This window comes from Tachysurus vachellii, chromosome 14 (genome assembly GCF_030014155.1).
Source record: "Tachysurus vachellii isolate PV-2020 chromosome 14, HZAU_Pvac_v1, whole genome shotgun sequence".
NCBI lineage: Eukaryota > Metazoa > Chordata > Actinopteri > Siluriformes > Bagridae > Tachysurus > Tachysurus vachellii.
In genome coordinates, this window is record NC_083473.1 from 40,767 (window position 1) to 112,855 (window position 72,089).

The 72,089-nt window shown below is 43.4% G+C and overlaps 1 protein-coding gene across 9 annotated transcripts; it reads right to left on the reverse strand.

The window, feature by feature from the left end:
* Nucleotides 1–1,349: 1,349 nt before the first annotated feature.
* Nucleotides 1,350–48,626, reverse strand: LOC132856661 (NACHT, LRR and PYD domains-containing protein 4-like). 9 transcript variants are annotated; one of them, XM_060886297.1, is made up of 24 exons: nt 48,510–48,626; nt 48,236–48,357; nt 47,683–47,796; nt 47,410–47,526; nt 47,163–47,288; nt 46,604–46,717; nt 46,331–46,447; nt 46,084–46,209; nt 45,525–45,638; nt 45,252–45,368; nt 45,005–45,130; nt 39,268–39,381; nt 38,993–39,109; nt 35,371–35,484; nt 35,109–35,219; nt 34,847–34,957; nt 32,643–32,691; nt 32,234–32,438; nt 29,468–31,244; nt 3,876–4,049; nt 3,057–3,230; nt 2,106–2,279; nt 1,685–1,861; nt 1,350–1,528 (listed from the first exon to the last, which is right to left on the reverse strand). In XM_060886297.1, exons 2-24 carry the CDS (start codon nt 48,286–48,288, stop codon nt 1,498–1,500), a joined length of 4,452 nt encoding a protein of 1,483 aa, XP_060742280.1. In that variant the 5' UTR covers nt 48,289–48,357; nt 48,510–48,626; the 3' UTR covers nt 1,350–1,497. The 9 variants fall into 9 exon arrangements, with proteins under 9 accessions (XP_060742280.1, XP_060742283.1, XP_060742282.1 ...); XM_060886300.1 differs by lacking the exon at nt 47,163–47,288; XM_060886299.1 differs by lacking the exon at nt 46,331–46,447.
* Between the last annotated feature and the right edge of the window lie 23,463 nt (nt 48,627–72,089).

The window sequence follows — 72,089 nt, forward strand, 5'->3', positions numbered from 1 at the left end:
TTAATAGTTTAGCTCCCATGTATCTAACTAGTCTTCTAACATGTTACAATCCATCTCAGATCACAAAACTCAGGGCTTCTGGTAGTTCCCAGAATATCAAAGTCTACATCCCATAATATCGTGCACTATTACATTAGACTTGCACATTTTTTATGAACAGCAGATATGTTAATCCCTCTACACTGCTTCTCTCTTTCTACCCATCCCGAGGCATCCAGACATTGTACCAGCTCCGATCGACTTCCCTACGATGAAGATTTTGGACCTCCACTGAGATGAGGCCGACTCTGTGAGAATCCTGAGACATCTACAGATCTACCAGCTCCAGTTGGACTCTGTGATACTAAAGAGGAGATCTGAACTCCATGTGATCCTTACACCAATACAACATTTGTCTGACTGTATATTTATAATCCCACCTTCCAGTGTCACCCATATGAAGATGTGTTCCCCTTTGAGTCTGGTTCCTCTCAAGGTTTCTTCCTTTACCAAATCAAGGTTTTTCCTTGCCACTGCTGCCTGAGCCACCTCAGACTTGCTCATTGGGGATAAATACATACACATTGTGACCTATATATATCGAATAATAATCTTGAATTTTTTTATTAGACCAATTCTTTATATTATTCCTTATGTTTACCTTCTGTTCTATGTTTATGTTCTGTAAAGCTGCTTTGAGACAATGTCTATTGTAAAAAGCGCTATACAAATAAACTTGAATTGAATTGAATTAAATATTGTAGAATGGTAGATAGAAAGAAAGAAAGAAAAAAGAAAGAAAGAAAGAAAAGAGAAAAAACAAGTAAAAGTACATTTTAAAAAATTAGAGAATGAATTTTCCAAAGAGAACACAAATATAAAAAAGGGAGGAGAAAGAACTCGAGGGGGCAAAATGAAGAAATAAAGCAAAATATATGGTGGAAAAAAGAAGTTCAATTATATAAAAACAAGAAACAACCAAGATAAAAAAATGTCATGAGGAAATTAAGAAAGAAGAAATTGAAATATAGAAAAATAGATCAACTACACAAAAAAGAAGATTCCTTTAATGTTTAAGGGAATTTTAGTAAAGATTTTAAGTGTTTGGTGAAAAGGGTTTGAAAAGAAGACACTTTTAAAGGAAAATAAATAAATCAAGATCACAACTGAGTCAATCATCTGGAGAAACAAATTGGAGATACAATTAAAGAGGTAAAAATAATCTCTAAACATCTGTAACACATGGATGTGTATTTGTGTAATCAGTGTGATGATGTGATGATATCTCTGTGTTGTGTAGATGCTGAAGGATTTGACTTTGGATTGTAAAATATGTGAAGTGTGAAGTTGTAGCTGAGAGGATAAAAGGATGTGATCAGTCACAGTTATTGTTATGGATCTTCTACATCTGAATATGAATGATTCAGCTCCCAAACTGCTGGAAATGTGGGACGTGTTCTAACGCTTCACCACCATAACTGCTTTATCCTGGAAAAAAGGTCTGAGGAGAGACTCCTGTCATACACCAGACCTGGTGAGATTATTAATGCTGAAAAACACAACAGGACAGAATTACAGACACATTTAAACACATTGCTTATGAACAACAGAAGCATAAATACACACATTAGATGTGACATTTTACAGCACACAGTGAATATTACACAATATCATACAGTAAAGAGACAGTAAGTCAGTAACTCACTGTAGTGTCTCCAGTTTACAGTGTGGATCCTTCAGTAGATAATAAAGCAAATTCACTCCTGAGTCTCCTGGATTATTACCCAACAGATTCAGTTCTCTCAGGTGTGATGAGGAGTTTGACCTCAGAGCTGAAGCCAGAGCAGCACAACCTTCATCTGTAATACTGCAGTCCTGCATCCTGCAAGAAAGAAAACCTTCTCACACTTAACACACTCAGTTTTAGTAATGAAAACATGAACTACACAAAATCTTTATTTACAGTATATTTACTCTCCATCTCACACACACAACAATGACTATATATCAGATCACTACAAGTACAGTTACCACAGAGGAGAACTGAATGTTGTAGTGTTTATATGTTTATTAAAACTGTGTGTGTGTGTGTGTGTGTGTGTGTGTGTGTGTGTGTGTGTGTGTACCTCAATATCTCCAGTGTACAGTGTGGATTCTTCAGTGCATCAGAGAGCAGCTTCACTCCTGAATACTGCAGTTTATTGCCGCTCAGGTTCAGTTCTCTCAGACTGGAGGAGTTTGAGCGGAGAACTGAGGACAGAACTCTACAGCTTTCCTCTGTCAGATTACACCAACACAGACTGGAAGAGAAATGATGAAGTGTTCGATTTATAGTGAAATGAGGTCTTTCCATCAGTGAGAAATAAAGTGTCTACCTGAACACAATAAGCTCAGGTACAGGTTAGAAATCTGGGTGTAATAATCGACTCTGACCTCAGCTTTGTTCCTCACATCAATAATATCTCTAAAGTCACATTTTATCATTTGAGGAGCGCTGAAAGAATTTGTCCATTTTAATGTAAAGAAGATACAGAAAAACTTTTTCTACATTCAATCATTCCAAGTAGATTAGATTAATGTAACGCTCTTTTATGTATTTCTCAAAAAAACCCTTTATACATTACAGTTAGTAACCAAATCACTCCTATTGTACAGGAACTGTATTGGTTACCTGTGACATCCACAATCATTTTAATATCATCTCAAATATTTATTTATCATCAACAAATGCTGACTTCCTTAAGGTGAATTTTAATAAAAAGAAGCTTCAGTCAAACTGCTTTTAGTGTCGCTGCTCCCAGGATGTGGATCTCACTCTCAGTGTTTATCCATCAGTCACCTTCACGAAATACATTTACAAAGCAGCTTAAACACAGTGTGTGTGTGTGTGTGAGAGAGAGAGAGTGTGTGTGTATGTGTGTGTGTGTGTGTGTGTGTGTATTTGTGTGTGAGTGTGTGGGGTGTGTCTGTGTGTGTGTCTGTGTGTGTGTGTGTGTGTGTGTGTATTTGTGTGTGGTGTGGTGTGTGTGTGAGTGTGTGGGGTGTGTCTGTGTGTGTGTGTGTGTGTGTGTGTGTACCTCAGTATCTCCAGTGTACAGTGTGGATTCTTCAGTACATCAGAGAGCAGCTTCACTCCTGAATCCTGCAGTTTATTGTAACTCAGGTCCAGTTCTCTCAGACTGGAGGAGTTTGAGCTGAGAACTGAGGACAGAACTCTACAGCTTTCCTCTGTCAGATTACACCGACACAGACTGGAAGAGAAATGATGAAGTGTTTGATTTATAGTGAAATGAGGTGTTTCCATCAGTGAGAAATAAAGTGTCTACCTGAACACAATGAGCTCAGATACAGGTTAGAAATCTGGGTGTAATAATCGACTCTGACCTCAGCTTTGTTCCTCACAATAATATCTCTAAAGTCACATTTGATCATTTGAGGAACACTGAAAGAATTTGTCCATTTTAATGTAAAGAAGATACAGAAAAACTTTTTCTACATACAATCATTCCAAGTAGATTAGATTAATGTAACGCTCACTTTTATGTATTTCACAAAAAAACCCTTTATACATTACAGTTAGTAACCAAATCACTCCTATTGTACAGGAACTGTACTGGTTACCTGTGACATCCACAATCATTTTAATATCATCTCAAATATTTATTTATCATCAACAAATGCTGACTTCCTTAAGGTGAATTTTAATAAGAAGAAGCTTCAGTCAAACTGCTTTTAGTGTCGCTGCTCCCAGGATGTGGATCTCACTCTGTGTTTATCCATCAGTCACCTTCACTAAATACATTTACAAAGCGGCTTAAACACAGTGTGTGTGGTGTTTGTGTCGGTGTGTGTGTGTTTCGGTGTGTGTATGTGTGTGTGTGTGTGTGTGTGTGTACCTCAGTATCTCCAGTGTACAGTGTGGATTCTTCAGTACATCAGAGAGCAGCTTCACTCCTGAATCCTGCAGTTTATTGACACTCAGGTTCAGTTCTCTCAGACTGGAGGAGTTTGAGCTGAGAACTGAGGACAGAACTCTACAGCTTTCCTCTGTCAGATTACACCGACGCAGACTGGAAGAGAAATGATGAAATATCAGAACACTGATCTCAAACACACAAACACAGCCATAATCCAGCTAAAGTTGAAGATGTAACAGAAATGTCAGTGTGTTTGTGTCACACACACAAATCAGAGGACAGGACACCACATCAGCACATTTACAGGAGCAGGGACGTCTTTCTGCACTCCACAATCTCTCAGCTACAATTTATTATAAGACCATTAGGTCAGGTACATAACACACATGTGAGAGCGAGCAGCCTACAAACACTACACTCTGATCTGTGTTCAAGTTTCTACAACCAACACTGCAGATACAGTGCATTTTATTACAGAAAATAAAGAATTATACAGCTGTACACTACCAGTTAATAACATGACAATACTAGTCGTACTTTACACTCAGTTATATGTTGGATTTCACAGAGACACTAAAACAGTTGGTGTGTATTGTTCTCTGTGCTCGTACAGGTACAAATCTGTTACCTCCAGACCTCTGATTTTACACACACACTGGTTCAGGTGTTTGGTGTGGACCTGAGTACAGGGGGAGTGTTCACATACGTCCAAACACATCCAAACTACAGAGAAAGATTTAATTTTTTAACCTTATAAACGATTCTTGATCATGATTTATATTTTTTATAAAATATAGATGTGTAAAAATCTATCATCTATCATAAACAATGTAAATAAAGGATATTAGCAAGAACATTGTACTGTTTACTACAGATGTCACTGTTACTAGTTCAACACAACTTAGTGAACCCTCCTTTCTCCACAGAGTAAATGGGATCATGTCTTTCATGCCTCCACAACTGAGAAGTGAACGTGGGGTTTTCTTCTCAAATCTGAGCTCCTTTCCTGTTTACAGAGTGACGTCACATCAGCACGACTGCACACCCCATCAGAAATAAACAAAGTCAAACTTCTTACCTTTAAATGAGTGACACTGTATATACACAAGTATTAGCTTTAGAATCAGAATCAGAATCAGAAAGGTCTTTATTGCCAAGTATGTTTCCACATACAAGGAATTTTTTCTAGTACAGGAGCTCCACAGTGTAAACATATAGCAATGGTAAGACCTGGACACACAAATAATAGACAGTTGTATGTGCAAATTGTAATATAAGTGTGCAAATTAAAGTAAAGATGTGCAAATTCAAATGTAGATGTGCAAAAAATAAAAATATAAATGCGTACTTGTAGACAATGTAAGAATAGGTTTTGTTCTGTGTATGTTAGGTGTTCATCAGATGTATGTTAAGTGTTCATCAGATGGATTGCCTGGGGGAAGAAACTGTTCCTATATCTGGTCGTTTTGGTTCTCAGGGCTCTGTAGCGTCGGCCAGATGGCAACAGTTCAAATAGTAAGTGTGCTGGATGTGAGGGGTCCAGAGTGATTTTCTTTGCCCTTTTGCTCACTCTGGAGAAGTACAGGTCTTGGAGTGTGGGGAGAGTTGTGCCAATGATTCGCTCAGCAGTCCGGACTACCCTCTGTAGTATCCTGAGGTCGGATTGGGTGGCTGAGCTAAACCAAACAGTCACTGAAGTGCAGAGGATGGATTCGATGATTGCAGTGTAGAACTGTTTCAGCAGATCCTGTGGCAGGTTGAACCTCTTCAGCTGGTGAAGGAAGTACAACCTCTGCTGAGCCTTTTTCACAATGGAGTCAATGTGAATGTCCCACTTCAGGTCCTGGGAGATAGTGGTTCCCTGGAATCTGAATGACTCCACTGCTGTCACAATGCTGTCCATGATAGTGAGTGGGGGGAGAGCAGGGGGGTTTCTCCTGAAGTCCACGATCATCTCCACTGTCTTGAGCGTATTCAGCTCCAGGTTGTTAAGGCTGCACCAGACAGCCAGCCGTTCAACCTCCAGTCTGTAAGCAGACTCGTCACCGTCCTGGATGAGGCCGATCAGTGTGGTGTCGTCTGCGAACTTCAGGAGCTTGACAGAGGGGTCATGAGAGGTGCAGTCATTCGTGTACAGAGAGAAGAGCAGTGGGGAGAGAACACAGCCCTGGGGGGCGCCAGTGCTGATGGTGCGGGTGCTGGATTTGAGTTTCCCCAGTCGCACTAGCTGCTGCCTGTCTGTGAGAAAGCTGGTGATCCACTGACAGACAGAGGAGGGCACGGATAGCTGGGATAACTTGGGCTGAAAGAGTGATGGGATGATGGTGTTGAAAGCAGAGCTGAAGTCCACAAACAGGATCCTCACATAAGTCCCTGGTCTGTCCAGATGCTGCAGAACATAATGCAGTCCCATATTGACTGCATCATTCACAGACCTGTTTGCCCTGTAGGCAAACTGCAGAGAGTCCAGTAAGGGTCCAGTAATGTCCTTCAGATAAGCCAGAACCAGTCTTTCAAATGATTTCATGACCACAGATGTTAGGGCCACAGGTCTGTAGTCATTTAGTCCGGTAATTTTGGGTTTCTTTGGGACGGGGATGATGGTGGAGCTTTTGAAGCATGAGGGTACTTCACACAGCTCCAGTGACGTGTTGAATATCCGAGTAAAGATGGGGGCCAGTTGATCAGCACAGGTTTTCAGACAGGCTGGTGAGACACTGTCTGGGCCTGGTGCCTTTCTCCTTTTGTTCTTCTTAAAGACCTGACACACCTCATTTTCGCTGACCTGAATTTTAGGTGTGTTGGAGTCAGGGGTTACAGGAGGTGAAAATTGGGCTTTTTCAAACCTACAGTATAACTCGTTCAGGTTGTCTGCCAGTTGTTGATTCACCACAGTGCTGGGGGATGGTGTCGTGTAGTTGGTGATGGCTTTCAGACCTTTCCACACTGAAGCTGAGTCGTTAGAGGCAAATTGAGCCTGTAGCTTTTCAGAATAGTTTCTCTTTGCTACTCTGATCTCCCTTTCCAGTGTGTACTTGGCCTGTTTGTACAAGACCCTATCCCCATTCTTGTGAGCATCCACTTTGGCCTGACGGAGCTGACTGTTTTTCAGTGAACCATGGTTTATCGTTGTTGTAGGTTAAGTGAGTCCTGGTAGGAATACACAAATCCTCACAGAAACTAATATATGATGTTACAGTCTCTGTGAGCTCGTCCAGGTCGGTGGCAGCATCTTCAAAAACAGTCCAATCAGTGAGCGAAAAACAAGCTTGTAGATCCTGCTCTGCTTCCTTAGTCCATCTTTTTACAGTCCTTAATACAGGTTTAGCTGCTTTCAGTTTCTGCCTGTAGGTCGGTATGAGATGAACTAAGCAGTGATCAGAAAGTCCCAGAGCTGCCCGTGGGACAGAGTGATATGCATCCTTTATTGTTGTGTAGCAGTGATCCAGTGTGTTATTGTCTCTGGTGGGACATGTAACATGCTGTCTGTATTTAGGCAATTCACGTGAGAGAATCACTTTATTAAAGTCCCCAAGAATTATTACTACAGAGTCCGGGTGTTGTTCACTCTCTGTGATCAGATCAGCGAGTGTCTGTAGTGCCGAGCTCACGTGCGCTTGCGGTGGAATGTAAACACTCACCAGAATGAACGAGCAAAACTCCCGCGGCGAATAGAACAGTTTGCAGTTAATGAAGAATGTTTCCAGATCTGGACAGCACATCTTCTTTAACACAGTTACATCAGAACACCACCTTTCATTGATGTAAAAACACGTCCCGCCGCCGCGCGATTTCCCCGTTGATTCTGCGTCGCGGTCCGCTCTAAAGAGCTGAAAGCCCGGCAGACTTAACGCGCTGTCCGGAATGGTGTCGTTCAGCCAGGTTTCCGTGAAACAGAGAACAGCAGAGTTCGAAAAGTCCTTATTTTTCCCGGTGAGCAGAAGGAGTTCGTCCGTTTTGTTGGGTAGAGAGCGGAGATTCGCCAGGTGGATGCTTGGCAGCGGTGTTCTTAAACCGCGCTGTCTAAGTTTCACTAACGCGCCTGCGCGTTTTCCCCGTCTGCGCTTCTTGAAGCGCTTAAACAGCGCAGCCGCTCCGCCAACTACTATATGCAGCAAAACGTCAGAATACTCAAAAACCGGTAAAAGATCTTGTGGTGTGTACTGCCGAATGTTCAGCAGTTCATCTCTGGTGAAACTGACCGGATTTCCTTGACAAAGTGCAGGAAAAACTAACAAAAACAGAGTAAACACTGAGGAGCTAAGCACTGAGGCTCCCATCTGCGGCGCCATCTTGCATCTTTTTTAGACGGATCAACATACAGACATATTCGTTTGTTAAATCTAAAACACTGACTATACACATAGCTGTCAGGGACAGAAGACAACGAACACAGAGATCACGTAAAATAACAGAGTTTATTGACAAAGTGTGGAGAATAAAGTGAGCGAGGGTGCAAGAGTGCAGGTGAAGCTCCAACACACACATGCGAGATCACTGGAAGCAGACCCATGAAGATTAGATTCTTAGATGGACGATGAACTTGGGGAACTACTGAATAAAGAGAGATAAAGAGTCAGGCTAGTAGACACAGCGTGCAGCAGCTAGCGCATACGAGACTGGACAATGTGTGTGTGTGAGAGTGTCTTTTATGCAGTGCGGTAATGATGGGTGCCAGGTGACGGTGATTAAAACTCAGGTGATGAGGATCTGGTTTGCTGTGTGAGGGGAGAACCTGGCGATTCTGTGACAGTACCCCCCCCCCCCCCCCCAAGGGTCTGCTCCCGAGGACCACTGCGACCTCCGGCGCTGAGGTGGGAAGCCTCTACTTGCCGGGGTGGGCAGTGTGGAAGTCACGGAGGAGTTCGGGGTCCAAGATGTCATCCTTGGGGACCCATGAACGTTCCTCTGGGCCGAATCCCTCCCAGTCGTCAAGATATTCTAGCCTGCCACCTCGGCGCCTGGAGTGTTGACGGACGGTGTACACAGCGTGATCCTCTTCGAGAGGGGGGCTTCTTCGCCAGGTCCTGTGAGGGGAGAAGGAGAGACAGGTGAGTGAACGTGGAAAACTGGGTGAATCCGGTAGTGCGATGGGAATTGGAGCTCATAGGTTACCGGATTGACCTCCTTCACGACAACAAATGGACCAATAAACCGGGGGCTCAGCTTTTTGCAGGGTAGGCGTAAAAGGGGTTAGGCCGGTGGTTTGCTGACGTAGGGAGTTCTGTGCGTACTCGGTCCACGGGAGAAACTGGCTCCAAGAGTTCTGGTGATGATGGCAGAAGGTTCGGAGAAAACGGCTAACCTCTTGGATCTTCCCTTCGGTTTGGCCTTTGGACTGCGGGTGATAACCGGAAGAGAGACTGACGGTCACATCTAGGAGTTTGAAGAACAATTTCCATACCTGGGAAACAAACTGAGGACCTCTGTCAGACACTATATCTTCGGGTAGGCCGAAATATCGGAACACATGCTGAAATAACAGCTCTGCACTTTCCATGGCTGTGGGCAGACCCTTAAGGGGTATGAGTCTTAACATTTTAGAGAAACGGTCTACTACCACAAAAATGCAGGTGTTACCTTGTGAGGCTGGGAGGTCTGTAGCGAAATCTCCCAGATGCGACCAGGGACAATGAGGAATGGGTAGAGGGTGAAGTTTTCCACTGGGAAGATGTCATGGTGTTTTCGCCATAGCACAACCCTTACACCACCTCACGAACCTTCTGATGTCCTGAGCCATGCTGGGCCACCAGAAGTGATGTTTCAGCAGCGAGAGGGTTTGCTGTATGCCGGGGTGACCAGTGCCTGGAGAGGTATGCGCCTTAGTGATTAAGGGAACACAATGAGACAACGGTACATACGTGTGACCTTCTGGGCAGCCCGGTGCGACAGTTGGTGTGTTCAGGATAGTGTCCTCCTCACTCCACTCGATGGGACAGACGAAGACTTTGTCCAGCAGAATGGTTTCGGGAGGCATGTGGTCATCTTCAGTGGAAAACATTCTTGACAAAGAGTCAGCTTTACAATTTTTATTTCCTGGACGGTAAGCAATAACAAAATCAAAGCGTGTAAAGAATAGGGCCCACCTGGCTTGTCTGTCGTCCATCCGTTTAGCTTCCTGGAGGTACTGGAAATTTTTATGATCCGTCAGCAAGGTGAAGGAATGTCGGGCGCCTTCAAACCAGTGTCTCCATTCCTCCAATGCCAACTTAATGGCCAGGAGTTCCCGATCGCCAATGTTGTAATTCTTCTCCGCCGGATTAAACTTGTAAAAGAAAAAGGCACATGGATAAAGAGTTGGAGGTTTTCCCTGCTGCTGAGAAAGAATGGCTCCCACTCCAGTCAATGATGCGTCTACTTCCACATTGAACGGTCTTTCAGGATCTGGATGGGCTAGAAATTGTTTTAGATGATTAAACGCTTTATCCATTTCTGCAGTCCATTTGAGCAGTTTGGGCTTACCTCTCAATGCCGACGTGAGCGGATGCTGCTGAAATTCTGGATGAAATGACGGTAGAAATTTGCGAACCCCAAGAATTTCTGAAGGTCCTTTACTGTCGACGGGGCCGGCCAGTTCTTAATGGCGTTCACCTTCCCCTCGTCCATGCTGACACCCCTATCCGAGACATGATATCCCAGAAATTGGATCTTGGTTTGGTGAAACTCACATTTTTCAGCCTTTAAGAACAGGGAGTGTTGACGCAGCCGCAGAACTTCCTTCACATGTTGGAGGTGCTCAGCAGGGCTTCTGGAATATCGATAAGAATATCGTCAATGTCGTATGGTATATCATCACATACCGATTCAGCAGGTTTTAGAAGATGGCGTGCATGAAGTCCTGAAAGACCGATGGAGTGTTAACCAGGCCATACGGCATGACCAAATATTCCCAGTGGCCTGTAGGGGTCACAAAAGCGGTTTTCCGTTTGTCTCCTTTTCGGATACGTATTAGATTGTTTGCGCTGCGAAGATCGAGCTTGGTGAAGATTTTGGCACCTCTGAGCTGTTCGAGAGCCGATGGGACTAGGGGAAGAGGATAGCGGAATTTCTTGGTGATTTGGTTCAGCCCTCTATAGTTGATACAGGGTCGTAACCTACCATCCTTTTTGGAGACAAAGAAAAAGGGGGATGCAGCAGGGGAAGTTGATGGTTGGATATATCTTTGGGCCAGCGCTTCTTTGATGTACTTGTTCATGGCCTCTTGCTCGGGGATAGTTAAGGAATATATTTTTCCTCAAGGCACTGGTTCACCCGGAAGGAGGTCAATCGCACAGTCCCAAGGCCGGTGAGGTGGTAGCTTCGAAGCTCTCTTGGGACAAAAGACATCCTTGAAGGCGGTGTATTCTGGTGGGATAGAGACAGACACATTATAGGGACTTAGGGCTTTCAACAGAGGTGCTGCATACGTTCATTAACCCTCTGAGGTCTGAGGATATTTTTAGGGCCTGGAGAAGTTCTGTCATACCCTGACATTTGTGCTTTTTTCAGTTGCTTATAAAGATATAAATGGCTAAGGTCTAATATCACTGTAATCAGCACAAACTGGACTACAATAATATGTGAGCAGCATGTATGTACATGATTGTGTTTTTGAGAAAATAATGTTTATGCGTGGTTAGTGAAAAATTAAATATTTTAAATCACTTGAGGGGGCACGGTGGCTTAGTGGTTAGCACGTTCGCCTCACACCTCCAGGGTCGGGGTTCGATTCCCGCCTCCACCTTGTGTGTGTGGAGTTTGCATGTTCTCCCCGTGCCTCGGGGGTTTCCTCCGGGTACTCCGGTTTCCTCCCCCGGTCCAAAGACATGCATGGTAGGTTGATTGGCATCTCTGGAAAAATTGTCCCTAGTGTGTGAGTGCGTGAGTGAATGAGAGTGTGTGTGTGTGCGTACCCTGCGATGGGTTGGCACTCCATCCAGGGTGTATCCTGCCTTGATGCCCGATGACGCCTGAGATAGGCACAGGCTCCCCGTGACCCGAGATAGTTCGGATAAGCGGTAGAAGATGAATGAATGAATTAATCACTTGAATAAGGCCATAAAACACATACAGAACATCGGTTCACAAGACTTTTGAGAACTGGATCTTGTAGCCTAGAATTTTTGCTTCAAAATTATGTGAAAATCATCTTGTTTACTTGCTCACAGAAAACAATATATTGATTTAAATTTTCTAAGACACTTTTTGTTTGTAAAGGGCATATGCGAGTAGGCGTCAACTATCATGAATATTAGTGTGATTCACACCTGAGAAGACAAAGGCCCGCATAATGAGCTGCATAATGAGCCTTTCAGGCAGGTATGTGACTGAAAGAGGCGTTACAAGCAAGAATGTAAGGACAAAATAAATGTGTATATTTTTTGTTTTTAGTTCATTTAGAATATTTAACTATCACACAAAATAACTTTAGAAGTTAGTAATAACACAGAAGACACAATCAGGGCAAAACTGTGCAACAAAAAAAAGTGTCAACAGGAAGAGTGCAAGATAAAAAAGGGTGTAAGGTTTGTAGAAGCCCACTAACCTACTCTGTCACATAGTACCCAGAATTGAACAGTTAGACATCTTTGTGCCACTCTAGGAAACAGTTCCTTTTCAGCTGAACACACAAGTGAACATCACATGCCTGGCATTTCCAAGGCATTTCCAAGCACACAGGTCCAGATTTCATGTACTGAGTCATTCCTGTGTCTCGGGGGTGTGTTCGTGATTACCTGAATCACCTCAGTTCATTTGCATATGAACAGCGCGCTCAGACGGAGGCGGGAACACATTAGCTATAATTAGGCGAAACAGGAGAAACCGGACCACTCCTTACTTTCTTATGGATTACATAAAAATAGATTATTTGTATTTGACTTGAGTTTGTTTATTTAAAAGTGGACATTTCAAGCTTTCTATGCATATATTTATCTTGTCTTTGAGGCAAGTATTCACTGAGATTCGGGTTGTTTTATTTATCTGTCTGTGAAGAGTGGTGACCGAGACCGAGATGGCAGAGAACGCACTCTGTTTATTTTCTTTATTCTACAAAAGCACAGTGTTTTGTTATTATGTGTGTATACAAATAAAAGTAGACCCTTTACAGATTCGATTGATGTATTGCTCTTGTCTGTACGATCGAAACTGAAAGTGTAATTTAAGTTCTTTTCGGCCTTAACAGGAGATTATGCCACAAATCGCGTATACGCGTTCATCGACTCCAGAGGTTTAACTTTCGAGGACGACGCGGTTTAGGGATTTTCAGAAAACAATGAGGAAAACAGTGGTCACTCCAACGCTTCATTTCACCAGTGTCCCAAGAGAGCTCCGGATGATGCTGAATCAGCCAGGGTCTTCCCAGGACCACCTCGGCCATCGAGTTCTCCAGGACAAGTAGTTTGATTTTCTCCTGGTGAAGACACCCCACGGTCAGTGTGAGTTCACTGGTACAGTGGTGTACGGAGGACCGGTTGAGGGGTTTGCCAGTCACAGTTTGGACCCTTAGTTTCTGGGGTATCCGTTCCCTCGTGATGTTGAGTAGGGTGCAGAGGTGGGTGGAGATGAAGTTCCCGGCTGACCCCGAGTCGAGCAAGGCGGACACTGTAACGGATAGATTTGGACGAGATAACTGAACTTTGGTGGAGAGTGGAGTGGTAATGTGTGGTTCAGGTTGAACCGTACTCACCAATGCTCTCGGAGGACGGATGGGACATTCGCCAATGGCATGTCCCTTGCTCGCACAGTACAGGCACAGGCCCTGGGTCAGCTGTCGATGACGCTCTGATAGTGAGATCCTGGTGGAGTCGAGCTGCATGGGTTCGGGTCCTGGATAGGGTGGTTCTGGCAGGGGAGTCTGTGGAGGAACATTTGAGGTGCACGATAACATGCGACTTTCCGTTCGAATGGTTCGTTGGATGAAATTCTCCAACCCCATGGTGTCATCGAAGGCTGATAATTGTAGACGAAGTTCTGGTTTTAAGCCATTACGGTAGGCTTACGGTAGCACTGTTCGTTGTGGTGATCTGGGTGTGATCTGTGTGAGGGGAGAACCTGGTGAAAACCATAACAATAGCAAGGAAATCTAACCCACCTTGTAGGTAAAAATCTAACAACACTACTGTGTGTTACAGTAAAGGATTTGTGTAGGTGGGCTTCAGCTGGCTATAAGTGACATGGTAGAATGTAGTGTACCAATGTGTAATATTTTATCAGTACATAATGATGAACAGAGAACAAAACCAGTCTGTTACAACATTGTACAACAAAAATATAGATTCACTACAACTGCTTATAAATACAAACACAGTCCACAGCTTAAAATCTCCAAAGTCCACAGAAAGTTTCGAAAGAACGAAACATGACGTCTCTTCAACAGTAACGGTGATAAACCTGACCGACTGTCACCTGCAACCGTCTTTGTGTTCACCGTCTGTTTTTACCACATCCACCATCTTCTGATGCAGTGAACCAGACAAAAACTCTATAATTCAACCACAACAGATTAACAACAATCACGACCCAAGAACAAGAATGTGATCGGTCATTAACAGTTTGGTGTCTTTGTTGAGGTCCAAGTAGAACAAAACAAAACTTTTTAATAACAGCAGTCACGACACTACACTCACCTGTGACAGATTATTCATCCTCTCTCTTTTTACCTGCTTGTACACTTGATAAGCAAAGAACAAAAATAACCCCATCAAAATAAATGTTTTCATATAAAAAGTCACATTTAAACTCCATCCTCTACAAACAGTTCAGTGTTAGAAAGAAAATCTTCATCACTCATCTGAGTTTGCTGCCTAGCTTGTTTCTAACATAATAAGAAGATAAAACTGAACATTTTCCCACTTCGTCTGTCCAATGTGTCGAGGTCCAAAATGATGATTGATGTTTTATTTACCATGAGCTCAGTCCTTGGTAAAGTTTAGCAGTAGTGCAGACTGAAGGTGACTTTTGTTTTTCCTTCGTATTGGGTTACATTTTTAAAAAGCATTTATGTTTTATTTTTATTAGAAAGAACAATTGAGGAAAAAAGCCATGACAGAGTGAATCTCCCCACAACACTGTGTCACATACAACAAAAGATGAGGAACTTGAACATAAAGAGATACTTGAAGGACATTAGAATGTTTTAATATTTACACCTCTAAGATGGCGCAGAGTAAACCGGATTTTGAGTTCTTGAACTCTGGTGATTTGTTTACAAACACCGCAGCAGAGCCCTTTGTCTGGGCCGCATGAGCACTCATCACTCCTCGCACTGCACCCCGCACCCTCCGATCTACCAGCACTGCTCGACTGGTTCCACCATCTCTCAGGGTAAGAGGCAAGTATACTTCAAGACTCTTCTCTGTTCTGGCACCAACATGGTGGAACGAACTTCCCCTAGAGGTCCGGACAGCTGAGTCACTGGCTATTTTCAAGCGGCGGTTGAAGACGTTTATTCAGGAAACACTTCAACTAGCACTTCTTTCCTTATCTTTTGCATTTAAAAAAAAAACAAAAAAACCAAAACAACAACCTTTTTCATTGTAACTTTGAACAAATGTTTTAAACTCATGGTATATTAAGTATGTAACCTAGTGAGCCAGCATTAATGATTCAATGTTAGAGATTTAAGCACTTATGTACATCACTCTGGATAAGGGCGCCTGCCACTCTATTAAAGCCTTCTGCTCCCCTGATCTGGAATTTCATAAGCTTCTGTGTCGACCATACTGGCTACCTAGGGAATTTACAGCGGTCATTATCACAGCTGTTTACATTCCTCCTCGAGTCAACACAGACCAGGCGCTCAAAGAACTGTATGGGAATATAAATGAGCAGGAAACCGCGTTCCCAGATGCAGCGTTTATTGTTACGGGGGACTTTAACACCCTGGGGTCGAAAAACTCGCTGCCGCGCCTTGATGCATTTTTTCCTCTTCAACGTGAAATCCACTTAAAATTCTCCGTTATTCATAATCATACACATACATGTAATACATCATTCGAAACTGTGAAGTGTCTACTTTTATTTGAGTTCCTTCATATTAACAACAAAACGCTATGCTTTTGGCAAATAAAGAAAATAACCAGGGTGTGCATTCAGACATCTCCATGTCTCCTTGACCATCTTCCTGAAACACGTTACAAACGTGAACTGATAACTCCGCCAATACTTATCACACGAACATGATACATATGTCTAATGAAAGCATGAAATTTCTACTTTTAAATGAGTTAATTAAAAATCAAAAGCAAATATTGTCTTTTTGTGTAATCTGTATGTAAGTAAAGAGAGGTACAGTTTTTCTGGCTCGACCTCATTAGCACTAATGTGATCCCACCTACCATGTGCGCGCCATTCTTATGGAAATTACCTGACGTGGGCTATGCAAACAAGATCAACGCCCCCAAACAATGCTATAAGAAGCACCAAGTTTTAACAGATTCAAATTGTTACTTGTATACATATTGTTACTTTATTATTTATTTTAAGCATCTGTCTTGTAGTATAGTGTCTGTTTGCTCAGTCTCTTGTCTGGCACTGTTTGCACTAGGTTGCACACATGCACTTTTTAGTACTGACCTATGTGTTTAATGTAGTCCAGTGTCTGTATGTAGCACCATAGTCCTGGAGAAATTACAATAAAGCTTCTTGACTCTTGACTCTATTGTATTGTTCATGTTTTTTTTTTTTTTTTTTTTTTTTAACATTAATAAAATAAAAGTCTTATTTTGTCAATTACAGATATAAATAAAATCACCCTTTTTTATCTTGCACTCTTCCTGTTGACACTTTTTTTGTTGCACAGTTTTGCCCTGATTGTGTCTTCTGTGTTATTACTAACTTCTAAAGTTATTTTGTGTGATAGTTAAAAATTCTAAATAAACTACAAACAAAAAATATACACATTTATTTTGTCCTCACATTCTTTCTTGTAACTCCTCTCTCAGTCACACACTTACCTGAAAGGCTCATTATGCAGCTCATTATGCGGGCCTTTGTCTTCTCAGGTGTGAATCACATTAATATTCATGATAGTTGACGCCTACTCGCATATGCCCTTACAAACTAAAAGTGTCTTAGAAAATTTAAATCAATATATTGTTTTCTGTGAGCAAGTAAACAAGATGATTTTCACATACTTTTGAAGCAAAAACTCTAGGCTACAAGATCCAGTTCTCAAAAGTCTTGTGAACCGATGTTCTGTATGTGTTTTATGGTCTTATTTAAGTGTATTTAAAATGTTTCATTTTTCACTAACCACGCATAAACATTGTTTTCTCAAAAACACAATCATGTACATACATGCTGCTCACATATTATTGTAGTCTAGTTTGTGCTGATTACAGTGATATTAGACTTTAGCCATTTATGTTTTTATAAGCAAATGAAAAAAGCACAAATGTCAGGGTATGACAAAACTTCTCCAGGCCCTAAAAATACCCTCAGACGTCAGAGGGTTAACAAAGCCAACTTCAGAAAAATAGCTCCCAAATATTTTCAACACATCACCATCAACACCCGTGGTGACCGTGTACTGAACCACTGGTACTCTCCCTTCCGGGATGCTAGAAATCCCTCCCCCGCCCACCGTTCGGCAAATTGGATCACTCATCCATTCTGCTCCTGCCTGCTTATACATTTACATTTACATTTACAGCATTTGGCAGACGCCCTTATCCAGAGCGACGTACATAAGTGCTTAAATCTCTAACATTGAATACATTAATGCTGGATCACTAAGTTACATACTTAAGATACCATGAGTTTAAAACATTTGTTCAGAATTACAATGAAAAAGTGTCAAAGGTGTGTTTTTTGTTTTTTTTAAATGCAAAAGATAAGGAAAGAAGTGCTAGTTGAAGTGTTTCCTGAATAAATAGGTCTTCAACCGCTGCTTGAAAATATCCAGTGACTCAGCTGTCCGGACCTCTAGGGGAAGTTCGTTCCACCACCTTGGTGCCAGTACAGAGAAGAGACTTGTAGTAAACCTCCCTCTTACCCTGAGAGATGGTGGAACCAGTCGAGCAGTGCTGGTAGATCGTAGGGGTGCATTGCGAGGAGTGATGAGGGCTTTGAGGTAAGAGGGAGCTGGTCCATTTTTGGCTTTGTAGGCCAGCATCAGTGTTTTGAATCTGATGTGTGCAGCTACCGGAAGCCAGTGGAGGGATCGCAGCAGCGGGGTGGTATGCGAGAACTATGGCAGGTTGAAAACAAGCTGTGCAGCTGCATTTTGGATCATTTGCAGAGGACAAATTGCGTTCATAGGTAGACCTGCCAGCAATGCATTGCAGTAATCCAGTCTAGAAATGACAAGAGACTGAACAAGTACCTGAGCAGCCTGTGTGGACAGAAATGGCCGAATCCTTCTAATGTTGTAGAGCAGAAACCGACATGAGCGAGTCACATTAGCAACATGAGAGGAAAAAGACAGTTGGTTGTCCATGGTTACCCCAAGGTTGCGAGTTGTGGCTGAAGGGGAGATCAGATCGTTGTGCAAGGATATAGCAAGATCATGACCTGGGGATGAATTACCTGGGATGAACAGCAGTTCAGTTTTGCTAGGATTGAGCTTTAACTGATGAGCAGTCATCCATGATGAAATTTCTGCCAGACATGCTGAGATCCGTTCAGAAGCTGTGTTATCTGAGGGTGGGAAAGAGAAGATAAGTTGTGTATCATCAACATAGCAGTGGTAAGAGAACCCATGTGAGGAAATAACTTCCCCAAGAGAGTGAGTATACAGGGAGAAAAGAAGAGGACCAAGTACTGAGCCCTGTGGGACGCCAGTGGAGAGTCTGCGTGGAGCAGATGTCACTCCCCTCCATGTTACCTGATATGAGCGTACTTCCAGGTAGGAAGCAAACTATTCCCAAGCTGATCCGCAAATCCCAAGACTCCTGAGGGTGGACAAGAGAATCTTGTGGTTGACCGTATCAAATGCTGCTGAAAGGTCAAGGAGGATAAGGACGGATGACAGTTTGGCTGATCTAGCAGCATGTAGTTTCTCAGAGACATCCAAAAGACATCCAAAATGAGCTGCTTTAAAGCCAGACTGGTTGAGGTCTTGGAGGTTGTTCTGTGAGAGATAGACAGACAGTTGATTATAGACAATGCGTTCGAGAATTTTTGAAAGAAACGAGAGAAGTGATACCGGTCTGTAGTTACTGATGTCTGATGGATCCAGAGCAGGTTTCTTTAGGATGGGAATAACCCTTGCTCTCTTGAAAGTATTTGGTACCTGACCAGATGCTATGGATCTATTGATGATAGTGGAAATGAAGGGGAGAAGGTCTTGCGAGATGGTCTGGAGCATATTGGAAGGGAGTGGATCCAATGGGCAGGTGGTAGGATTGCAAGACTGGATGAGCTGTAAAATCTCTTCTGCTGCTACAGTTGAGAAATGCGACAATGAAGTAGTGGGGGAATCCATACTCTGAGATGTAAGTGCAGTCGGGGCTGAAGCGAAGGTCTGGCAGATTTCCTCAATCTTCTCCTGGTAGAAAGAAGCAAAGTCTTCTGCAGTCAGTGAGGATGAAGAAGGTGGAGCCGGGGGGTTGAGCAGAGAAGAGATGATGTTGTGGAATTTCCGAGGGTCATGTGAGGAAGCTTCAAGCTTTTCCTTGTAGAAGGAAGACTTGGCAGAAGTCACATCTGAGGAGAACTTATCGAGATCTGCATCAATTTGTGATTTCTTCCACTTTCTCTCTGATGATCTTAGCTCTCTTCGATTGCACGCAGCACATCTGAAAGCCAAGGAGCAGAACAAGAAGTTTTCTTGGGTTTAGTGAACATAGGGCAGAGGAAGTCCATAGTTGAGGAAAGAGAAGAGAGGAAAGTATCTGTGGCCGAGTCCAAGGGTAGTGAGGAAAAAGACTCAGGATCAGGAAAGGAAGAAAGAGTGCCAGAAGCTACAGAAGAAGGGGAGACAGAGTGAAGGTTGCGGCGGGTAAGAGCAAGGGGGTGAGAGGTAGTTTTAGGAAGGGTAGGGAGAGTGATGGTGAAGGATACCAGGTGATGATCAGAGACGTGTAGTGGGGTAGCAGTCACGTCTGTAGCTGGAGAAGGACGGGTGAAAACCAGGTCCAGGACATTGCCTCCTTTGTGTGTGGGGATGTAGCTGTTGAGTGTGAAAGTGAATGAATCGAGAAGAGACAGGAGGGAAGAAGAATGTAGCTTGTCAGAGGGGAGGTTGAAGTCACCAAGCAGCGTCAGAGGGGAGCTATTGGAGGGGGAAAACACTAAGCAGTGTGTCCATTTCTTCCAGGAAGTCACCTAGGGGACCAGGAGGGCGGTAAACAACAATGATAACAAGGTTGATTGGAGAGGTAACTGAAATGGCATGGAATTCAAAAGAGGACATGGTTAAATGTGACAAGAGGAGAGGTGTAAAGCACCATTTCTTTGACAGCAATACACCTGTACCACCACCCCTGCCTGTTTCTCGTGGTGAGTGAGAGAAAGCATAGGCAGAGGATAAAGCAGCTGGTGTAGCAGTGTTCTGTGGGGATATCCAGTGCAAGAAAATCAAATGAGTAATGGGAAGTTAAAGCAGAGATAAAATCAGCTTTTTTCACAGCAGACTGGCAATTCCAGAGCCCACCTACCACCACTGTTTGAGATTTACACAACAGAGGAGGGTAGATGAGGTTACTGGGATTGTGACCTCTGCTCTGTGGACGAGAGGGTCTGCGAGAGTAGGAATTGAGTACAGAGATGGGTTTAAGGCACATATTTGCAGTCAAAGTGAGAGTTACCTATTTTACCTATTTTAAGTTAGGGTATGGTAGAATATATCACAACAGTACTAGACACTAATGTTACAATGAGAGAGAGAGAGCGTCTGTAGCGGAGAACCTTCAATTTAAATAGGTAAGCCCTGCCCACAATTCACACCTTAAGGTAGACTGAAACTACTCCTGATTAATCAGCTGAGAGAACCATTATAGGCAGAAACTGAAACAGGAAGCACCCGTCCTCAGGACAATCCAATGCTGGTCGGACCAATCAGACCCTATACTACAGAACTGTTTTGATCACGTGGACTGGGACATGTTCCAGGCAGCCTCTGATGACGACAGAGGCGTACATAGATTCTGTAACGTGTTTCATCAGGAAGTGTGTAGAAGATGTTGTGCCGACAAAAGCAATTCGCATCTACCCCAACCAAAAATCGTGGATTAATAGCGATGTTGTCAGCAGCCTTGTCAGCGCTGACATCTGCTTTTAAATCCAGGAACCTTGATGATCGCAAACAAGACACCTACGATCTCAGGAAATCCATCAAAGCCGCAAAAAGACAATATAAAAATAAAGTTGAAGAACAATCAGTGCATCAATAATATAACGGATTTTAAAGGGAATAAACCAGCGACTGTGAACATTGCCGCCTCTCTACCGGATGAGCTTAATAACTTTTATGCTCGTTTCGAGGCTCACAACACCGCGCACACAGACAGCGCTCCCACGGCTGCTGCAGGAGATGTGAGTGCGCTCTCCATCGCTGTCGCGGATGTAACCTGATCCTTCCGATGGGTAAACATCTGCAAGGCTGCAGGTCCTGATGGCATCCAGGCCGTGTGATCCGAGCATGTGCATCCCAAATAGCTGGTGTTTTCACAGACATTTTCAACCTCTCCCTCTGTCTGTCTGTGGTTCCATCATGCTTCAAAAAATCCAGCATTGTGCCCATAACTAAGAAAAACAGAATCACATGCCTAAATGACTGGAGGCCAGTTGCTCTCACACCCATCTTCAGTAAGTGTTTTGAGAGACTCATCAGAGATTACATCTGCTCTGTGCTGCCTGCCTCACTGGACCCGTCACAGTTTGCATATTGTAGCAACCATTCCACAGACGATGCTATTGCTTTCACCCTACACACTGCTCTCTCCCACCTGGAAAATAAGAACACCTGTGAGAGAATGCTGTTTATGGACTATAGCTCAGAATTTAACACCATAGTGCCTGCCACACTTGTTGCAAAGCTGCAGACTCTGGGACTAAACAGTTCTCTGTGCAACTGGATCCTGGAACTGGATTCCTGACAGGCAGAAGTCAGGTGATAAGAATGGGCAGCAACACTTCATCCCCACTGATCCTCAACACTGGTGCTCCTCAGGGCTGTATCCTCAGCCCACTCCTGTTCTCCCTGTACACACACGACTGTACAGCCACACACAGCTCCAACGTCATCGTCAAATTCGCTGATGACACAACAGTGATAGGCCTGATCACCAACAACGATGAGACGGCCTAAAGAGAAGAGGTGAGCACCCTGACTACATGGTGTCAGGAGAACCACCTCTCACTCAACATTGACAAGACCAAGGAGCTGGTGGTGGATTTCAGGAGACAGAGCAGAGAACACAAATCGTCACCATCGACAAGACACCTGTGGAGCAGGTGAGCAGCTTCAAGTTCCTGGGTGTTAACATCAGTGAAGATCTCATCAGTGAACATTCTACACCTGCACTATAGAGAGCATCCTGATGGGCTGCATCACTGCCTGGTTTGGAAACAGCACCACTGGCAACCGCAAAGCTCTGAAAAGGGTCATGCGAACTGCCAGCCACATTGTTGGAGGTGAGCTTCCCTCCCTCCAGGATATCTACACAAGGCAGTGTATAAAAAAAGGACAGAGGATCATCAGTGACTCCAGCCACCCGTACCGCAGACTGCTCTCTCTGCTTCCCTCAGGAAGATGTCTCTGCAGCATCCGATCCCGCACTAGTCGCATTTGTTTGCTTGGCTAAGTGTTTTAATTAATTTTTGAGTTTTCCTGAGTTTATACTTTAACTTCTTACTTTCTACAAAGGTTGAACACACCGACAATAGTATCTTAAGAGTAGAACAATTGTCGGAATACTTTTTGGTATCGCTAACATTTTATTTGTTTTCCTGAGCTTCCGCTTCTAGCTGGTGTAGGGCTCTTAGAGAGATGGGACACGGAAGAAGAAGCACAGAGACTGGATTAAGCTTAACAGTGGGGTGGTATTTATTTCCTCATCAACTTAGTGCAGTATGAAAATTAGGGAAACAGAAAAAAGTAAATAGTTCCTTAATTTAAGGGGCTGTAGGGGCGTTTGGGCAGAGATCCAGGCTCCAGAAACTAGGCAGCAGGAGGGGAAGATAAAGGTGACGCAGCCCTCTCCAGGAGCGTAGCAAAGGCTCAGCCAGCAATGTGGAGTCCTGGGTCAGCTGGATGTGTCTGAAAAAGAATATGAGAAAGACAACAAGGATTAGTCCCGTTTGGAACGCCCCCTTTTCCCCTCTCCAGCCGCTGAGCCTTGCTTCCTGCTGTGCTTTCCTCCTGGAGGATGAATGCCCCAGCGGCGCTCCTGATTGGCCCGTGATTTTCGGTGGGAGTTTCGGCCACTCCGCCCCGCTCTCACTCCCTGCGGCGCTGGCCACGGTGCTGAAGTTCGGGAGCTCGGGCTTAGCACTGCTGGCCAAGGTGCTGAACCGCTGCCTTTTACACTCTCCCACTTCTTGGCTGCCGATGCAGTGGGAAAAAAGCGGTTTTCCCTCCGTGCATTTGCGACGGTGCACGTGCCGCCGTCACACTGGTTAGCATCAGCATCACTAGCCTGTTAGCCCGGATACCGCTAGTACACCTTTTTCACACCAATTATCCCTGTTGTACTTGCTCCATAACACCATGTCATTTGTGTGTCTGCCTTTGAGTGCAGATGAGGACACGTTCGAGCTGCACTTGGTGGAAGTGGAGCTGGAGGCCATGGGGATGCAGATCCGTGACCTACAGGTGAAGCAGGCTGAGCTGCGGGAGGGGAAAGTCACGCTGGAAGCCTCCCGGTCGGTGGCTCACCTGTCTCAGGTAAATCCCCAGCATGAAATTACTACTCCCTCCACCTCTACTCCGTGTTTCTCTGTCCAGGCCCAGTGCTCCCAGGAAGCTGCCTGCCCAGGTGCAGCAGCGGAAGGCACGAGCCGACCCCCGGTCGAGGACCTCTCCCCCTCCGCCCCCACCGGTCTTCGAGATCCCCACCTGGAACCGCTTCCCTCCCCTTCGCGAGGCGGGCCGTGACGCTGTGATCATCGGAGATTCCATTGTCCGCCACGTCTGTGCTACTGTTGCTAAGGTAAGGCTCGCACTCACTGTCTGGACCTCTTCCCATGTACCAGCGAGGAATCGAAAGGTTCAGTAGACTTTTTGCTTTAAATGAATGGTTATAGTCATGGTGTCAGGCTCAGAATTTACTCTTTATTGATAACTGGAATGTTTTCTGAGAGCCTCCTAGGCTGTTCCATGCTGATGGCCTGAACCCCAGCAGAGTTGGAGGGGAGATCCTCTTGGACCACATTTCCAGGGCACTGCACATCTTCTGACTGGTAAACTACGATTTAAATCTAAATTTTAATAGCCATCCTTCACCTCATCATCACATTGATACAAATACACACACAGCTCATCCGATAGAAACTGTGTCTGTTCCCCGAGTTGTGAGATCAAAAAGTAAATGCATGAGAAGTTCTCAAAATAATCTTACTGTAATTAGACCAGAAAAATGGCAAAGAAACAAACAAAAACAGTTCCTAAAGTTTGGGCTTCTGAACATTAGATCACCCAAAGCACTTATTGTAAATGAAATAATCTCAGAAAATAGCCTTAATGCACTCTGCCTTACTGAAAGTTGGATTAAACCTAATGATTACATCGGTCTAAATGAGTCTACACCATCAGGATATAGATATAAGCATGAGTCTTGTCAGACTGGTCGTGGAGGTGGTGTTGCCACTATCTTTAGTGATTTCCTTACTGTTACCCAGAGAACACAGTATAGATTTAGTTCTTTTGAATTGCTTGTTCTTAATGCTGCACTCTTGCACATGCACACAAAAAAAAAATCCATGATGTCTTTTGCTACAGACCCCCAGGGCCCTACAATGATTTTCTTAGAGTTTGCAGATTTTCTTTCAGACCTATTGGTTAACTTTGATAAAGCATTAATTGCAGGAGATTTTAACATTCACGTTGACGACACAAACGATGCTTTAGGACTCACATTTATGGACTTACTAAACTCATTTGGGCTTAAACAAAACATCACTAGAGCAACTCATTGTCTTAATCACAGATTAGATTTAATAATATCACACGGAATAGATGTCACTGATATAGATATCATACCTGAAAGTGATGACATCACAGACCATAACCTCATACTGTACACACTACCTGTAGAACAGACTAACTGTGTCTCACCACGTTATCGACTCGGTAGAACTATTATTCTGACCACTAAAGACAGATTCACAAATAACCTGCCTGATCTGTCTGGACATCTTACTGTACCCTTAAACACAAACCATCTACTGTAGATGTAATGACTAACAGCATAAACACTATATTCACTAGCACATTAGACACTGTTGTCCCAATCAGATTAAAGAAGGATAGAGACAAAACACCTGCACCGTGGAATAATAGTCATACTCACACCCTCAAGAGAGAAACAACCTGTAACCTCGAGCCAAAGTCGAGGAAAACTAAATTAGAGGTTTTTAGAATTGCGTATAAGGGCAGTATGTCCAGCTATAGACAGGCTCTAAAAGCTGCAAGGGCTGAGCACCTGAGCAAACTCAGATAATAACCAGAACATTCACAGGTTTTTATTCAGCACAGTGGCTAGATTACCAAAAAAACAGAAATGTGAACACACTTTTCCATCACAGTTTAGTAGTGAGGACTTCATGAGATTCTTCTCTGATAAAAAGTATCAGGAACAAAATAGGTGATGTTCAACATGTGAGAGCAGCGTGTGACTCAGTCTCACCTAAAGCTCTACACTCACAACTACAGTGCTTTACAAGCACAGGACAGGAAGAGTTAGATAAACTTATTACAACAGCTAAATCAACAACTTGTTCACTAGACCCCATTCCAACTAAATTACTGAAAGAAGTGTTACATAAAGCTGGTAAGCCTCTTCTTAATATTATTAACTCCTCGCTATCTTTAGGTTACGTCCCTAAGTCTTACAATTTGGCAGTTATTAAGCCCCTCATTAAGAAATCTAATTTAGATCCTAATGCACTATCAAATTAAAGACCTATTTCACACCTTCCGTTTATGTTTAAAATACTAGAAAAGGTTGTGTCTGTTCAACTGAGCTCCTTCTTACAGGAGAACAATATCTTTGAAGAGTTTCAGTCAGGTTTCAGGCCCCATCATAGCACAGAAACTGCACTTGTTAAAGTTACAAATGGCTTGTTCTTAGCTTCGGACCAAGACTGTATGTCACTATTAGTTCTACTTGACCTTAGTGCTGCATTCGACACTATAGTTCACAACATTCTCCTAGATCGCTTACAAAATTACACAGGTATTCATGGACAGGCTTTAAGTTGGTTTAAATCCTACCTGTCTGATCGATACCATTTTGTAGAATTAAATGGTGAATCCTCCAGTTTATTGCCAGTCAATTATGGGGTCCCTCAAGGATCAGTCCTTGGACCCCTGCGCTTCTCGATATACATGCTTCCATTAGGGAACATTATTAGAAGACATGGGATTAATTTCCACTGTTATGCTGAAGAGACAGTTATATATCTCATCTAAACCAGATGAAATAGCTAAATTGTCCAAATTAACTGAGTACGTAAAGAGTTAAAATATTGGATGAGCTGTAATTTCCTGTTGTTAAACTCTGATAAGACAGAAATACTACTTATACTTCCAAAAACCAGTACACAGAAACTCTCACAATTTAACTTCCATTTAGAGGGTTGTACTGTTACTAGTAGCTCGACAGTGAAAGACCTGGTGTTTATTAGGCAGTAACTTGTCTTTTGAAAATCATATCACCATATTACAAATACAGCCTTCTTCCACCTTAGAAATATTGTGTGGTGGAAATTTCTAATCTTAAGATGTTCATAAGGCTTTGTCCTTCTATGCTTGTACCCTGTGTGCGTCATGACCAGAGACTGACATCATCATCAGTAGGTTTTGTTAAGATTATGACAAGGGCAGTAGGGACTGGGGACGAGTTGTCCATAAACAATGTCCAATAGGTCCTCTAGAAGACCTTGGCCTGGTCAGATTAGCTTGGTCAGGAGATGCATGAGGTAATTTTGAGCCAATGATGGATGATGTTTTGCTTTTACATATCTTCGGTTTTCTTGAGTTCTGTCTATAAAACCTTGATGTAATCAATGATCTTGGCCCTTCATCCCTCATGCTACATGTGGAGTATTGGGTCCTGCTGCGCAGCTGAGCACAATAAATTGTGTAACCTTTTTACTCTTGCTCGTGTCTACCAGTGTTATACTTTATTCTTTAAATCTCTCTAACTTCGGAACTTCCACAACAATTGCCAAGCTGAGAAACATCCTGTCTGTATCTGATGCTGTGAAGCTATTTCATGCATTCATGACCTCTAGACTGGACTATTGTAATGAATTACTAGGTGGTTGTCCTGCATCTTTAATAAATAGGCTACAGTTAGTCCAAAATGCAGCTGCCAGAGTTCTCACTAGGACAAGAAAGTATGACCATATAACCCCAATTTTATCATCTCTACACTGGCTACCTGTTAAGTTTAGAATTGATTACAAACTGCTGCTACTTACGTACAAGGCTCTTAATGGTTTAGCTCCCATGTATCTAACTAGTCTTCTAACACGTTACAATCCTTCACGCTCTCTGAGATCACAAAACTCAGGACTTCTGGTAGTTCCCAGAATATCTAAGGCCATATCCACACTAATCCGGATATATTTGAAAACGGAGTTTACGTCTAAAAACGCTCCGCGTCCACATTATCATTTTCAAACGTTTTCCAAAAGTTGCTCATCCACACTGAAATGTATGAAAACGCTTACATCTCCCTACTGCGCATGAGTAAAGCTTCGACCTGCGCCATTTCCGCTAGGCGTTTATTTACTTTCGACTGCATCGCATGACTACAAATGCGTCATAGTATTCAAAAGCCTCCGTCTTCACAGTCCACACTAAGACGCGAAGACGGCGTTTTCAAATTTATCCGCTTTGGAGAGCGTCTTCCAACAGCTACGTTTTCGTTGACTTAAAACGCTGTCTCAGTGTGGACGAAAGGCCAAAACGGAGAGAAAAATATACGTTTTCAAACGAAAACGTATTAGTGTGGACATGGCCTAAGTCTACTAAAGGTGGTAGAGCGTTTTCTTATTTAGCTCCCAAACTTTGGAATAGTCTTCCTGATAGTGTTCGGGGCTCAGACACACTTTCCCAGTTTAAATGAAGATTAAAAACTCATCTCTTTAGTCAGGCGTGCACATTATACATCCCATAATACTGTGCACTATTATATCAGACTTGCAAATATTATGAACAGCAGATATGTTAATCCCTCTCCACTGCTTCTCTCTTTCTACCCATCCCGAGGCATCCAGAAACTGTACCAGCTCCGATCGTCTTCCGTGCGATGAAAATTTTGGACCTCCACTGAGATGAGGCCAACGCTGTGGGAATCCTGAGGCATCTAGTGATCTATCAGCTACAGTTAGACTTTGCTATACTGAAAAGATGTGAACTCCATGTGATCTTTTGCATCTATACAACATCTGTTTGACTGTATTTTTATAATCACACCCTCCAGTGTCACCCATATGAGGATGAGGTTCCCCTTTGAGTCTGGTTCCTCTCAAGGTTTCTTCCTTCCAAGGTTTTCTCCGGTTTCCTCCCCCGGTCCAAAGACATGCATGGTAGGTTGATTGGCATCTCTGGAAAATTGTCCCTAGTGTGTGATTGCGTGAGCGAATGAGAGTGTGTGTGTGTGTGCTCTGCGATGGGTTTGCACTCCATCCAGGGTGTGTCCTGCCTTGATGCCCAATGACGCCTGAGATAGGCACAGGCTCCACGTGACCCGAGGTAGTTCGGATAAGCGGTAGAAGATGAATGAATGAATGAATGAATGAATATATATATATATTGTACACATTGAATATAATGTGTAGTGCATTGTAAGTATGTCTAATAGTACACTGTATGTACTGACTATGTATGAGCAGATTGCATCATTTTCACATTTGCACATTTTCACCTGTATGTAAATTGTTCTGCAATTTCTGGAGCACGCTCCCAAGAATTTCACTCACCAAGGCACATGTGCTGTGGTGATGTGACAATAAAAGTGACTTGACTTGATATTTACTTTTAATATTTTCTATCCATATTGATCCCATTTTGTCAGTCTTGTTTTTCTCATCTGTGAGAGTTTTGTTAAATGTGCTGTGGTGATGTGACAATAAAAGTGACTTGACTTGAAATGTCTTTAGTTCTTAAATGCATGCAGTTATTTTGTATAGATATTTTTTCATAAATTTTAGAGAACACTTAATGTTTCATGATTTCATGTATAAAAGCTATAAAATGACTCATATGATGTTATAAGATTTTGTCCATGTGGCCCAGCCCTCAGTTCAGATATAACATGTTAGTGTAAAAAGTGAAACAATCTTCTGTAAAAGTACCAGAGGTTTGTTTAAAGATGATTAGAGGAACTATTAACTAACATTAATCCAAACAGTGCAGTTCAGTGTGGCATTAAAATAATAAACCATGCAGTAATACAGTTATAAATAAAAATACTCACTCAGCTTTTCTGGAGGCTTTGACCACTGGCAGCAGCCTCAGAAGACATTCATGTGATGGATCATATTCACTCAAATTAAACACATCCAGCTTCTGTTCTGAGGTCAGTAACACAAACACCAGAGCTGACCACTGAGCAGGAGAGAGTCTGGTTCCTCTGAGACGACTGTAACCTCCTCTGTTCAGGTAAGTTTGTACTTCCTGCACTAGAGAATGATCATTCAGTTCATTCAGACAGTGGAACAGATTGATGGATTTCTCTGGAGATGGATTCTCCCTGATCTTCTCCTTGATGTACTTCACTGTTTCCTGTTTGCTGTGAGATCTGCTTCCTGTCTGTGGCATTAAGTCTCGTAAAAGAGTTTGATTGGTCTCCAGTGAGAGACCCAGAAGGAAGCGGAGGAACAGGTCCAGGTGTCCATTCTTACTCTTTAAGGCCTTGTCCACTGCACTCCTGAGGAGATCAGACATGTTTGGATTTCTGAAGAAATGAAAAAGTCCAGTGATTTGCTCCACAAGCACATTTGTATTTGTTAAAATAAAGCAGAAAACTACATATAAAGCAGCCAGAAACTCCTGAACACTCAGATGTACGAAGCTGAACACCTTCCCCAGGTGAAGCCCAAACTCCTCTCTGAAGATCTGGGTACACACTCCTGAGTACACTGACACTTCTCTGACATCAATGTTACACTCTCTCAGGTCTTCCTCATAGAAGATCAAGTTTCCTTTCTCCAGCTGGTTGAAAGCCAGTTTTCCCAGTGCCATGATACTCTCTCTGGTCTGCTGAGGATCAGGGTCACATTTCTGATGGTACTTTTGGTCCTTGTGTTTGATCTGAAAGATCAGGAAGTGTGTGAACATTTGAGTCAGAGTCTTGGGGATCTCTCCACCCTCTGCTTCACCCAACATTCTCTCTAGAACAGTGGCTGAGATCCAGCAGAAGACTGGGATGTGGCACATGATGTAGAGGCTTCTTGAAGACTTCAGGTGTGTGATGATTTTATCAGCCAGGCTCTGATCACTGATCCTCTTCCTGAAGTACTCCTCTTTCTGAGGATCACTGAAGCCTCGTACCTCTGTTACCTGGTCTACACACTCAGGAGGGATCTGATTGGCTGCTCCTGGTCTTGTGGTTATCCAGAGGAGAGCAGAGGGAAGCAGATTCCCCTTGATGAGGTTCATCAGCAGCACATCCACTGAGGCTGACTCTGTCACACCACACACTGTCTCATTCTTCTGGAAATTTAGAGGAAGTCGACACTCATCCAGACCATCAAAGATCAACACCACTTTGTAGGAGTCACAGTCTATTGATTCTAGTTTTCTTATTTCTGGGAAAAAGTGATGAAGAAGATTCATCAAACTGAGATTTTTCTCCTTCATCAGATTCAGCTCTCTAAAGGGAAGTGGAAACATGAAGGTGACGTCCTGATTTACTTCTCCTTCAGCCCAGTCCAGGATGAACTTCTGCACAGAGACTGTTTTTCCAATTCCAGCAACTCCTTTAGTCAGCACAGTTCTGATGGACTTGTCTTTAAAGATCTCATTACATTTGATGGGTTTCTCCTGTGTTGCTGGTCTCCTGGACGCTGCCTCAATCTGTCTCACCTCATGTTCATTATTGACGTCTCCACTCCAACCCTCTGTGATGTAGAGCTCAGTGTAGATCTCATTCAGAAGTGCTGAGCTTCCATGCTGTGAGATTCCTTCATTAATTCTTTTAAACTTCTTTCTCAGCTTGGACTTCAACTCTGGCTGATACACAGAGGGGAGTTCTAATAAACAAAGTAATATCTAGTTTAGTAATAAATAGTTATAATGCAAAATCGTACAAACACTGCTATTAATTCCTGACTGATGTACTAAATATTATTGAAGCTGGACCAGATACAACATGATATTAAAATTAAAATTAAAATTAAAACTAAAAGTGGTTCATATCTAAAACCATTTCCTCTCGCTAAAGTGAAGCTGATGGAATAAAGTCATGAGGCCATCCTTAAAAATATTTTGGTTTTTAGTAACAGTAAAAAAAAAAGGTCGGTAGGTAGATCTATATATATTTTTTTCAAGTTTCAATGTAAAAAAAAAGTACAAATTTGGTGATGGTGATTACGTAGGTATGACTTTAAACAAATTAGCATATTGTGACGTCACTGACTGGGTCTTCAGCCAGTGCCTTCGGGCGCATCATTGCAAACCTCATTTTGATGCTGGCCAGTTTTTCCAGAACTTCGTGCCAAGTTAAAGCGGTTTCGAGTTGTTTTAATGAATTCTTTAGATGTATTATGGTGCCCGAATCCGTATGACTTTGAACGGTGAGCACGAACATTTAGTTTACTGCAGCCGCAGCCATCATTACAAAGCGCGAACCGTTGTCTCTGACAGTGAATGAGAGAATGAGACGAAGCGAACGCACAGGCCATAGTGTGACATCCGGGAACCAATAGTGTAAACATAGATGACGTCACGGGATTTATTTTAAAAGAAAGAACGTAGCCTTCGTTTGTATGTACTGTAGGCCTAGGCAATTTATATATTTACAATACTTACTAAAATATAATTAATATTATTTTATTGCTTTTGTATTAGTTGTTTGAAGAGTAAAAAAAAAAAGGTCAGTCTTAACGCAAATTTACAACCAGCAAGTCGGTCGGACTTAAAGCAAAAAAATAAATAAAATTGAGTCGGTCCTAAATTGACGGTCGGTCGGGTTACGGCAAACAAGAATATTTTTAAGGATGGCATGACTCAGAGCTCTTACTGTTGTGCAGTGTGTTAGCGATATCTGTGTGGTTCATGTTCTTCAGGACATGCAGTGTGATCTTCAGCGCTCCCTCTCTGGCACTGTGCAGATCCTCCTCATCCTCCACCTCCCTCTCAGTGCATGCTGGGTAATCTGAACTAATGAGCTCCCTAATCCTCTTCAGCTCATTCTTTATCAGAGTGATGACTTTGTGTTCCAGCTCCTGGTTAGAAACACACAGGAACAGATCTAAATATGATCATGTTACACAGTGAGAGAGGCTTTTATTTTATCAAAAGAAGAAAAGTCTCATTTTATTATCACATTTAAAACTCATACAACTGATTACCCTTAATGCTGCTGCACATCAAGACATTACAAGGGATCACAACACACACATTACACACTTTAAAAACAACACAAACACCTTGAATATAGAGTCCAGCTGGTTTGTGCTGATGCTTGATTTTTGTGGTCTGTGAACAAACAAAACACATTATGTAATATCAGAGCTGATCCTGACCTCCCTGGGGCCCTAAGCAAAATTCTGCTAAGGGGCCCTCCTACCTGACCCGTGAGCCATGTAAACCATTTGCCACACGTTCCCACTTGACAGCATCTCATCTACTAACAAATTTCAGCATAGCACCTGTAAGGTTTAGATAACTACTATTATTCATTTTATAAGCTATTTCATTAGGCCCCACTTAAACTGCCTCCATCAGATTCCTCTTTATCCATTTTCAAATATAAAATACTATTTATAATATGACTTGGCTCTTGCAATATTCAAATAGTGAATATACAATAGCAGATATCAGCAATTACGTTTTTACTAGTGTAAAATGTAATTCCTGATATCAAAAATATGGTTACTACTAGAAATCACACTCTTAATATTTACATTTTAAGTATTGAAAACTGAATTCTTGATATCAAAAATCCATATCATGTGAATGTATAAAAGCTAAAATGCTTGCCATACTGTGTCACTGTGTTTTATAGTATGCATTAGAGCAATACTTGATCCCTGATGGTTATTATTTACTGAGGGATGTGCATTCATATTGACCTGGCATTATGCTCATTCCAATGTAACTCCATTGGTTTCCATATTGCATTAACGTTGTTGTAACCTTGAGAGATTATAAACATTGTCATTTAGGAGTGCTATCACGCTACTTTTTGTACTGGTCCCCACTTTTTTTTTCACTTTTCATGGCCAGATGGATAACTCCGCTTCATATTGTCATTTACACAGCAGGGGTGAGTCTAAGGTCAGAGCTTTAGGGGTGCTGAGCTCCTTTTCAGGGGTGCTGAAGCTAAGGTTATGATCAAAAGGCACACCAAGGCGTGTCATTTTAAATGTATTTATTATTATTATTATTATTATTATTATTATTATTATTGGGCTTTTAACTTTTTATTAAATGACAAATTCCTTTCACAAGATCATTATGGACTGTCCCTAGTCTCTCACCCGATTCTATCTTTTTTCTTTTAAAGAACTGTCGTATGTCCATTGCTCACTGGCAGGCCACACACACAGAGAGAGAGAGAGAGAGAGAGAGAGAGAGAGAGAGAGAGAGTGAGAGAGAGAGAGAGAGAGAGAGAGAGAGAGTAATGCTAGGAGTTCAGGAGTTAAGCCTGGTTCAGGTTAAATCCTCTGTGTGTGAGGAATGAATAAATACAGCAAAGTGAGTGTGTTTTCACACATACTGGTGGTATACAGTGATATGTCGTTTATTTTCACTCTGGTCCAAACGCCAGGGCTTCATGTTTCCATGACGACTGACCAGAAAAGACACACGTGACGTCATGTTTACATGACTCCCGATTGTTAAAATGAGTATCAAATAAACAATAACAATAAACTTTAACAACAGAGACACACGTACGCACTCCACAGGTACGCAGTTTATTTGTTGCGCTGCTGCTTTTGTTTCACGTTCTAGCAGTTAATAAACAGAACTGCATGCGTCTTGCGAAAGAACATTGTAACTGGCGCTACTTCTCTCCGTTTATGACTATGGACGAGTCACTCACGTCCTGTGCTACTCCACAGCGGTGGCGACCCGCTGGACTAAAATATTAATAAAAATTTTAGGGGTGCTGAGCTCCTTTTTAGCCTCGCCCATGCTACACAGTAAACATTAACACACGCTGTAAAACGGGGCAGGGGAGGCGGGGCCTTGCGTAATTTGCGGGGTCCTACGCAACTTGCGTAGTGTGCGTATAGGGCAGATCGGCTCTGTGTAATATGGACTATATGTATTCATAGCTGCACAAATCACACACTAATAAATACAGACACAGATATTTAACACTATCCTCTTAACACAATACACCGATTTCAGGATTTCCTAACTGACACCAACATGTTTAGAAACAAATGTTTGAATAAATGAATAAAATCTTTATATTGTCATTAATGTCCCAGGTGTAAATTTTCTTCTGTAGCACCACAGACCCTCCAGCTCAGGGACTGCAGATTGAACTGAACTCTTAAAGCACTGCACAGTTTAGTGTTTTACTGCTTCAACACCTGATAAAGCTCATGAAGGACTTCATAATGAGACGAGTGAGTTTGATCAGGTGGAACACTGCTGTAAAACACCTCACTATACTGACCTCACATCAGTAGAACTGTTTCTGAAGAAAAGTGGAGGATCCATTGACCGGTCACTCTTCATGGACACACAACTGGGTTCTGGGGAGTCTGATCTCTTTCCCTCCATCATTCTAGAATAGAAATATCAGCAATAATTAATACTCTGCTGTCTCAGCACTGTTAACTGCTTCAACACCTGATAAAGCTCATGAAGGGCTTCATAATGAGACGAGTGAGTTTGATCAGGTGGAACACTGCTGTAAAACACCTCACTATACTGACCTCACATCAGTAGAACTGTTTCTGAAGAAAAGTGGAGGATCCATTGACCGGTCACTCTTCATGGACACACAACTGGGTTCTGGGGAGTCTGATCTCTTTCCCTCCATCATTCTAGAATAGAAATATCAGCAATAATTAATACTCTGCTGTCTCAGCACTGTTAACTGCTTCAACACCTGATAAAGCTCATGAAGGGCTTCATAATGAGACGAGTGAGTTTGATCAGGTGGAACACTGCTGTAAAACACCTCACTATACTGACCTCACATCAGTAGAACTGTCTCTGTCTCTGAAGTTAAGTGGAGGATCCATTGACGTGTCACTCTTCATGGACACACAGATGGGTTCTGAGTTTGATCTCTTTCCCTTCATCATTCTAGAATAGAAATATCAGCAATAATTAATAGTCTGCTGTCTCAGCACTGTTAACTGCTACAATACCTGATAAAGCTCATGAAGGGCTTCATAATGCCCCTACTTGAACCGCCACCTTATTGTGGTGGAGGGGTTTGAGTGCCTGAATGATCCTAGGAGCTATGTTGTCTGGGGCTTTCTGCCCCTGGTAGGGTCTCCCAAGGCAAACAGGTCCTGGGTGATGGGCCAGACAAAGAGCGGTTCAAAACCCTTTATGAAGAAAGTTAAAACAAGGTCCGTGACGTCGCCCGGTATGGCGCAACCGGGGGGCCCCACCCTGGAGCCAGGCCCGGGGTTGGGGCTCGCATGCGAGCGCCTGGTGGCCGGGTCTTACCCCACGGGGCCCGGCCGGGCTTAGCCCGAAGGAGTGATGTGGGGCCGATCTCCTGTGGGCCCACCACCTGCAGGAGAAACCGTAAGGGGCTGGTGCATTGTGGATTGGGTGGCAGTCGAAGACGGGAGCCTCGGCGACCCAATCCCCGGACACGGAATCTGGCTCTAGGGACATGGAATGTCACCTCGCTGGGGGGGAAGGAGCCTGAGCTGGTGCGGGAGGTTGAGAGATACTGACTAGATATAGTTGGGCTCGCCTCCACGCACAGCTTTGGCTCTGGAACCCAACTCCTCGAGAGAGGCTGGGCCCTCTACTACTCTGGAGTTGCCCGCGGTGAGAGGCGGCGGGCTGGTGTGGGCTTGCTCATAGCCCCCCAGCTCAGCAGCCATGTGTTGGAGTTTACCCCAGTGAACGAGAGGGTCGTTTCCCTGCGTCTTCGGGTCGGGGAGAGGTCTCTCACTGTTATTTGTACTTACGGGCCAAATGGCAGTGTAGAGTACCCGACCTTCTTGGCGTCTCTGGGAGGGGTGCTGGAAAGGGCTCCGACCGGGGACTCCGTCGTTCTACTGGGGGACTTCAACGCTCACGTGGGCAGCGACAGTGACACCTGGAGGGGCGTGATTGGGAGGAACGGCCCCCCTGACCTGAACCCGAGTGGTGGTCTGTAATTGGACTTCTGTGCTAGTCACAGTTTGTCCATAACGAACACCATGTTCAAGCATAAGGGTGTCCATCAGTACACATGGCATCAGGACACCCTAGGTCGGAAGTCGATGATCGACTTTGTGGTTGTTTCATCTGACCTCCGGCCGTATGTCTTGGACACTCGGGTAAAGAGAGGGGCGGAGCTGTCAATTGATCACCACCTGGTGGTGAGTTGGATCCGATGGCCGGGGAGGAAGTTGGACAGACTTGGCAGACCCAAACGTACTGTGAGGGTCCCCTGGGAACGTTTGGCAGAGTCTCCGGTCAGAGAGATCTTCAACTCCCACCTCTGGCAGAGCTTCAACCAGATCCCGAGGGAGGTCGGAGACATTGAGTCTGAGTGGACCATGTTCTCCACCTCCATTGTCAACGCAGCCGCGCGGAGCTGTGGCCGTAAGATCTCCAGTGCCTGTCGTGGCGGCAATCCCCGAACCCGGTGGTGGACCCCGGAAGTAAGGGATGCCGTCAAGCTGAAGAAGGAGTCCTATCGAGCCTGGTTGGCCCGGGGGACTCCGGAGGCAGCTGATAGGTACCGGAGGGCCAAGCGAGCTTCAGCCCGGGTGGTTGCAGAGGCAAAAACTCGGGTCTGGGAGGAGTTCGGTGAGACCATGGAAAAGGACTATCGGTTGGCCTCGAAGAAATTCTGGCAAACCGTCCGGCACCTCAGGAGGGGGAAGCAGTGCCCTGCTCACACTGTTTATAGTGAGAGTGGGAATCTGCTGACTTCGACTGGGGACATTCTCGGACGGTGGAAGGAGTACTTCGAGGATCTCCTCAACCCCACCGATATGTCTTCCACTGAGGAAGCAGAGGCAGAGGGCTCAGTTGAGGACTCGTCGATCCCCCAAGCTGAGGTCACTGAGGTGGTTGAGAAGCTCCTCAGTGGCAAGGCACCGGGGATGGATGAGATCCGCCCTGAGTACCTCAAGTCTCTGGATGTTGTGGGGCTGTCTTGGTTGACACGCCTCTGCAACATCGCATGGCGTCTGGGGACAGTTCCTCTGGACTGGCGGACTGGGGTGGTGGTCCCTCTGTTTAAGAAGGGGGACCGGAGGATGTGTTCCAACTACAGGGGGATCACGCTCCTCAGCCTCCCCGGAAAAGTTTATGCCAGGGTACTGGAGAGGAGAATCCGGCCGATAGTTGAATCTCGGATTCAGGAGGAACAATGCGGGTTTCGTCCCGGTCGTGGAACACTGGACCATCTCTATACCCTCACCAGGTTGCTGGAGGGTTCATGGGAGTTTGCCCAACCAGTCCACATGTGCTTTGTGGATCTGAAGAAGGCATTCGACCATGTCCCTCATGGTGATCTGTGGGGGGTGCTCTGGGAGTATGGGGTCCGGCGCCCTCTGCTAAGGGCTGTCCGGTCCCTATATGACCGGAGCAGGAGTTTGGTTCGCATTGCCGGCAGTAAGTCAGACTTGTTCCCGGTGCATGTTGGACTCCGGCAGGGCTGCCCTTTGTTACCGGTTCTGTCCATTATTTATATGGACAGGATTTCTAGGCGCAGTCGGGGGCCGGAGGGAGTCTGGTTTGGGGACCACGGGATTTCGTCTCTGCTTTTTGCAGATGATGTTGTCCTGTTGGCTTCTTCAAATCAGGACCTTCAGAGTGCACTGGGACGGTTTGCAGCCGAGTGTGAATCGGCGGGGATGAGAATCAGCACCTCCAAGTCCGAGGCCATGGTTCTCAGCCGGAAAAGGGTGGCTTGCCGGAAAGCCCCTGCCTCAAGTGGAGGAGTTTAAGTATCTTGGGGTCTTGTTCACGAGTGAGGGAAGGATGGAGCGGGAGATCGACAGGCGGATCGGTGTATCTTCTGCAGTGATGCGGTCGATATACCGGTCTGTTGTGGTGAAGAAAGAGCTAGGCCGCAAGGCGAAGCTCTCTATTTACCAGTCGATCTACGTTCCTACCCTCACCTATGGTCATGAGCTTTGGGTCATGACCGAAAGGACAAGATCCCGGATACAGGCGGCCGAAATGAGTTTCCTCCGCAGGGTGGCTGGGCGCTCCCTTAGAGATAGGGTGAGGAGCTCGGTCACTCGGGAGGAGCTCAGAGTAGAGCCGCTGCTCCTCCACATCGAGAGGGGTCAGCTGAGGTGGCTCGGGCATCTGTTCCGGATGCCTCCTGGACGCCTCCCTGGGGAGGTGTTCCGGGCATGTCCAACCGGGAGGAGGCCCCGGGGAAGACCTAGGACACGCTGGAGGGACTATGTCTCTCGGCTGGCCTGGGAACGCCTCGGTATACCCCCGGGGGAGCTGGAGGAAGTGTCTGGGGAGAGGGAAGTCTGGGTGTCCCTGCTCAGACTGCTGCCCCCGCGACCCGGCCCCGGATAAGCGGTAGAAAAGGATGGAGGGCGGGCTTCATAATGAGATGAGTGAGTTTGATCAGGAGGAACACTGCTGTAAAACACCTCACTATACTGACCTCACATCAGTAGAACTGTCTCTGCCTCTGAAGTTAAGTGGAGGTTCCATTGACGTGTCACTCTTCATGGACACACAGATGGGTTCTGTTGAGTTTGATCTTTTTCCCTTCATCATTCTAGAATAGAAATATCAGCAATAATTAATACTCTGCTCTGTCTCAGCACTGTTAACTGCTACAATACCTGATAAAGCTCATGACGGGCTTCATAATGAGACGAGTGAGTTTGATCAGGTGGAACACTGCTGTAAAACACCTCACTACTGTATACTGACCTCACAATAAAACTGTCTCGGTCTCTGAAGTTAATTGGACGTTCCATTGACCGGTCACTCTTCATGGACACACAGCTGGGTTCTGGTGAGTCTGATCTCTTTCCCTTCATCATTCTAGAACAGAAATATCAACAATAATTAATACTCAGCACTGTTAAACAATGTGTTCATCATTAAACACCAATAATTCCATCTTTTTAATTCAGATCCAGTCTGTACACGTATTCAAACAGGAGACAGGCCTCATAAGTCAGGAATTACACTGATATCAGGAGTCCCAATCACAGCTAACTGACTCAGCTGAGTCTTAAAGCCTGTAGAGTTCACTGACACAAAGCTACGTGTAATAAGGAGGAGGCATACGGCTGTGGATCCATTTGCAGCAGTAAGTGTTTAATGCTTAAACACAGGCAGAGTCAGACAGGCATAGATCAGAATCGGCAAACAGTACTGAGAGACAGAGGGCAGAATCAGAATCGGGGACAGGCAAAAGGTCGGGGCAGGCGGCAAACGATCAGAAATACAGAGAGGGAAAAACAGGAGAGAAAGCCGAAGGATAGAACACTGGAAACGCTCAGAGTGACTGTACAAAGACTAGTCGAGACCTCGCACAGGAAAGACGTTCTGGCGTGATTTTATGTGAATGGGAGATGAGGAACAGCTGGTGCGGTAATCAGGAAGAACGGTGGCTGATGGGAAGTGTAGTCCGGAAGCGCGCTAGTACTCCGGGGACGCGTCTCTATGGCGACGCTCGTCCGGCGGTTCGTTGCACATGACAGAGCCCCCCCCCTGCGAGCGGCTCCCGACGCGAGGGCGCACAAAACGCCGGGGCCGGCCCCGAGGACGGGGCGCTGGTCTACCTGGGTGCTGCCGGTGAAACTCAGCTGTGAGCGACGGGTCCAGGATGTCCCCCGCCCTCACCCATGAGCGCTCCTCCGGACCAAAGCCCTCCCAGTCGACCAGGTATTCCAAGAGGCCCCTCCGACGTCTGGAGTCGAGCAGTTCGCGAACTAGATAGGACTCCCCGCCATCGACCATCAGCGGCGGTGGCGTGGGCAGGTCCGCGGGAGGACCAGGATCCCCTCTCGGCTCGTCGGCCGGCTTCAGCAGCGAAACGTGGAAGGTAGGGGAAATGCGGTAGGTGGCCGGTAGTGAAAGGCGGTATGAGACGGGGTTAATACGCCTGAGGATCCGGAACGGACCCACGTACCGGGGACTGAGCTTGCGGCAGGGTAGACGGAGCCGGATGTCGCGAGTCGAAAGCCAAACCCACTGGCCGGGTTGGTACTCGGGATGTGGCCTGCGGTGTCTGTCCGCCTGGGTTTTCTGCATCCTGATGGCTCTCCGTAGCTGCCGGTGGGCCTTAGTCCACGTCTCCCTGCTCCTATGAAACCAGTCATCGACGGCCGGCAGGTCGGTGGGCGTGTCGGACCAGGGGAATAAGGGAGGCTGGAAGCCGAGGACGCACTGAAAGGGTGTTAGGCCCGTGGCGGGTTTGACGAGAGAGTTCTGGGCGTATTCGGCCCACATCAGGTACCGGCTCCACTCGTTCTGATTGTGGTGACAATACGTCCGGAGAAAGCGGATGATTTCCTGGTTGAGGCGTTCCGTCTGCCCATTGGACTGTGGGTGGTATCCTGAAGTGAGACTGACGTTAACGTTTAGTCGCCCGAAGAAGGCTTTCCAGACCCGTGAGGTGAACTGAGGACCTCTGTCCGAGACGATGTCTTCTGGAAGACCATAAAAGCGGAAAACGTGGTTGCAGAGCACCTCCGCGGTTTCGAAGGCGGAGGGAAGTTTGGTCAGTGGGATCAGTCGGCAGGCTTTAGAGAATCGATCGACTACGGTCAGAATGGTGGTGTAGTTGTTGGATCGAGGCAGATCCGTGATAAAGTCCAATGCAATGTGCGCCCAGGGACGCTGTGGGACTGGCAGAGGATGTAGCAAGCCCGCGGGTAGTTGATGAGAGGCTTTGGAGGCGTGGCACACCGCGCAGCCGTGGACATGCTCGCGTGTGTCTGCGGCCAGAGACGGCCACCAGAACTCGTTCTGGGCCAGGTGGGTTGTCGCGGTTATGCCGGGGTGACCGGAGGCCGGGCTTGCGTGCAGTAGGTTGAGGAGCGGAGCACGCAGGTGCTCCGGGACGTATGTTTTTCCGGTGGGACACTCGCTCGGAGGCTGCGTTTGGGCGTTGGCGCCGGTGATCTCCTTCATGATGTCCCACTGAACGGGTGCTATGATTAGAGTCTCAGGAAGGATCGGTTCGGGGGGCGTGTGGGCCCGGCTCCCGGTGAATGCGTGACAAGGCGTCGGCTTTGATGTTCTTGCTCCCTGGCCTGTACGTCACGGTGAACTGGAACCGAGTAAAGAACATGGTCCATCGAGCTTGGCGTGGGTTCATGCGTTTGGCAGAACGTAGGTACTCCAGATTACGGTGATCAGTGAGAACGGTGAATGGGTGCCGTGCGCCCTCCAACCAATGCCGCCACTCTTCAAACGCTGCTTTCATCGCTAGGAGTTCACGATCTCCCACGTCGTAGTTCCGTTCTGCAGGGGACAGTTTACGGGAAAAATAGGCACATGGAAACATTTTAGCGGCGGGTCCCTGTCGCTGGGAAAGGATGGCGCCGATTCCCATGTTGGAGGCGTCCACCTCGACGATGAATGGCCGGTTCGGGTCAGGGTGGTGGAGGATCGGGGCTGTGGTGAAGCTCTCCTTTAGTTGGCTGAACGCCTTGTGTGCCTCCGGCGACCAGGTGAGCTGAGTAGAAGCCCGTCGTGTCATCGAGGTGAGGGGCGCAGCGATGGTACTGAAGCCACGAATAAAGCGACGGTAGAAATTGGCGAACCCTAGGAAGCGTTGCAGCTCTTTGATGGTCCGTGGTTTGGGCCACCGTAGCACCGCCTGCACTTTAGAGTCATCCATGGTGACTCCGTCTGCTGAGATGACGTACCCCAGGAAGGACGTCGCGGTTTGATGGAATTCGCATTTCTCCGCCTTGGCGTATAAACGATGCTGGATGAGGCGCTGCAACACCGCCCTCACGTGTTGGATGTGTTCCTCTTTGCTCTCTGAGTAGACGAGAATGTCGTCGATGTAGATGATCACCCAGCGGTCGAGCATGTCCCGAAACACATCGTTTATAAACGACTGAAAGACCGCTGGGCTGTTTGTCAAGCCGAACGGCATGACCGAATATTCGTAGTGACCTGATTGGGTCGAGAAGGCGGTTTTCCACTCATCTCCTTGTCTGATGCGGATGAGGTTATATGCGCAGCGGAGGTCGAGCTTCGTGAAGTACCGCGCGCGGCGGAGCTGTTCCAGAGCTGACGGTACTAGCGGCAGAGGGTACCGGAACTTCACAGTGAGGTCGTTGAGGGCTCGGTAGTCAATGCACGGACGGAGCCCCCCGTCCTTCTTCTTGACAAAGAAGAACCCCGATGATGCCGGGGACACGGAAGGGCGAATGAACCCCTTCTTAAGTTCTTCCTGGATATAGGCGTTCATAGCCGTGGACTCCGTTTGCGAGAGGGGGAAGATTCTCCCTCTAGGCGGTGTAGCACCGGGCAGCAGATCGATGGCGCAGTCACAGGCGCGGTGTGGAGGTAGCTCCGTGGCCTTGACTTCACTAAATGCCTCTGCAAGGTCCAGATATTCGTCGGGGAGACCAGGGGTATCGGTGGAGATCGACGTGGTGTCTGTGGTGTTAATTTGGCACGGCTCTGCCGGGTTCCGGCGGTGCGTGGCACATGCCGTGGCACATGCTCTGCCCCATCTGGTGATGCGCAGCTCGGACCAGGAAATGGTTGGGTCGTGAAGTTGGAGCCATGGTAGGCCTAGGATGAGGGCGTGTCGCGGGGAGTGGATGATGTGGAAGAAGAGACGCTCCTGATGTTGGTCCCCCACGTGCATGTGGAGCCTCCTGGTGAGGTGTGTAATGCGCCCCTCTCCCAGCGGTCGTCCGTCTATCGCCTCCACTGCTAGAGGAGACACAGAAGGAATCACAGGAACGTTATGGGTATGAACGAAGTCCCAAGACATAAAATTACCGGCTGCACCCGAGTCGATCAGGGCACTGATTTCCACACTCTCCCCCTGAATCCCGAGTCGTACACCGATTTTGGCGCAGCTCGGCGACCGTGGGGTGACGGAACGTCGACTCACCGGGTAATATCGTCCTCGCTGAGGTCTGGTTGGGCAGGTCGGCAGGCGGTGTCCCGGTTCTCCGCAGTAGAGGCAGAGACGGAGACGGAAGCGGCGATCACGTTCCTCCGGCGTGAGACGTGTGTAATCGACCTGCATGGGTTCGGGGTATTCGGCGCATGCAGGACGTGTGACGGCGCGTGGAGGGGCCCGCGCCCGCCGGGAGCGCATCAAATTGTCCAGTTGGATGGAGAGATCCACGAACTCGGACAGGCTCCTTCCCTCATCCCGGCAGGCCAACTCAGCTTGGAGATCTGGATTCAGACCCTTGCGGTAGAGCAGTCGCAGGGGGCGTTCCCCCCAGCCTGCTTCAGCGGCGAGAGTGCGGAATGTAAGGGCATACTCCGCCGCGGTGAGACACGGCCAGCAGGCGCTCCTCCGCGCTCTCTCCCGAGGCGGAGTGATCGAAAACAGCATGAAACCGAGCGAGGAAAGCCTCGAACGTGGGGAAGGCGTTCTCTCTCCACACGGCGGTGGCCCAATCCAATGCTTTACCTGTAAGCAGGGAACAGACGAAGGCTATGCGGCTGTCCTCCGTAGCATACAGGGACGGCTGCTGCGCCACGAACAGCGAACACTGCATCAGGAAGCCCCGACAGCCTCCCGGTTCGCCGTTAAACTTTTCCGGAAAGGCGAGGCGGGGTCCAGTGGTAGCAGGAGCGGGATACACCGCGGCCGGGGGAATCGGTGCTGGAGCTGGAGGATTCGGTGAAGCGGCGGCTCCTTGCAGCCCTTGCAACGCCGCGGCGAGCTCCTGTGTGAGCTGAGTGAGGCGTGTCAGCTGTTGGTGGTGACCGGCGAGCTGCTGAGCCTGACTGGTGACCTGAGTGGTCAGCTGAGCGACAGCTGCTGGATCCTCGGTTGGCGAGGTCTCCTGTAATAAGGAGGAGGCATACGGCTGTGGATCCATTTGCAGCAGTAAATGTTTAATGCTTAAACACAGGCAGAGTCAGACAGGCATAGATCAGAATCGGCAAACAGTACTGAGAGACAGAGGGCAGAATCAGAATCGGGGACAGGCAAAAGGTCGGGGCAGGCGGCAAACGATCAGAAATACAGAGAGGGAAAAACAGGAGAGAAAGCCGAAGGATAGAACACTGGAAACGCTCAGAGTGACTGTACAAAGACTAGTCGAGACCTCGCACAGGAAAGACGTTCTGGCGTGATTTTATGTGAATGGGAGATGAGGAACAGCTGGTGCGTTAATCAGGAAGAACGGTGGCTGATGGGAAGTGTAGTCCGGAAGCGCGCTAGTACTCCGGGGACGCGTCTCTATGGCGACGCTCGTCCGGCGGTTCGTTGCACATGACACTACGCTGCTCTTATGCTCCACATTACACAGTCCTTTTTACTCTTCTCTCAGTGAATGATTTGTCTAAACTGTTCTTAGATCAGATCAGTGATATATTCACTGCTATTAAACACCTTAAAGCAAAGTTGAGTTCCTGTGTTAACTAGTGAGTGTTTAGAGATACAGATGTGTTCCCATGAGGCGGTGTGTATTGATTGCTGGTGAATGTAAAAGAAAGTCACCTCTCGTCTTTCTTTAAGTCCTGTTTTCCAGACACACTTATGTTGGAGGTCAGTATCATTGACGCGTCACTCTTCATGGACACACAGATGGGTTCTGTTGAGTTTGATCTTTTTCCCTTCATCATTCTAGAATAGAAATATCAGCAATAATTAAACAATACCCGATAAAGCTCATGAAGGGCTTCATAATGAGACGAGTGAGTTTGATCAGGTGGAACACTGCTGTTAAACACCTCACTATACTGACCTCACATCAGTAGAACTGTCTCTGCCTCTGAAGTTAAGTGGAGGTTCCATTGACGTGTCACTCTTCATGGACACACAGATGGGTTCTGTTGAGTTTGATCTTTTTCCCTTCATCATTCTAGAATAGAAATATCAGCAATAATTAATACTCTGCTGTCTCAGCACTGTTAACTGCTACAATACCTGATAAAGCTCATGACGGGCTTCATAATGAGACGAGTGAGTTTGATCAGGTGGAACACTGCTGTAAAACACCTCACTACTGTATACTGACCTCACAATAAAACTGTCTCGGTCTCTGAAGTTAATTGGACGTTCCATTGACCGGTCACTCTTCATGGACACACAGCTGGGTTCTGGTGAGTCTGATCTCTTTCCCTTCATCATTCTAGAACAGAAATATCAACAATAATTAATACTCAGCACTGTTAAACAATGTGTTCATCATTAAACACCAATAATTCCATCTTTTTAATTCAGATCCAGTCTGTACACGTATTCAAACAGGAGACAGGCCTCATAAGTCAGGAATTACAATGATATCAGGAGTCCCAATCACAGCTAACTGACTCAGCTGAGTCTTAAAGCCTGTAGAGTTCACTGACACAAAGCTATGCTGCTCTTATGCTCCACATTACACAGTCCTTTTTACTCTTCTCTCAGTGAATGATTTGTCTAAACTGTTCTTAGATCAGATCAGTGATATATTCACTGCTATTAAACACCTTAAAGCAAAGTTGAGTTCCTGTGTTAACTAGTGAGTGTTTAGAGATACAGATGTGTTCCCATGAGGCGGTGTGTATTTATTGCTGGTGAATGTAAAAGTAAGTCACCTCTCGTCTTTCTTTAAGTCCTGTTTTCCAGACACACTTATGTTGGAGGTCAGTATCATTGACGCGTCACTCTTCATGGACACACAGATGGGTTCTGTTGAGTTTGATCTTTTTCCCTTCATCATTCTAGAATAGAAATATCAGCAATAATTAAACAATACCCGATAAAGCTCATGAAGGGCTTCATAATGAGACGAGTGAGTTTGATCAGGAGGAACACTGCTGTTAAACACCTCACTATACTGACCTCACATCAGTAGAACTGTCTCTGCCTCTGAAGTTAAGTGGAGGTTCCATTGACGTGTCACTCTTCATGGACACACAGATGGGTTCTGTTGAGTTTGATATTTTTCCCTTCATCATTCTAGAATAGAAATATCAGCAATAATTAATACTCTGCTGTCTCAGCACTGTTAACTGCTACAATACCTGATAAAGCTCATGACGGGCTTCATAATGAGACGAGTGAGTTTGATCAGGTGGAACACTGCTGTAAAACACCTCACTACTGTATACTGACCTCACAATAAAACTGTCTCGGTCTCTGAAGTTAATTGGACGTTCCATTGACCGGTCACTCTTCATGGACACACAGCTGGGTTCTGGTGAGTCTGATCTCTTTCCCTTCATCATTCTAGAACAGAAATATCAACAATAATTAATACTCAGCACTGTTAAACAATGTGTTCATCATTAAACACCAATAATTCCATCTTTTTAATTCAGATCCAGTCTGTACACGTATTCAAACAGGAGACAGGCCTCATAAGTCAGGAATTACACTGATATCAGGAGTCCCAATCACAGCTAACTGACTCAGCTGAGTCTTAAAGCCTGTAGAGTTCACTGACACAAAGCTACGCTGCTCTTATGCTCCACATTACACAGTCCTTTTTACTCTTCTCTCAGTGAATGATTTGTCTAAACTGTTCTTAGATCAGATCAGTGATATATTCACTGCTATTAAACACCTTAAAGCAAAGTTGAGTTCCTGTGTTAACTAGTGAGTGTTTAGAGATACAGATGTGTTCCCATGAGGCGGTGTGTATTTATTGCTGGTGAATGTAAAAGTAAGTCACCTCTCATCTTTCTTTAAGTCCTGTTTTCCAGACACACTCATGTTGGAGGTCAGTATCATTGACGCGTCACTCTTCATGGACACACAGATGGGTTCTGTTGAGTTTGATCTTTTTCCCTTCATCATTCTAGAATAGAAATATCAGCAATAATTAAACAATACCCGATAAAGCTCATGAAGGGCTTCATAATGAGACGAGTGAGTTTGATCAGGTGGAACACTGCTGTTAAACACCTCACTATACTGACCTCACATCAGTAGAACTGTCTCTGCCTCTGAAGTTAAGTGGAGGTTCCATTGACGTGTCACTCTTCATGGACACACAGATGGGTTCTGTTGAGTTTGATCTTTTTCCCTTCATCATTCTAGAATAGAAATATCAGCAATAATTAATACTCTGCTGTCTCAGCACTGTTAACTGCTACAATACCTGATAAAGCTCATGACGGGCTTCATAATGAGACGAGTGAGTTTGATCAGGTGGAACACTGCTGTAAAACACCTCACTACTGTATACTGACCTCACAATAAAACTGTCTCTGTCTCTGAAGTTAATTGGACGTTCCATTGACTGGTCACTCTTCATGGACACACAGCTGGGTTCTGGTGAGTCTGATCTCTTTCCCTTCATCATTCTAGAACAGAAATATCAACAATAATTAATACTCAGCACTGTTAAACAATGTGTTCATCATTAAACACCAATAATTCCATCTTTTTAATTCAGATCCAGTCTGTACACTTATTCAAACAGGAGACAGGCCTCATAAGTCAGGAATTACACTGATATCAGGAGTCTCAATCACAGCTAACTGACTCAGCTGGGTCTTAAAGCCTGTAGAGTTCACTGACACAAAGCTATGCTGCTCTTATGCTCCACATTACACAGTCCTTTTTACTCTTCTCTCAGTGAATGATTTGTCTAAACTGTTCTTAGATCAGATCAGTGATATATTCACTGCTATTAAACACCTTAAAGCAAAGTTGAGTTCCTGTGTTAACTAGTAAGTGTTTAGAGATACAGATGTGTTCCCATGAGGCGGTGTGTATTTATTGCTGGTGAATGTAAGTCACCTCTCGTCTTTCTTGAAGTCCTGTTTTCCAGACACACTCATGTTGGAGGTCATGTCTCCTTCTCCAGATTACAGCAGGACACACGTTTACTTCACTCCAACATCGGTGTGTTAAATTAAACCCTGAATCAGCACAGAGTTCACTTACAGGAAAAGTCACGCTATCAAGTTATAAAACAACCTGTGTACATTAAAGCTTCAGTACAAACCCACAAAACTCTTCTGCATCTAGTGTCACTTCAGTGTGTTTATATATTAGAGCTTTAGATACTCACTGTGTTTTTACTCCTGAAATCTTTTAGTTTTCACTCCACACAAAATGGAGCTGCTGACTTTCACTCTTATTACAGTTTATACTGCAGAGGGGGGAAGGGCAGTGACGCAGACACACACACACAGACACACACACACACACACACACTGTCCCACCCACATATAACGGTTCCGACCAGGGGCGGTTCTAGGATTTCATCTTTAGGGGGGCTTAGCCCTCAGTGAGTTTTATATTACATATTATATGACTACATAGTAAGCCAAAAGTTATGGTATTTATTTAAAAGGGCAAAAGTGGACACCAAAATTTTATGCATGATGCAGGGGCGATTCTAGGTTCAGAGCTTTAGGGGTGCTGAGCACCCAATGAGCCCCACTGCCACCACCCACCCTCTTTTCACACAAAAACAAAAAATATGTCTATTGAAAAATAACTTTACCATTTTAACATTGATTCAAGTAACTACAAAAGATTTTTTTTCTTTTTTTTTTGAGACCTTTTCAGAACACCAACTTAATTGTGAGAGTTCACACAGACACACAGCCCCCTGTAACAAACACAAAACCTTCTTCACCCAGCTGGATTTCCTGACCGTTCTTTTGTATCAACCTTCTTTTGTATCAACAGTCATCAGATTAGTTAGATTAGATTCAACTTTATTGTCACTGAACAAAGTAACAGGTACTTGGACAACAAAATGTAATTCATCTTCTGTAAATTATTTACAAATGGCCATCTAACATATCTGGTTGAGCGCCTGTCTGAACTTTCATAAACCAATATAAGTCATCAATAAATAATAATAAAACAAGCTTCACATCAAGAGCAAAAAAAAAAGAAAAAAGAATGTAAAACCAAAAAGTCCAAAATATCCAGATTATTTACAGAGGTCTTGAAAATACTTAGAAAGTAAAGATATAAAAAAAGAAAGAGAGGGAAATCTTTGAAGCACTTCCCCTGAATCCCCATATGGCTCTACTTTGGGAGAGTTAATCTATGTCGCCGTTTATTACGCAGTTTATTTGTCGCGCTGCTGTTTTTGTTTCACACTCTAGCAGTTAATAAACACAACTGCATGCGTCTTGCGGAAGAACATTATAACCGGCGCTACTTCTCTCCGTTTATGACTATGGACGAGTCACCCAGGTCCTGTGTTACTCCACAGCGGCGGCGACCCGCTGGACTAAAATAGATGACACCATTTGCTAAAGGGGATGTTTTTCATCTTCATCCCTTTTACATTTTCATCCTTAACACATACATTTTAAACCACAAACTACGGAGTATGTTTTGGACATTATTTAATCTTGTAAAAGACGAAAATTGTTTTTAGAATAACAGCATTTCTTACTCCAAGTTTTAGGGGTGCTGAGCTCCTTATTAGGGGCGCTGAAGCTAGCCTCGCCCATGGCATGATGTAATGATGCCAGTCTTGAATCAGATCAGTTCATGTGTGTGTGCATTCTCTACAAACAGTGTGTCCAATGAATGCAGTCATTAATAAACTAATATTCACAAAGACCAAATCAATAAATGTTATTTTTATTTAGTATTGAATGGATTGTTTGCATTAATATTTTGTTTGTGCTACAACTCTGGTAATAAGAATAGTGACATTTCACTACTTTTGGTTGCCTCTTTGCGGCTGTCCGCAGATTAACGTTATAGATAAACGCCTCCAGCTCTGACTGCGCGTGCACGCTGCGCCTCCAGCTCTGACTGCGCGTGCACGCTGCGCCTCCAGCTCTGACTGCGCGTGCACGCTGCGCGTACCTGTGCTTCTCCGTTCAAATAAAGCAGACAGCTGAAGACGCACTTTTGAAAGACTACAACGCACGCGCGTAAAAGCAAAGTAAAAAAAATCGCTCTTGGATCAAACTGATAAATAATTTTCTTTCGCATCGACGACATGTCCTGCATTTTAACGTAATTTTTATTGTTTATTTATGAAAGTAAAAATTATACTTTTAGTTTTAGGGTGGCTGAGATCACACACAGGGGGCTGGAGCCACCCTAAAAAAGGTCTAGAACCGCGCCTGGTTCCGACGCCCATGGATTTCAGGAAGCAGCAGCGTGGTCAATGCTGTAGGTAAAACGCGGAATGGAGTTTAATTTATTAGGGAATTCCTCAAGCAGAATGGATTCGACTGGCGGCGCTCTGGATCTTTGTGTTTGATCCAGGACGTTGCCAAATCTTTCATCATGCTCTTCTTTTGAGCCCCATACCACTACATCATCAATGAAGATTCCGACTCCTATTTCATCAAAAAGCTAGGGTTAGAGTTAGGGTTAGCCTTTGGAAACAATGCCTTCCAAACGGTGTGTTGAAGGTGCATCATTTTGTGCTTTCCTCATATAGCACTATCTGGCAAAATCCTGATGAGGCATCCAGTTTGGAGAAATAACATGTTCCACTCATTGCACGAGTAATGTCTGACTTTGTTGGAAGTCTGTAGTGCTCGCGTTGGATGGCCTTGTTTAAGTCTTATGGATCTATACACTTATGGTCTTACATCTCTGTCTGGTTTTTCTACTATTATGAGAGAATTCACCCATTCTGTAGCTTCTTCCATTTTTCTGATTATTCCTTCCTTTATCAGAACTTCTATTTTCTTTCTCAGTCTTTCTTTTAATGCTACTGGCACCCTTTCTTGGTGGGTATACTGTATGACCGGTTCTGATTCTCCTTCAGCTTTATCTTGTGTTTTCCTGGTAATTTTCCTATTCCTTTGAAAACTTCTTTGTATTCTTTTATCCAGTCATTCTGAGTAATTCCTTCTGTAGTTGCATCTTTGTCATTTCCTTGTTAATGACATGGTCTCTCTTTATCAATCCAAACTGTATGCACGATTTCAGCCATAGTAATAACTTGTATGTTTATTTATGTATTTATTTATTTATTTGTTTGTTTGTTTGAATTAGGACAGTGCAAATTAATCAACAAATCAGCAATGAGCATCAGTGTAAATATGCTGGAATTAGCACAATAGCTAAATTTAATCCGTTGTCCTAAGGCAGGTATCATAAAACACAAAATACAAATTACTTACAAACATAACAACATGCATGTAGACATATTACACAGAAAAACAGTGACTAAGTACATTAAACAGCAGTCACACAGAAGTTAAAAGGCCACTATGAACAGACATCCAATAAGAAAATGATTTACATATGGGTACATCGCTGGTTTGATTTCAGCCATTGTTTAAGGTTTTTTTTAAAGGTTAAGTAATTGTCACAATTCCTAACTTGAGTTGGTAATGTATTCCATGACTGTGTGCCTCTGATAGACACCAACATTTGGCTAAGTTTAGTTCTGCGCCATTGTACATTACAGTCTCCTCTGGTTAATGCTCTAGTGTTTACTTTAATGTTAGTTTTTTTTTTTTGTATAAAGTCTCTTAATGGTGACGGGGCAAGCCCATTTAAAACTTTAAAAATGAGACAGACATAGTCTGATAACTGTCAAGATCTAGAATATTGTATTTACTTAGAATATTACAGTGATGAAAATGTATAGGCTTCCTGTCTAGAAGGTTTCTTGAAGTGAGACTTGAGGGGTTTTAAGATGCTCTCGGTTGTATGAGACCAAGTTGTATAACAGTAAGTTATGTGAGTAAATATAATTGCATGCATATCGTCGCTGTCGGGCGGAAACCTCGTATGTCCAAATTTGGTCAATTTCATATTTTTTCACATATCGATACTATTGGTCAGTCCCCACGTGGGTCTGTTATTTTTACAAGTTATTAACCAATCTAAAGTCTTGAAAATAGCCTGAACGCAAATCTCTTAACTCCATTGGACACTTCAGCTGTCTGAGAAACCTCGTAACCCCACCTCTTCCTCACTCCGCGGGAGAGCTGCGCAGCATATTTCTCCTCAAGATTAAGAGTCGCAACGAATCAACACGTCTTAAAGTGATATCTAAAGTGATTTTTGTGGGGCTCAAAGAAAAAAAAAATCTTGACCCCCGCTAGTTCTGGTGCTCATCTGAGGACAGGAATTTAGCGCAAGACAATCCACTGCAACGCGGACTAAACCCTGTGCATTGCAGATAAGATAGGATTGTATCTTACAATGTCAAGGCAAACCGTTATGTTCAACCGTCATGCTCATCACTTTAAGCAAGCTTATTGCCTCGTTATTATACGTAAACATGCCTTATAACGTAATGAAACGATAATGTGAACTTTATTAATGTTATTTTTTGGGTGAACTATCCCTTTAACTATGATTTTATCGATGTTTATCTGTGTTATTTATGTATTTTAAATATCTATTTATTACTGCTTATTATACATGTTCATTGACATTTTAAAATGTTTTTTTATAATATAATATTTGAATTAAATTGAATGTTTTGGATACCACTATTAAATGATTGTTTTTATTATTATTTTACTGACTTTAAATCAGCCTAGGGGGGGCACGGTGGCTTAGTGGTTAGCACGTTCGCCTCACACCTCCAGGGTCGGGGTTCGATTCCCGCCTCCACCTTGTGTGTGTGGAGTTTGCATGTTCTCCCCATGCCTCGGGGGTTTCCTCCGGGTACTCCGGTTTCCTCCCCCGGTCCAAAGACATGCATGGTAGGTTGATTGGCATCTCTGGAAAATTGTCCCTAGTGTGTGATTGCGTGAGTGAATGAGAGTGTGTGTGTGCCCTGTGATGGGTTGGCACTCCGTCCAGGGTGTATCCTGCCTTGATGCCCGATGATGCCTGAGATAGGCACAGGCTCCCCGTGACCCGAGGTAGTTCGGATAAGCGGTAGAAGATGAATGAATGAATGAATGAATAAATCAGCCTACTTATAGACAATGCCTCTCTTGGCACTGTGCATGTAAAACACTGTTTTTTGGACACTAACAAGTGAAAATAGGTTAGATACATTTGCGTAGGTCTGTTTTTTAAAAAATCGATAGCTGTAATGTTTCTGTGCAGAAAGAAACCCGTGAGCCACAAAGGTAAGTTTGCGAGCAGATTAGACTAATTCCTATTAGACAGCCTAATCAGCTTATCGTGTTTTGTATTGCATCACTTATAGCTCTTAAAAATAGAGTTTAGGAAGATGTATGTAACTACAGTCATTAGCTTTGGTTAACTATTGAAGCCTTGTCTCTTGTCAAAAGGCTCAACGTGACCGCAGACTTTATTGAACACTGCTGGCAGCAGCGACGTCTGTGTCCGCACCATTCTTATCAATGACAGCATAATCTCGTATCTCCCTGCTCCCAAGTCATAAAGCTTGTATCTCCGATAAAACGTGACTTTGGGAAAATGTTGTGTTAATGTTGGTACACAACAGTATATGATAGCAATATAAGGTATAATAACAACTTTAACGATACAATGTTTAATAACTCAAAAAAATACGTAGTTTTTTTAATTTCCTGAAAAATAATGGTTTTGGAGATACGAGGATTCCGCCCGACAGCGACGATATAAGCCTTTGCTGACTCAGCAGTTAGAAAAGGCCTTATATGTTGGAAATTTGACAAGTTAAATTTTATAATATTTGAGATTTTTTTAACATGTTTAAATGTCAGATGTGAATCAAAGACCACACCAAGATACTTAAATTGTTCTACCACATCTAGTCTCTCTCCACTGACTAAGACAGATGGCTTTTCCCCCTCTGCTGGCTGTCGTGAGAAGAACATGCAGACAGTTTTTGTAGTATTCAGATGTAAACATGAGTTTCGGAGCCAATGGGACACTGGTACCATGGCCCCAGAAAGTATTGCAGCAGCTTCTTGTTTTGTTTTTGCGTGAGTATACAATACTGTATCATCAGCATATAATTGCATTTTGATATTTGAACAGACATTTGGTAAGTTATTAACATAGAGACTGAATAAAATAGGCCCCAGTATTGAGCCTTGTGGGACTCCAGCAGAACAAGTAAGATAAGATGACTGTGAATTTCCTATTTGTACAGCTTGTTTTCTGTCTGACAAATATGATTGCATCCAACAATGTGCTCTTTCAGAGAAATTAAATTAAGTCAATTTAGCAAGAAGCACATTATGATTAATGGTGTCAAAAGCTCGTTTCAAGTCCAGAAAAACAGCCCCTACAAAGCCGCCCTAGTCTAACAGGCTTTTTACATTCATCAAGAAAATAACAAGTGGCTGTTTATGTAGAGTGTTGTTTGCAAAAGCCAAACTGCAGTGGATGGAGAGGGGTATCACCACTGTTTAAGTGTTCAATTAATTGTGAGGCAACCCATTTTTCAGCTATTTTTGAAATTATTGGTAGAATGCTTATTGGGAAAAAATTCTCTGGTTTTGTCTTATCACCAGCCTTAAAGACTGGGATAACCCTAGCAGTCTTTCATGTTGAGGGCACTATTCCCTGTTTTATAGATAGATTTATCAGGTGTGCAATTGGGCTTGCAAGAGCATCTTTATGGAGTTTTAAAAGGTCATTAGTAAAACCAAAAGTATCTCTGGCTTTTAATTTTAGAGATGAAATTATTTTTATAACGTCAGGGACAGCTACATCCTGTATACTAAATATTGGTTTATTAGCATCTAGAGGCTTATATGGGATGTCTGGTCATTTAAAATGCATTGTCAGATCCTCAACTGAGCTAATAAAGAAACTGTATAAGCTATTGACGATAATGTCTAAATTATCAGTTAGCATACCATTAACTTGAAGCTGCAGATCTTTGTAATTTACACCTTTATTTCGTCCTAACAGATCATTTAAATTTTCCCATATTAATTTTCCATTTCCATTTGTCCCTTTAATTATCTCAATAAAGAAATTTGCTTTAGCATTATGGACCTGATTTACAACTTTATTTCTAAGTGATGTAAAAATCTGACGGTCATTTGTAATCCCTGTTTTTAAAGATTTTTTAAGTGCATGATCTCGCTATTTCATTAATTTCTTAATGTCATCATTTAGCCAGGGAAGGTTGTTTCTTCGTTGTTTGTATTCATACTCCCCCTCCTCGCCCTCCTCTCTGTCTCTTCTGAATACATTGTATCCTGGAATGTTGACTGCTGCTGAAGGTGATGAATGAGTCAACCAACTTTCAGATATTCCTAGTATATCAATATTAGATTCACTTAATAAATGTTCCATTTGCTCTGTTTTATTAACGATACTACGAATATTAATATGGCCCAATAAAAGACCTTTTGGTTTTGATCGTGAATCCCAAATAATTTTAGCATTGTTAAGAGTTTGAAATAAATGTATTTTATGTTGTTTCTTAATTGCTGGATTCAAGCAGCAGTTGTAACCCAGTAAGCTGAGGTTGTAGCCAGGTTAGAAGCAGTTGTAGCCCAGATAGCTGCGGTGGCAGCCCGGCTTGCTGCGCATGTAGCTCAGTCAGCTGCGGATGTAGCCCAAACAGCTGCGGATGAAGCCTGGCTAGCTGTGGTTGGTTCCCGGCCAGCTGCAGTTGTAGCCCGGCTAGCTGTGGTTGTAGCTCGGCCAGGTGTAATTGTAGACCGGTTAGCTGCTGTTGTAATCTGGCTAGCTGAGGTTGTAGCCCGACTAGCTGCAGTTGTAGCCCGGCTAGTTGCTATTGTAGCCCGGCTAGTTGCTGTTGTAGGCCGGTTAGCTGCAGTCGTAGCCCAGTTAGCTGCGGATGCAGCCCAGTCAGCTGTGATTGCGGCCATTTTAGCTGTAGTTGTAGCCTGGCTAGTTGTGGCTGTAGTCCGGCTAGCTGTGGTAGTAACATGTTTAGCTGTAGTTGTAGTCTACGAAGATTACGTTTGAGTCTACGAAGATTGTTGCTTCATCAACTTCCTTGTCACTCCTCTTTTCTACTAGCTGTACATTTTTCTTTGAATAACAGCATTTTGCGAAGTGATTTTTTCCTCACAAATTGTCTTTTCCAAAAGCTGGCCATTTTCTCAGTGCATGTTTATTTCCACACTTTCCGCAACAGTTGCTTTCATGCCTTTTCTTCTTGGACATTACTCTTTATTTTATATTACTTATTTGTCTTTAGCACGTCCAACTGTAGCCACTTCGGCTGTTTCTTTTTCCTCGCTAAAAGTCTTTAACTGAGTCCTTGCGCTTTCTGTGGCCTGGCAAATTTGTATTGGCCTTTCTTTTTTTTTTTTAATTGAAAAATCAACAATCACAAATACAAGAATGTATACAGAAATTCTCCATTTTCCCTTGTTAAACAACAAAGAGCAAACACCCCCACCCCACCACCCAAAACAAAAACAAACCCCCAGACATACACACATGCGCATGCACAAACACCCCACATCCCCCTGTTAAAACAACTGAAGAAACGGAAGAAAGGTTATGCAGTCCAATTTTTGACTGAATTAGAACTTTAATCAGGTAACACCTGTAGTCTACTAAAATAAGAAATAACAGGTTGCCACTTGCAAAAAAGGTATCAGTAGAACCCCTCAGTGTATATTTTATTTTCTCCAACTTAAGAAAAAACATCAAATCTTTAAAGCACTGAGAGATGGAGGGACATCTTATTGCTTTCCAGTGTAGAAGTATACCACATCTGGCCAACAAAGATGAGAAGGCTAAAACATGTTTGTGTACAGAACTCAGTGATACTGACTCATTGGTAATACCAAATATAGCAATCAGTGGGCATGGCGTCAATTGCACTTCAAATATGGAGGACATAATGCTGAAAAAACCTGTCCAGAACGCATGTAATTTTGGGTACAGAAAAAACATACGACTTACTGAGAAGCATGACATCTGTCACATCTGTACAATTGAATTCTGTACAAAACCTTAAACTGAATGAGACTGATACGATAGACTGTATCCTATCTACGGCTTTTCTCCCCAAGATTGCACCAAGTGGATTCCGTTGAATTGGTCCAGGAGTTTAGTTTTTGGATATGTGCAGCCCAGTAGTATATTTGAAAATTGGGCAAAGCAAGCCCACCACTGAGCCTACACCTCTGCAATAGAGTCTTATGGATTCTGGGAGGTTTTCCACCCCAAAGAAAAGAATTAATGATTCTATCTAAAGAATCAAAAAAATACTTAGGTAAAAATAATGGAAGTGATTGAAAAAAATAAAGAAACCTGGGCAGAACGTTCATTTTAACTGCATTGATTTTTCCCGTTAAAGACAGAGGTAGACTGCTCCACCTCTGAAAATGTGACTTCATGTCTGCCATAAGCGGAGCAAGATTGGCATGAAAAAGTTTGGGTAAGGAACGGGTCACCATAATACCAAGGTATTTATTCTGTCCTCACTAGATGTGTACTTCTCTATCCAGTTAGACAGACAGTGAACAAGTGAGATGTTGGTTCATGGCTTTTAATCTTTCAGTAGCTTTCATGAATCTTCTCAATTAACGTTAACATTAATATTTCTCTTTTTTGTTTGTTTTTGTAAAACTGTAAACAGATAAAGAATACACAGCAATTAGAATTCTATTCAATTACACACTCAAGCACAGCCAACCAAACAGTATTTAGTGCCTAAAACATTCGAAGGAAACATTAAATCAACAAACTAACAAACATTACATTGTCATGTGTGTCTCATAACTATGTTCTTAGTTTTAGGTAATGGCTTGTATACACAAAATCCAAATTACCTTAACTAGCATAACCAAAGACTGCTAGCATATGGTGCTAACTAATGCTAACTCTTTGCACTTATGTTTAATTTGAGCAATATTTGCATCTCTAAATTAATTAATTTACTGTTAAGTTTAATGGATAATGGCTCAATGGCAAAGGCGAATAGCTGTAGTGACAGTGGGCACCCCTGCCGGGTTCCACGCCCGAGGCTGAATTAATCAGAGCTAATATTATTATCACTGGCTTGCGGGGATTTATAAAGGAGGCAGATCCAGGAGACAAATGTATCACCAAACCCAGATTTCTTTAATATCGCAAACAGGTATTCCCACTCGAACCTATCAAACGCTTTTTCAGCATCCGGTGAGACTACAACCTCAGGGAATGGAGATGACTCAGTGTAAATTATATTGAAAAGTGTACGAGTGTTAAAAAATGAATGCCGCCCTTTTATGAATCCAGTCTGCTCCATAGATATGATACGTGGTAGTACATTTGGGATGCAATTACTTTTGCCAACACTTTCACATCGGCATTCAGCAGTGACAGCGGTCTGTACGACCTGCACAGGTTGGGATCCTTTCCCTTCTTCAAGAGAAGGGCTATTGAGGCTTGATTAAAAGTGGGTGGTAGCACACCCTGATTCAGAGATTCATTGAACACACCAAGGAGCAGCGGTGCCAATTTATCGCTAAACTTTTTTAAAAACCTCAACTGGAAAACCATCTGGGCCTGGGGGTTTATTAGACTGCATCGCCTTTATTGAAGCTCTGACTTCTTCAAGAGATAGTGGAGAGTCCAAGTCCCTTTCAGAGACCATACTGTATCAATAACATATCAATAAAATCGACACTTTGAAGGAAATCACCCAGTCTCTTATTATCAGTAAGGCATTCAGATTTATAAAGAGCAGAATAACATGACTAAAATACTGCATTGATCTCTATGGGATCGTTAATGGTAACATTTGAGTCATTATTAATCTGCGGTATTAGGTGTGATGCAGCCTGCCATCTTAGCTGATGAGCTAACAATCTGCTTGGTTTATCACTTTAATACGACCCACGAGTTTGTAATAGCATGCGTTCAGATTCTTTAGTGGAGAGGAGATCGAATACTGCTTGTAACTCAACACTGGAGAAGGGTTAGACACGTAGCTCTGAACGAGTTGGCTGATAGAAGATGAAATTTCCCTGAGCTTAGCTCTGTGCTTCCGATATATGAAAGCAGAGTACAAAATGATTTGCCCCCTGAGATAGGCTTTCAGAGTCTCCCATAATAACAAGCACGGAGTAGAGTCAAGACGATTGAACAACAAGAATTCATCAATAGCTTTAGAAATAGACGCACAGAAATCCTTGTCTGCTAGGAGATGCAAATTAAACCGCCAAGGAGATTGTGTAGGTCTATGGGTTAAGAATTGGATATCCAACGCTAGAGGAGCATGATCAGAGATCACAATGCCCAAATAATCTGCGGATACAACGGAGTGATTAAGATGGCTATCAATAAAAAAATAATCAATTCTGGAATATGAATGATGCACAGGGGAGAAAAATGAGAATTTCTTGATCCCGGGGTTGCGACATCTCCAAGGGTCTACTAAGCCGTTTTGTGACATGAACGACATCTGAGAACGAGTTAGACATTGCAGATTGGGATACAGCACGAGAACTAGAACGATCCAAAACAGGGTTCATAACACAATTCAAATCACCTCCAAAAATGATTAAATGGGTATTTAAAAAAGGAAGACTACTCAGTAACCTATTCGCAAAATCAGGGTCATCAAAGTTTGGAGCGTAAATATTAACCAGCTAAACCTTGGTCTGTATCAACGTACCAGCCACAATGACATATCTGCCATTCCTATCTGCAATTATATGGGCAGGTGAAAACTGTATGCTTCTATTTACTAGGATGGCCAACCCCCGTGCCTTAGAATTAAAATTGGAGTGGAAAATTCAACCCACCCAAGGACGGTGAAGCCTATGATGATCTTTGACTCAGAGGTGTGTTTCCTATAAAAATACTATGTTGGCACTTAAGCGTTTCATTTGGGTAAAAACCCTAGACCGTGTAATAGGATTACCCATGCCCCTAATATTCCAGCTAAGAAACCGGACAGGTGCACCACTGCCAGTTAAACGTGGGCCGGTATTAGTGTCAGCCATTCATCCAACAACAACTACACAAAAAAATTAAAACAAGACCTGTGAAGGCAGGGGGATCCCCATCCCCCCACCCCTGTGCGAGCACATCCGACACTCAAACACAAACACACACCCAACACACAAGTAGAGTCCCCTTTCTAACAGTAACCCCAGGGGACAGCAACACGAACTATCAAAAAAGAAACCTACCGCCGCCCACACAAATAAATGTGCTAACGACACGGAGAACAAGCCCTAAGCAAAGAGAAGCCTCCAGCAGATTTAACACAACAGAAATTATGCGCAACTATATCTGGTTCACGGCTACTCATCCCCAGTCTACATAAATATATAAACAAAGTTTCTAAAGGAAAATAAATTCCCAAAATAAATTGACCAAGCATTTATCAAAACAAACATTAAGTTTTCAGGATCACTTACACTTTGATTCCCGTGAAAATAACACTTAAAAAAACCCCAATAAAACGAACACAACAACACAAAGTGTGTTGCACCAGGCCGCAGCTGCGGAAGACAAACGTGTTATACACATCCAGTGCACCAGGTCCAGCCACCTGTTTGCAGCAATGTTAACTTCCATCGTTCGGTTCCATCCAACCCAACAGCGAGGGCATAAAGTTCTAAACTTTGCTTGAAAGCTTTCCATTTTTCATTTATATTTTCCTGTCAACTTTAATTTGTCTGGCGAACAGATGGAATTCATCATTTTTAATCATTTATCCTGGTACCATGTATGAGACTTACCATGAGACTTACACACCGAGTATCCCGTTCGGAACCCCGTTTATTAACTGCTCCTGGTGTTACACAGTCACAACATAACTGTATTGGTAGCATTTTATACACATTTTATAAAAGACATTTTATAAAAGACACTAAAAACAATTTTGAATCTTTAGTTTTTCGTTCAAATCCAAGGCTTTTCATTGGTCCATTAAGATGAGATATAGTGGTGTCGTTCACGAACCATGACTCGAGAATAACGAGTCATTTTAGGGGAGTGATTCCTTAATTTTGTGTTGACTGCACATGCGCAACATCGCATGCGATCATTAAACAGAAAAGATTAGTTCACCTTTCGAGTGGTTTGTTCATCACGTGACAGCACCATAGGCACTAAGGCAATGCAGTTAATTACATTCTGCTGAAGTGAACGAAATGACTCAAAAAAAGATCTGTTCATTTTGCTGAACGAGATTCAATGAACCGGATCAGTAAAATGATCCGAACTTCCCATCACTAATGAGATATTTTTATTGGCTACCGAAATACACAATCGTGATTTTTAAAATAACAAAGTAAATTACTTATGTTAATTTGTACTTAAGTACAAGTAAAATTATAGACTTAAAAATATATTCATGAAAGTACAAAAACCCCAAAAAATGTATTTAACCACTGTTAATAACCGCCAACTTGAAGGATTTAGGTTGGATGTTTGTGAGAAATAAACAATGACGGATGTGTTTTGTGTTTTATTGTTAGTTTGAGCATCTTCAAATCTCAGCAGCTTCATTATCCGAATCAGATCTCTGGCTCCTCGGCCACATGACCTCATCAAGCAAGAATACATTTCTCTTAGGTCAAAAATGTTTAAGAAACTAGGTTTAATTCTCCATAAACACACAGGGTCACTTTAGTGTGTGTAGCTGCTCTGTCTCCTGTCATGTTTTTGAACCAGAGAACTTAGAGGAAACCCATACAAACACTGTGGAGAACATGCACAGGAACGCAGCAAGTTCAAAAGTTAAGCAGAGGTCCTGAGTGATATGAGTCAGATTGGTGACGCAGCAGACGTGTCCTTTTTTAAACATATTAAACTTACTGTTTTTACCGCACACCAATAAATATAATCTCACGTGTGTTCTGACTCTCACACGTGTTCTACTGTGTGAGTCTCTGATCAGTTTACTGTTACAAACATGATCTGTATTTATATCTATATATATTTACTCAGTTATGGTCTGTTCTTCAGTTATTACATAGTTCATAACTGATGTTCAGTTGTTCATTTCTAATTCTGTTTATTTGAGTTGGAATTTTAGAGCTGATTATTTTACAGCACTTTTACTGCTGCTGTGTGAGTCTTTTACACCAACATTTATTTACTGTGATTAAAAACTCAGACCATTTGTGCAACATTTGGAAGTTGTATTTTTACACATTTTTATTGGGGTTCCTTATAGCAATGAACAGACCTTATTTGGGTCTTCATTTAAACTCATCCTTCTTTTCCAGCCATTCCTGATCTTCTGCTCTGTTAGTTCCTGTTTTGTTTTAGACAGAGTAATAATCAGCTGCTTCCTTCCCAAAATCTTCCCATTCATCTCCCAGATAGCTGTGTAGGCTTCAGCTTCAGAATATGTGATGAATCCTTTTAACATCAAAAACTGTACAAGGAGATACAGAAAGCAAACAATGAGCATTTCACACACTAAAATATATATAAAACAGAACAGCTATGTTGTGTTAGTATGAGGGAACTGGGATTGAACCCCTTATAGTCCATATATACATCTTATCTATCTGTACTGATTCAATTTCATAGAGCAGCTGTACAAAATACAGTGTATGGAAAAAACATGTCTCCTAAAAGAGAGAGTAAGGGGAAGTGAACACAGTGTATTGGGAAAGGAAGAAACTGGAGGTATTAGTAGTTCACCTTTGCTCTGCTGATATTCCTGAACTTGAGGAACTCCTTATAGAGGGGACATTCATCAACATTAGAGTCCAAACCCCTAATGAACAGCTCAACTCCCTGCAGAACAGACGGCAAAGCCCAGTTAACATCCAGTGTGTTAAATAAGCCAATCAATGAAACAGAAAAATAAACAGAAAATCCCAAAGCAGCATGTAAAAGTGAGTAATCCCCATATCCATATATGGACACAAAGGCAGGTCCTCTCTGGTCTTCGATGTGCAGACAGACTTTAATGCTGTACCTTTGGGTTTGTTGTGCTGTAGGCAGTCTTCTGTTTCCAAACATCCACTGCCTCCTCCCTCTGCTCTATCTTTTTCTTTTTAGCCAAGTCCTCAACTTTTTCTTTCTTTTCTATGACCTCTTCAATCTTGTCCTTCTTCTTAAGAACTTTCCCCCTCTTTTTCTCGACCAATTTAAGGATCTCCTTCTCCTTGCTGACCTCCTGCTCCTTAAGCTTCTCTGCCTCCTCCGGCTTAGCATCCAGTGCGTCCATAATTTCTCCCCGTGTCAGTTTTGGAGAGAGTCGATGGTCGCAACATTATCTGTCTGGACACGAGGCAGATCCGAGGCCAGTTGAGGTTCCCGGTTGAGACAAAGTCTCAGGAGGAGACACAGGCTCGGGCTGAGACAAAGTTTTATGTGGAGACACAGACTCCTGTTGAGACAAACTCTCAGGTGGAGACGCAGGTTTTTGGGGAGACACAGGTTCAGTGGGAGATGCTGGTGCGGTTGGAGACACAGGTTCAGGCAGAAATAGAGGTTTGGGTAGAGTCACATGTTGGGGTGGCGACAGAGTCTCAGGTGGAGACACAGACTCCAGTTGTTGTTCTTCAACAGTCTCCACCGTTGGGGGATTGGGGTAGGCGTCAGGTGGCAGATCGTACACGGGGTTGATGTTGACAGAGATGTGTACAGACTCAGGTGTAGTGGCAGCACATCCACTGTTTCTTCATGCTGGAACTGAAAGAAGAAACAGAGTTGTCTTTTAGAGAAACTGATTGTTTCAGAAAAACAAAAAGAAATGAACAGGTTCATACTGAGGCTTACTGATGAAAATAATGACATTTCTCTTGAGAAACAGACCTGAATCTATTAGTTATTATTAGGGATGAGCGAGTACAGCATTATCTGTATCTGTATCTGTTAACCATATGAATTATCTGTATCTGTACTCGGAGTGGGTGGGGCCCAACCCGGAAGTAAGCGAGGCTTGTCTTGAAATGGGCGGGGCTTTAACCGGTATGTTATTTTAAGCATGCAATTGATATGTTTTGATCAGAAATTGTTATATTTATTGCTGATTAGAAAAATATTTACAGGACAGCATCAGGATTGAGCTTCAGATCAATGGTTTTGATCACGATAGTAAACGAACTATATTACAGAACAAGTTTTGCAACAATGAAAACAAAACAATGCAGTGCAATTATGAAGTAAAATGTAATGAACAACATAACCATCTTTTTTAACTTTAAATTTTTTTATGATCAGTGTGATCTTTTTTTTTTTTTTTTTTTTTTTTGGTTCTTTTTAATTTTTTTATTTCCACACCAGGTGTGTGTGTGAGTGTGTGTGTGTGTGTGTGTGTGTGTGTGTGTAGCTTAATAATTAATTTGTAATATTTATAACACTAGCTTACTACCTTTATGTTTTTATGAAATACAGCAAAAACGTGTCAGACACTCAGTGTCTGGTTACTGGTTAGAGACAGCTGAAGGTTTAAAAAAGAAAAAAAATCTCCGACAGGCAGAGACGCAATGCGAGTCGCATTCTACCAAGCAAGCACCACGTCTGAACGAACCCACGTTTACCAGAACTCTACTGGTTAGTAAGTACGTATTATTAATGTTACAACCCGAAGTAAAAAGCTGAAGAAACCCTAAACGTTAACGGAAAAGACCCGCGAACCCGAGTGACTGAGGGAGAGACAGAGAGCTGTTCTGTGTGTGACTGTGAGTGAGCAGAGCGAGACACAGCAACACAATACATCTGTATGTGTGTAGGGGAGGGGTGTTCCGGATCCTCTATGACAGGGGTGGCCAACCAATCAGAGACCAAGAGCCACATCATACAGATCTGCACAATTGAACATCACCTTTTTTTTCCCTGCCATTTTTAAAGCCGAACTTGACACAAGTTGTTTACTCAAATGATTTTGCTCCTACTGGGAAACTTTGAGGTATTTTCATCCCACTCACATGCGCGTTTGACAAAAATAGCGTATTGAACTCAAGCAAAGCGAACACGCATATAAGAGACACAAATACTTAAACTTAAAAAGACACAAATACAAACTACGATATAACTGTAAGAGCCGCGTGAAACTGGGCAAAGAGCTGCATGCGGCTCGGGAGCTGCAGGTTGGCCACCCCTGCTATATGACCTCACAGGACTCATCCTACAGCATCCTTCAGTGTTATACACTACACTACTAACATATAAATCCATATGTTTACCTTCACAACACAACATGACAATCATTTTATTCTATTCAACACGACCTGACTAGTACTTTAAGATATGAGCGTCTCAGCCCCAAGAGGGCTCGCTCTGTTTGTGCTAAAATATATTCACATTGGTGTGTCGGAACTTAGAGCCCGTCTCCAAGTCGACACATCGCCGGGTGATTTATACTTATATACTTTATAATACTTTTATACTTCATAATTTTTAATTAAACTTAATTTACTGGTAGCACTAACATTAATACAAATTAAACAATGAGAAAACTCCTCAGACCTGGATGAGAATGAGCAAACTTCTTTATTGTGGTCAATCAGCCAACAATTCTCTAAGAGAAATTGCAAAGTTGAAAGTAAAAAAACAAACCCCCCCCCCCCCCCCCAAAAAAAAAAAAAAGAGCATCTTCATGAAGAGCATCGGCATGCAAAAACAAAAAACAAAATTCTCAGGACGGTCCTGCAAAGTAACGGGTTTTTTTACACATACCCATTTGGGCCCAATAATTCTCCTCTATATATACCCTGGCGCTTCTAGGCGCCTCCTCATTGGTTCCCCTCCTCACAGGCCCGTTCCCATATCACCTTATCATAATTACCTCATTTACCGGAATTACCTCATATGTTTTTGTAACGTCCTGTTCCCTACAATCCCCTTGTTTTCCATCACCTTTTGCCCATATGCCCATTTATGGATTTTCCTCCCCTTAGTTCCCCGGGGCCCAGGTCTGGGAGCCCAGGCCTGCGACCCTGGGTCTTCTTCGTTCTACATAACAATTATGAGCTAAGGTCTGGGAACCAAGGTCGTCTTCATTCTGAATAACAATTTTGTTATTGTTATTAAAAATGTGCTCAAAAGAGCTTTACTGGTCAATATTACATTTGCCTCTCAGTCTTTTATGACAGATGTCCTGAGGATTAATCCTTCATTCAACTACAATGAGTAAGTTTCTCCTTTGCTATTTTCTTCTATACATGATTTTTAATGATTATAAGTCACTCTATGAGTCTGGTTTATGTCAAAAGTTATTATGTTAAAAGAAAGCTCTTATCTATTTGTCATCTTAGATTGTCATTATTGCTAAACTATTGCTGCTATAATGTTGTCACTATTGCTAAGCTATTGCTGCTATAATGTTGTTTGTGTACAAAAAATGGAGTTCTTTGATGACTCCTCTAACCTGCTAAATGCTTGAATTTTGTTATGATCTCATGTTATGATCTCAGCCTGTCCTTGCCCAGGCTGGGCTTGCTTACACATATCTCAAGCTTCCGTTCCTCTATCTCCTCTTATCTCTTATCTCCCCTCAGATCCTTCGCCTCGAGGTCAGCCGATTCATCCTGGTCGCACCATCAGGTCCTTACCTCACCATCCTCGTCCTTCACCCTACCCAAGGCCAGTGCCTGCTGATGTCATGGCGAGCTATCGCTGCTTCATATCACCCATGAGCTCATTACGTGTCTGGAGCAGCTCTATTCTCCTGACCTCCTGGCCCTGAGTCCCCTGTTTACACTCTTTCTTCTCCTGTCTGCTGAGTTACTATAATAAAGAGTCCCTCTTTTATTCACCCTCTGACTTCTGGTTAATATAATATAATATAATAATAATATAATATAATAATATAAATATATTCTCTTAAGGCTCCAGGATTTTTCACAACAGGTGTCTTCATGCTTTAATCACAGTCTATATATCTGTGTAAATCTCAGGATGATCTGATTTTTAAGAACAACAATGTGAATCTATCAAATGAAGTGAAGTTATTTTTTAGTCTTTTTTATTCTTTGTCATATTGACATTACTACAGTCAGCTATCAGGACAGTAAAGATCAGCTCAGACACCACTTTCACTACAACACTTTCACTACAAACACTTTCACTACAAACACTTTCACTACAACCACTTTAGCTTATTTTAGTTTGCAATAGATTTTTTAATCTATTCTGCTTTGTTTTATTTTGTTTTAATGTATGTTTCTAAATCCCCCTATTTTGACCCTATTCTATAGGATTATATCTTTTATAACACAGACTCTTGTAAATAGCAGCTCACTGCATGTGGTATCCTGTATGATTGTGTGTCATCAATAGAATTCAGATTTCATTATGAAGATTGTGACCATATACACTTATAAAAGCTGATGTCTGACACAGTCAGTTACAAGGACACTAATCCATTTATTACCTTTAATAAGGTCGATACTTTTCACCTGACTACACAGTAAAAGAAGAAAAGCCTCTTCCTTTTTTTCACATACATTATTTACCAATTTTTTTTAGCTCTGTGGAATTCTGATGTCCGTCTATCCCTGCTGAAGAACCTGTCGAAAATACACAGCAAATACTGTAGAAAGGACAGATTTAAATAACCTACATATTTTATTTCTATTTAATTTAAACAGCAACAATTTCTCTAATATGATCCTCACCTCAGTCTCATAACCTGTTCATATCACACCTCCACTGAACACAGTCTCCTCCTCCTTTAGGCTGAAGTCTCCTGCAGGTGCAAATTACACCTGAGATTGTACACCTGAGAGGGCTTTCACCCCAGCCTAAAGATTGTTTTAAGTTTCTAACTCCAAGTAAGCAATGTTTTTTTGTTCGCCGTGATGGTGATGGCCGAAAATGAGGCCCAAGTGGCAGGCCCGTGCACAACGTTGTTTCTGGGTCATTCCCAGAACTACGGTCTTTTCCCCTAACCCTTAACCCTAACCCCTAACCCTCATCTCAAGTAAATATCAATCCAAAACTTAGCCTTGGGAAGGGGACTCCTGGACCCGAACGGGACATCACGGGACACCTCCTAGGGAGAGCCAGTGCAATTTTAACTCAATAAAGAGGTTTTTTGAAAACAAAAATTCATAAACCTAACATTGCCTGTGCCTCCCAGGGATCGAGCTCCCTCAAATATTTATGTAAGCACCTGTAAAGTAGGGGTATGGATGACAGCATTGAACTGTGTCAATTTTGTTGCCCTGCATGTTTATTTGCTGCAGTTGCTTTAATGTACATGAATGCTTTGCAGTTTTGAACATCTGATATGATGTGGGACTGTGTACATCATCCAATCAAGTTTGTTGTTTGAGTCAATTGGATGCATCTGCCAATGAATGCAGGGGGGCGGGGCAGAGAACGAGGAAGCCCGGGAAGCGAGAGAGATTTTTTGAGGAAGTGCGCACGAGGGGCGAGCTGGAAAAGAAACCATATAAAAAAAAGTGAATTGTTTGACAACGAAAAGGAGTTCTAACATTTTTTTTTTTTGACTCTAAAAAAACTGAGGGGTGCCGGTCGTTAACATCGAGGTCTCACCGGTGAACAGCGGATGGTTTTCATACCTGGTAGCTTATGCTAATAACACTTAGCTACACGAGTTAGCTACACGAGTTCGCGCATCGCGTTGAACACGGATTGTGAGCCACGTTTGGTGAGCTGGAGTTTCGCGGGCTAAAGGATACCACGAGACATCGCTTCTGCCGTGAGGACGGACATTTTGTGAAGCAGAGGATCGGAAAGTAGTGAGTGATAAGCTCAAAAATTGCTATTGAACTCTTCATCTTGGTGAGTTTTATAACGTGCACCAACGGGCCCCAACCACAAGCGTTTTGAGAACTATTACATTTGTTGTTTATTTGATATCCAAAGGCATTGTTTTACATGACCTTTTTATTTCATTTGAAGTCATTGAAATCATTGACATTGAAGCTGCAGTCTGATTATTGCAGTAAATGAGTAATAAACTCTTATTTGTTTCTATGTTATTATAACTGGGTGTAGTGGCAACTCATTCCCACACACATACACACACCCACATACACACACACGCACACCTACACACACCCATGCATACACGCGCACACACACCAAGTTTAGGACATTGTACGGTTATTGTATTTTCATGTTCTGGTGACATACATTACGCACTGCTCACTATCAGTAAGTGTAGTAATCACCAGTGGAGGCACCGCGCTAATGGATATTAATGGAGTTTCTTCATTAACCACCACAAATACTAATTCCGGGCTTTAGAGTAATTCTACATAAGTACAGGGAGATCAGCCAGTTCACCACTTCACCGCTGAGAATCCAGGCTCCTGCTGCGCCATTTCTATACATGTTGTCGTTTAACCCTGAAAAAGGGGTTACATTTACCAATTTGCAAATTTAAACAAAATAAAAAATAAAAGGTCAATATCGGAAAATAAGAAGTAGTCTTATTTCGCCAATTTCCCCATTAAAATAAACCACCAGTTAAAAGAAAAATAAAATACTTCAATTTTGAAACTTGAAGGAACTTTTCAATTGAAAACAAAATCTCCGACTTTATGGAATTGACCAATAAGAAAAGCCCACAACACCCCTTCTTTTTGGTGGAAAAAACAGAGCCACAGATGAAGCTGCTTCTTGATACCTCCCTCAGACACAATCACATTGGAGCTTACATTCTGTCCAATCAGCACACTCACAGGCACATTTTTTTAGTATAAAAAGGGCTTTACCACCAAAGAACCAGTTAATAGTCCTCTGAAGAAGCACCACATTGTGCGAAATGTTAGGTACACAATTTTTTTAAAGGAATTCCTTTTCAGGTGGCAGCTTTTTTCTGCCGGGCGAGTAATTTAAGTTTTGATTCATTTTAAATAAAATTGGAATAATAAAGGGTATTTTTTTTTAAGTATAACGGAGGAAACAGACAGCTGGGAAAGCGAAACACATCAGACAGCGAGAATAAAGGCAACAACTCGACTCACTAAGGAATAAAACAAATTCTTCTTATCCAAGCTGGCTTAAGGGACTGAAACAAACAAACTTTCCTCCTAAATACAACAAAAGGCAAAAAGGAGTTTGCTGTAAACCATAAAAAAAAAGTGTGGACGGTAAAATCCAAAGGGTAAGAAGAACGGAGGACTGTGTCCTTTGTTCTCCTCCCATTTTTTTTTCCTTCATGTTCTGTTTGATTTTCTGTTGCTCTAACCTCAATTTGTTTATTTTTAAAGATGCTAACCCTGCAGAATAGGCTTGCTGTCCTGGGAGGTCCATCTACAACTGGTAATGGGGACCATACACAGATAAACACACTACAAAATAAAATCACAACATTTGACAAAACACTCACAAAAATGTATTATAAACTCATACAGGCCACACACCATATGGAAATAGTTCATAAACCTACAGAACAAGACACAAAATCAATAACAACACAATAAACTGGATGAAACAAACCATGCACATTTTACAGGAACACTACACACAATCAATTTAATGGAACACATTCATACATTTAAAGATCCGGAATGGAAAGTGGCATTGAAATGGGACAAAAAAACATAAACTCACAGAAAACACACTTAAATACTGTCTAAACACAATTCAAAATAAACAGTCCACCTTTGAAACAAGACAGGGGCCTGTTTCATATGCCACTGCCCTTAGAGCCAGCTCTCCACAGCCAACACACCAACACCCACCTTCATCTCCGATACTTCCCACAGGTGATTCCAGTTGCACATCCAAAAGGGAGATCCTGGTTTCCCCCTTTGCAGATCAGGGATCACACCTGAGGAGAAAGACGAGTACACTGGGGGAACCATGGCCAAGCCTTAAAAGATTAGGATGAGGGGACATGTAAATGGGAATTCATCCCAAGCCCGCTCTGAATCCTTTCCTTCTTCCCTTCTCCCTGCCCCTTCCTCTCCTTCTTTGCCTCCTCCTATCCCCTCTCCTCCCCAACTCCTCGAACGGCATTTCCAAATGCAACCATTTACACACCCATGTGTGTTAACTTTTCAGATTTATTACCCATACAGAAGCAGCGGAATCTGGAGGCCATCAACCAGATACATTGGGTCCCAGGGGAATCCACTCCTGGAAATTAACAAGCTTCTTTTCCAGGTCCAGAGGGATCGCATCCACTGGACGAGAGGAATGGCCAAACGCATCTTTGAGTGTTGGCTGGACCAGTTAAACTTCTAAGGCAGGAGACATGAAACAACATTCCACATTCTAATATTTTTAACTTATCTAAAACATTTCAATTAACACAGGAGGAGAGATGGCTGTTGGAGAAAGGACTCCCCTTTATCACAACACCAGGGGAGCCAAACCTCCCCACCAGGGGAGGTAAGACCAACTTTGATAGTTGATCTTGTGTTTCCAACACGACTCCGTGCCAATTAGGACACATTCCTTAGTGGGGGCCCACAGGGTTTCCTATGCAATCCGAAAACACGTGTCACTAAGGGACAAGTACGTCAGTATAATTACATCAGCCGTCTCATCGTTACCTTCAATCAGGCCTACCACTGTGGTGTCGTCTGCAAACTTTATAATGCTGTTTGAGGTATGGACAGGTGTGCAGTCATGGGTGAAAAGGGAGTATAGTAGTGGAGACAATACACATCCCTGAGGGACACCAGTGCTGATGGTAAGACTGGAGGAGGTGACAGAGTTCAGACGAACAGACTGTGATCTGTTCGTAAGGAAGTCCAGAGTCCAATTGCAGAGTTGTGTGCTGATGCCAAGTTGTTCCAGCTTCAGGGTTAGCTTGGAAGGGCTAACTGTATTAAAAGCTGAGCTGAAATCAACAAACAGCATCCTGGCATAGGTGTCAGGTTTATCCAAGTGAGTCAGGGCAGAATGAAGTACAGTGGAAATGGCGTCCTCAGTTGATCTATTTGGGCAATAGGCAAATTGG

What these genes read in the sequence shown, in the direction of transcription:
- LOC132856661 (XM_060886297.1), bottom strand. Translation starts at nt 48,288, where the DNA reads ATGACCTCCAACATGAGTGTGTCTGGAAAACAGGACTTCAAGAAAGAC. An exon ending in GACAGTTCTACTGATGTGAG is followed by an intron (nt 45,131 to 45,251) that starts GTCAGTATAGTG and finishes TTTCTATTCTAG; the next exon opens with AATGATGAAGGGAAAAAGAT. An exon ending in TGTACACTGGAGATACTGAG is followed by an intron (nt 3,231 to 3,875) that starts GTACACACACAC and finishes TTTCTCTTCCAG; the next exon opens with TCTGTGTCGGTGTAATCTGA.